The following is a 70,331-nucleotide window of genomic DNA, read 5'->3' as shown; positions in this document are numbered from 1 at the left end:
TCGAGTTATATCTAAGTTACTGTAGCAATTATTATGTTTGGTTTTATTATTAGTACTAAAATATTAAATGTACGTCTTTTATATGATTTCTCATTCAAAGAAATTAAAAAAGTGTATAAAATATTAATATACGTCTTTTATATAATTTCTCATTCAATGAAATTTGAAAAAGAAAAAAAATGTAAGATTGGAGATGTAAGTATATTGTTTGTGTACTTCTATTTATAGCATAACGGTAGTTTGGTACTGATGGGTCAATTAGTTTAAAGACAGGTGATCAACTCATATACAAGCTATCGGATTGAGTGGAAATCTAGAACCCCACACGTACCAACTCATCAAGCAAAAATTGCGGAACTACTTTTTGGAAAAAAATCGGCACTTGTATAGTGAACCTGTATGTGGATGCCTATCTCATTACTCATTAGTGGTGTTCGATTTAATAAAATAGATAAAATGAATGTTGGTCAATTTGGTATATAAGGATAATGTCATGTAGTATTAGTCTTGGTTTACGACCTTAGTCTTCCCATATAACAAAATTATCTCTAGCAATCGAGAATATTTCAATCTCAACATGTTAGTTTCCAAATAACTTAACAAGTAATCATCATTGTTGTTGACATAATGATGCTCACAATTGGAATGTAGGTGATATATTGGGATTGCCATATTGCAAAAAAATGTGTATCTTAATTCGCTTACAAAATATATATTTTTTCGGAGATGAAATGTCATGCCGCTACTCGGACTCGAACCGAGATGCTCTAGCACTGCTTCCTAAGAGCAGCGTGTCTACCAATTTCACCATAGCGGCCTGTCTTGACTTTATAATAGCCTATGAATAAGAAATCGTCTAGATTGAAGAATGCAATATTTTGCAGGAAAGATTCAAATCGATGAATACCAATTTCTTCAAATATGTACTTGAAGGTTCATTGTTTTAGTTTAGGTTTTTATTGTGGATTTTAGACTCTTCTCGACCGTAACTCTTTTAAAACCAGCAAGTTTTACTATGAATTAAGCTTCCCCAAAAAAAATATTTTAGATTATTCAAAATTCACACATATTTATCCAGAATATTTTCATTAAGTGTTTTTTCGTGAATTGATGGCGAGAGATATATCGGCTCTATATAAGAATTTCTAGAAATTCAAAAGTAAGAAAGTTGTACAAAAAATATTAAATATTTGATGGGAAAAAAAGACTCCCGTCCTGGAAATAAAATATACGAAAATTTAAATCGAGTATCTTGTGTTTTTTTGTTAAAAAAACTTTGTTTGAATTCGGTCAAAGTAAACACACACATACATATATATATATATATATATATATATATATATATATATATATATATATGTATATATATATATGGTCCTGTTAGGTTGAGATTTTTTAGCTTAATTGAGAATTGAGATGCATTTTCAGCCACTCATCCACAACATTTTCGAAATGTCAACTGCACGTAGATTATGTCAACTCGGGGGTATTATCGTCAATAGTCTGCACATCAAATGTCAACAACTTATAGTTGATATTATATGTGTATAGTTGGCATGAATTGTGTATGTAGTTGACATTATATGTGTGTAGTTGACATGAATTGTATATGTAGGTGACAGAAAAAAATAATAAAATTAAAAAGTATTTATTGAATAAAATGTACCATGAAATTACCATTCTGCCATTTCATAATTAAGTAATCTAAAAATATTTTTCATGTGGCAAATTCTGGACTACTCATTTAATAAAAATGAGTGACTGATAATGCATCTCAATTCTCAATTAGGCTAAAAAAATCTCAATTGATCACAACCTATATATATATATATATTATAATTGAGTTGTAATTGAATTAAAAAAATGAGCTGTAAACTTGAAATCGAATTAGAAGTTATAATCACAAAATTTAAATCGAATATACCATATAAAAGTCTAAACAAACTTGTTACAACGTTGGGCTAAATTAGTCTGGGCCCAAACATCGGCAATAAAAAACATCCGTAGTCCAAAGATGCAATTCTTTGAATGCTTGGGGCTTTAACTCTCTATTGGGCTTATGATTTGAAAAAAAACAATTGAGTTTTTAAAGCTAAGGCCTAAGAGCCTTGTAATACAGAGTCTTCATTCATTTCATCCACAAAAATTACAACTCATAATGGAGATATGTTTTTCCAGACACCTCTTCCATCATTATACCCAACTAAATGTATAGTTATGATATTTCCATATATAAAATTCACGAGGCAAGTAACAAAAAAATATAGCTCTAAGAGACAAATATAGATTTATTAAAAGAAAATTACTAATAGAATAACTAAACCAACAATCCCAGTGGATTAAACCAAAGTATAGTAGTAGTACTTTTGTGTTATGAAAAATTCTTATACTTTCCAGGGCACAAAAAGTGAATCACATGCGTGCATGCATGTCATGGTAGTACAATGGTTTATTACTAAGGTTGATTTTAAAGTTCTTGGGTTTGAGTTTATCGTTGCGGATTTTTAAAAATTTTGGATCATTTGATACTAGAAAATTAAAATAATAAATGAATACTTTCACCATCTAAATTTAATGCCAATGGAACGAAGCCTTAGTTTTATAATACTATATCACTTCTTATACAGACACGGAGTAATAGTTATTGTTGGATATCCACATATTAATTCTACAAAATGAAAAGCAAAGGAGATAGACAGATATGCATGAATTTTAAGTCAATGGGGGTAACCATGTCCACGCGAATAGGATGAGTTGATTGGAATGTATACTTCTTTATTACTACACCGTTTCAGATCTACACCATTCAAGTTCAACTTTAGATGGTTTTATAAAACCATTAATCACTACATTCTTTTGCTATTCAGATACTAATACACAAATTATTTCATTTGCAGGATACATCTTCCAAAACATTTGCAAGGCAAAAAAAAAAAAATTAGCAACTAATAACATCATTTTTCCAAGAAAAGGTATCAATCTAATTTACTACCCTACAAAGAGAAGTTCAAGATTACATATTTAAAATTAGCACTGACATCTATATATTACAGAGTAGATTTCGAAATATGTAACACTCCAATGGCCAATAAAGTACTACTTTGGATTCTAAATCCATCTAATTTTATAAGAGGTATGATATTCTTTTCTTTTTATTAGTTGCATATGAATGAATAATAAAAATATATATGCATCATAACTGACCTATGATCTATACATTATAAACATAAAACCATTACAATATAAGAATAAAAAGGCATACTCTACGGATACTTTCATACATGATTCTCCTCATCAAATCCAATAACATTATTCATTAATTTAGATAAAGCTTTTCATAGATTGTTGATATACTCCTCATTTTGTGTTTGCAATTCTCTTAATGCTACACGATAATCAAGTTTGCATACTTCTTATATGACTCTTGATCAAACATTTCAGATTTGCTATAACTCTAGATGACTTCCAAACCAATTAACTTTGTTGATGCTTTCTATTCAATGTTGACATACTATTCATCCTCCCTGTCCTATTTTAATCTTTGTTATATGATAAACAAACTTTGTATGGATTTCATGTATGACTTTTACATATACATATCATATTTGCAATATCTCTAGACTACTTTCAAATTCAAATGTAAATAATGTTCATATTAGGCTGTTCATATTATACTTATACAGATGCAGTGAAGTAGGAGCTGAGTCGGATCGTGTGTGTTTCGTGTACTTACAGGGAACACTAATACAAGTGCTCAGTCAAGACACCGCGCTTCTTAAATCCACTGGATCACTAGGTCCAGGAACCCAAGGAACACATAGTGTTGTTGTCGTTGGACACGCTCGACTCTCCTTCAAAAATTAATCCCTCAACCCAAATTACTATTAAATTAATATAGGGAAGTGTGGTCGATCCCACGAAGATGGATTCGTGAGTAGTGTTTAGAGACTCTGGAAACAAGCGGCTGCTGCCACGCAAAGGGTTGAGGTTTATAACAACTACCACTAGACCTAGGCACGGAATTTAAATGCTAGACCTAAGAAACAGAATACTTGTAAAATCAGACATCAACACCGAAAGAAACAATAACTCGCTAGACCGTGTAAATGATTAACTAAATATGACTAGGCAGGAAGAATTAAAAAGTGGGGACCAGGACATTCAAATAAGGTAAGTGCGGTAAAAGCTGCAACTAACAAACTCATGCAATTTCCTATCCAACTCAGAAACGTAAATGAAGAAAACAGAGCATACTCCTAGATTCGAACAGAATATAGAAATCGGGACGCCGGAAACTCGCTACAAATCGGGAGTACATCAGATCTACATGAACTGAACGAAATGAAACGAAAACACGTAAGCTAGGCATAAAATTAAACCAACACGACTCAGATTCACGTCGAATGCTTAATCCACTCCGGATCCAAGACATCCGAACTCAACACCCAGCACAATCAACTCCATAGCTCCGATTCTCACAGATCTACTCAAATCAACTCCAGATCCCAACAATCACTGACAACCCTACGACATCAACAAGTTAAGAACCCGATTCATCCACAAACAAACTCCATTCTCCCAGATCCAACCACAAACCTGCGATAATCTAGAAAACAACCAACTCCAACAATCCAACTCAGAATTCAAGTAAACATAATCGACAAACAAAGATCAACACAGTCGGCATAAACGAAAACGAAACTTGCATAAACACAGAGAATATCCAGAAAACAAAGAGGTCCGAGCCTCGAACAGCGAAGCTCGGCGAATTCAGCAGAAACGTAAACAGAAAATAAATTGTTTCTTCGCCCTCAAGTAGGACGGTGTTACCACCAGATCGAAAAGTGTGTAAGCTAGAAGTGAACCCCAAGTATGCCCTGAATTTCCCACGAAAGAACCCAAGTGTGTGAAGAAAAGTGAACTAAGCTACAAGCTGTTGGCGAGGTCTCCAACCGAGAAGATCCCTCCAGCATGCATGATTCTCTCTTTTATAGACGCGGACATAACCTTCTAGAGTCTTCGTAGAAATCTCTATTCTACCCTTCAACTCCGAGGCTTCCTCCGTCGAGCAATTTTCCGCATAATGTCCACTCTTTCGCCTTCTTCCTAGGTCCACGCAACTGTCTCCCTTCTTTGCTGGACCTGGCGAAAATCTTCACACACCTGGCTTAAAACGCGTGTTAGACCCAGAAATTTCACGAATTAAAGCCCTAGACCTATGCATGAAATTAGCCTTATCATGCAGCTATCTAAATTTCAATTCTATTTTAGTTGTGAAAATGAAGCTATATTATTTTTTGATATGATTCATGTTATATATGTATGAGAGCTATAGATAAAAAAAGAAAAATACTACTAATAGAATACTAACATTGGAACCATAAATTGCTTTTATATTGAGTGCAAAAACAGAAACAAAAATGCATGAACTAAGAAAAGAAAAAAAAACAAAAACAAAATGAGACTTCATTTTCCCGCCCAAATCAGTGCCACGTGGCATGCCAAAAAACTGGCACTTTATATTTGTATAGATACGAAAAATGAACTAAAAGAATAATTATATTTAAATCATAAAGTTTGGTCAAATTCTAGTGAGTTTGATAGCTTTTAAAAGTTATACTATTAACTCATAAAATTTTAATTCTTCTCATTTATCACATTCTTGATTCTCATAGTTTCTAAAATTGTAATATTAAACTACGAAGATTCAATTTTTTTATTTATCACATTCATGAACTAACCGACGTCTTTTGATAATGTGCAGGCTACGAGAGACCATGCATTAATGACAGTAATTCGTAGACAAACAGCTTAATTAATTAATTAATTAATTAATATATAATATATAATCATTAAAAAACCACAAACAATATACACTCTAATCACACCGTGCCAAGGTAATTGGTCTTATTTTTAAGTCAAGGTAATTGATGTGTTTTTAGTTGTCTTATGAAGACTAGACAAAAGATTTCCTCAAAACTATTGTTGAGAACATTAAAAACTATTGATAAGGCTTGCAACTTACGACTGAACAATTACACAAAACTAACTTTCTCTATAGAACTTTTCTAATAAAGGCCATCTAAGTTAATCATTTCATTTCGAAGGATATAGTATTATATACCAATATAAGGTTACATAAAATTGATTTTATCTGTAACTTTTCTAATAAAGGCATCATTTCATTTTCAAGGATATATTATTATATACCGATACAAGGTTACATAAAACTTTTCTAATAAAGGTCATCTAAGTTAATCATGTCAATTTGAAGGGTATGCTATTATATACCGAAATAAGGTGAAAGCAACATTATGAAGACTAAGAATGGTATAATATAAATCGATGATATAAGACCAACACAACGTGATTACGTATGTGAATATGTCATTTTAGTGTACGTAATATGATTACATATTTGTTTACATGTCATTTCGGTGTGTGGTGGCTATTGACTTTTCATCAATGCCTTCAATTTTTGATATTTTTGGTTGATTTCAAACTAAAGTAGGTAACTCTTACACAAAATGACACAATAGTATGATGATGTTATCAGCTTCATCTTGATTTCACATTCAAACACGATATTTTTGCACTTGGTTTCCTTTACTCACTTGTTTTGATCCAACATTTTAAATATGTACTATTTGCTTCTACTATAAGTAAAAAGACTTCAACAAGAGTTTTGTTAAGCATTTCGGCGTCGGTTTCAGCCTATACAAATATATTGACCATTTCTCACGTAAAAATCTAAATCAAGTCATCATATCTATGTCATTATTTATAATCACTTAACATCGTTTATAATATAAGACTCATAGTATATGCATACTTTTAATTAATTTTATTTGACCAAGTTAAATCGGTAGTACAGTTCAAATTATAATAAACTTAAATTACTACTATAAGCTAATTTTTTGTTGGTAACTAAAATATAATTATATTTTTTATATAAGTTTTCATTTGATAAATTGCATATAAGATTTATTATTTGACAAATTTCATAAGAAGAAATAGAAATATAAATCGCGGTAAGATATATATGATGCATGGTTATTGATATATTGCATTTAATGTTAATTATTGTACTATTTATTTAGTAGTACAAATTTCGCAAACTGATGGGAATTAATTTAAGATCATTTTTTTTTTATCGAAGCATCACTTCAACTGAATTTTGTTAATTTATCAAGATATCTTGTCTAGAGCTTGCAATATTGGAGTTGTATTAATTTGACTTTTGTACTTCGAAATTTTGAGCATAATCTCGTACGGAATTTGAAGTGTATAGTACTACTTATTATATATTACTTCTTTGCATCGACATCTAATGTATGAAAGAATGTGGTTGTTTATCTAACTAGACCTTGCAAAGTAAAAACTTATTTGTTAGAATCATCTCGTGGACTTTGAATGGTTGTGACTGACTTTTGAGCATTATCTAGTCCAGAGCTTGGAAGACCAAAACTGAGTTCTAAGCGTCACCACATTAGAGCTTGAAATAACTAATTTGAGTTATAAATATCATAACTCATAGAGTTTGACAAACTATTTTTATTTGGACCCTGACAAATAATAATAGAGTTTTGATCATTATCTTGTTTGAAGGAGAAATTAAGATATGGGCATTCTTTTATAAAGTTAGAACCATTATAAAAAGAATGAACTGTATAAATGGTACTCCACTTGATCTTTCACTTTCGCACATAAATGATACTTTATCTTTATTTTATATCGTTTTTGGTACCTCGTGACAAAAATAACCATATATGCCAAATATGTGATTTTTTGGTATGAAGAATATTTTTAGAAATTTCAATTAAATAGTAGTACCAAACATGTGATATCTTTTTTCATTCCTTTATTATTTCTTTTTTTCTTTTTAGTTTCATCTTCTTTCTTTTTAATATTTTATCTTCCCTTCTTCTTTCTTTTTCTCCTTAATTTATGTTTCCTCTTTTTTCTTTTCTCTTCTTTTTCTTCTTTCTTCTTAGTGTTTTATACATACATCTAATTGCATTTATGATATAAATCAAGAATTAAACTCCTAATTAAATTAATTATTTAAACTAAATAAATTAATTAAACTAAATAAATTAATTGAATATCTTACATTAAATTATTTTATACTAGTTGAAACACCTAACTAAAAATATTCAATGTATATATCATTATGAATACAATTTAACAAGGTTAAATTTTTATTAAAACTATATTAATTAGTTATTAATTTAATATAAAATAATAATAATAGCTATTATTATATAATATTATATGATTCATAATTTAAATAATTATACTATAATTATTTATTAATTAATACTAGCTTTAGTATTATAACAATAACATTATTATATAATCATTAAATATAATTATAACTATAATTTTAATTAAGCATATTTGAATGATATTAACAAAAATTATATATTTATAGCATCAAAATAATAATATTAATATTGATTAATAATAATAGTATAAAGAGTGGGGAGAATGAGAGAAGATACTATAATACTCCCTTCGTCCCGCTTTAGCAGTCCCGGTCACTTTTGAGCACTAATTTTGTAAAAATGATAAGAAATAGTTAAAGTGGAGAAATGGTAAAATAAGAGAGAGAATAATGTAGAGAAAAGTCTTATCTACATTATTCTCTATCTAACTTTACCATTTATCCACTTTAACTATTTATAATCACTTTTAATACTAGTTTTGTGTATGTCAAAAATATCCTTTATGACACAAATGAGAAAATGTATTTATTTAGAGGGCATTTTTGGGTGAAAATTGCATCTTGTACCAAAAATGTGATTTATAGATATAAAAAATGATATAAAATAAAAATTATGTATCATTTATGTGGGAAAGTAAAATATCATGTGTTATTTATGTAGATTACATAAAGCGCATTATGATTGACGAAATGAAGTTTAATCGCAAGTATGAGCTGATGTATTTGATACTAATAAACAAATTTTATCACAAATAGTAAATAATTATTGGAGTATTAAATTATTAAATTCATATTTGAACATCTAAGGTTAAAAAGATGCTATGTGATAATATATATTCTATTAAATTAAAAGCATGATGTTAAATATGCAATGCAGCACAATTTTCAGTTATTATACCTATTTTTTTGCCACTTTAATTTCGATTAACATAAAATTATTTTCCATGTACTTTTCGTAATTTGACTTTCATATTTGTAAGAAACTAACAGAGACTTTAGGTACATGGGAAATAAAAACTACAACCTGTCAGGCTAACGCCGCAACATGTTCGGGCCAACCCCGTCTAACCCGCCAATCCTAATAGGCTAACCTATTTAGTACGTTTTGTATCTAGGTTACGAAATAACAGCTCTAACCGCTATTTTATCGGACTATTCGTGTCGGCCCACATATTTCAGATTAGATTACATCCCTATTTTTAATATATTGCATTAATTAATGAGTTAACAATTTTTAAAAAAAGTAAGTAATTATAATGCACTCCTACTTAATTATCTACTTAATTATGCATTGGAAATTTAGATATTCTTTGCACACTACCGGACTGCATCCCTATATCATGAAAGATAAGTATGAATAATTTTAATAGACGTGAAAGATAAATTAGAATAATTTTAATACACTTACCAAAGAAAGATTAGGTTAGATTCTTGAAAGATGAATTAGTAATATTTTAAGAATGGTCAATAGAGAAGAATCTGAAAAAGTAAAAAATCCAAATCACCCTTCAGCATTGCCCACGACAAGAGAGAGAAAATGGATACATCTGCTGTGAGTTGTGACTATAGTTTTGTGTCAACTGTGTATGATCATTATCGCCTAACATTATAAATCCACACCTTCTCCTCACCAATTTTCTTCTCTTCATTATCTAAGTGAGATATTTCCGTTTTCTCCCTTTCCAATTTATATCATCGAATCTCAGCATAAACAAATTCATTGTTCCTGACCGTTTTCTGATTAATTTTTCATAGAGAATATTTAATTTACGGTTTATAGTTGTTACATATGGCGGAATCGGTGGAGCTGCCCGGGCGGCTCGCTATACTTCCGTTTCGGAACAAAGTTCTGCTACCTGGTGCGATTATTCGAATTCGATGCACTTCATCCAGCAGGTACTTGCAATTTATTTATGTTCAATTTGTTGTTGATGAGCTGTTTTTGCTGTTTCCTGGATTTGGTTGAGAAATTTGTGTTCCTGTGGATGGTTGTGGTGCTAGTGTGAAGTTGGTGGAGCAGGAATTGTGGCAGAGGGAGGAGAAAGGACTGATCGGAATCCTGCCTGTTCGTGATGCTGCCGCGGAGTCTTCAACAGCCAGCTCCCCGCTGGCTCCAGGTGATTATCGTGCTTTCTGAGTTAAAAAAGCCTTTTGGTGTCTCTATCACTGTATGTGTGTCATCGAGTTTTGACCAATTGGTTCTGATGGAATTATGGAAACATTGAAACGTGATGGATATGTGCTAAAGAACTGTATTTCAGGCATAGGAACTAATTTAGGAGAACGAAGCTCGAAAACACAGGATGAAATATCTGAATCCCTCAAGCACGGAGCTAAGAGTAACCAAGAAGCTATTCACTGGCATAACAGGTATATTGATATAGCTGAAGCTGAAGTTTTTTGCATTTCGAAATTGCTAAATATTGTTGGTCAGTGGTATTTCTGTTTTTGATCTCCAGGGGTGTTGCTGCTCGAGCTATACATCTGTCGAGAGGAGTAGAGAAACCGAGTGGAAGGGTTACTTACATTGTTGTTCTTGAAGGGTTGTGTAGATTTAGTGTTCAGGAGCTCAGCACTAGAGGAACATATTACACTGCCCGGATTACCTCCCTGGATATTACTAAACTCGGTAAGCATAACTCAAGTCTTATAGGCCCAACAACATCCGTGCTCTCCTAACTTCTGTGTATTGTGCACAGAAGACAGCAAATTGGTAGTTTCTCATTGAAATGGATTTAGAAGAAGCAAAGTTGTTTGAAATCCTTTAGCTGTTTTTTTATGTGTCTTAGGTTAATCTAATCACAATCACAAATGGAAGGTCTTGCATTCTTCCATTCACAAAAATATACAACCCCCCAAAATTATCATTGTGCTGGGCTTTTCCAGAAGATTTAAGAGGCCTGATTTCTCTATTAACAACTGCAGGCAGAGAGGGGAAAGAAATTGTAAACATCACCTGGTTAACTCTACTACATTAGGCTTTGTTTTTTGAATGTGACAAAATGAGTAACAAGATCATCCCTCTAAATTGTTGTATTGCCAACCTTTCTCACCACAACTTGTAGAGTTAGGTGCCCCCCTATTGAAGGTTGAACTAATTGAGCCCTAGATATTTTTCTCCAAACTCTCAACCTATTTTTAAGTTTGATCAGTTCCCTAGCCATCTGAAAGAACTCTGTGCAATAAATCAAAGCTTAGGAGCCCATTTGTTTTTGTAGATCTTAACTTCAAATCATGGTGGTGTGGGTTCTTCCCCTGTCACCCATGGAGCTCCTCTAGTCTAGTTAGTGGTTATAGTAGGTCTTTTCTTCCTTTGTGGAACTTTCTGAGTAATCTTTATTTTGACGCAGTACCTCCGATTTCCACGACTTGGCAGCCATCCCACGATTCCCACCTATCAATTATTGATTGACTTAGTGGCATCTAATATAACATCACCCCATCAGTTGCATAGGAGAGGGAATCGACGAAATGATTCATCATACATTTCAACCAGAATTCAACCAGCTTTCCTTAAAAATCAATTGGGATTTGTATACAGTAAAATTATAAATGCTAGGAAAGTAATGAATGAACCAACCCATTAATATGACGTATGCATAAAAAACCTGAGTTCAACGAATTATGTATGATACATCATCTTGCAATAAAAGTCCTTTCCTCATATACGTATGCTACATATGCCATCTAGGAAAGGCCAACTTATATTTGTATTGGTGTCATCTAGTTTGAAATGTTGACATCTTTGGTATAGATCTACCTTTATACAAATGTTGATTCAGAATTCCCTTATCATATTACTAGAGATGGATCAAGTGGAACAAGAGTCAGATTTCACAGCATTGTCCAGACAATTTAAGGCCACAGCTATGGAGCTTATTTCTGTGCTTGAGCAGGTATCATTTGAGTTTGCAGTTTGTATATTTGATTCCTAGAAAATCATGAACTACCTGAAACTGGATGTACATTTCAATGACTCTCCCCAGTTTAAAAAAATATCAGTTCTCTAATTTTATTAATTTCTGTATCTAGAAACAAAAAACAGGAGGGAGGACTAAAGTTCTCCTGGAGACAGTTCCTGTTCACAAACTGGCTGATATTTTTGTCGCAAGTTTTGAAATTAGCTTTGAAGAGCAGCTATCCATGCTAGATTCTGTTGATGTGAAAGTGAGGCTTTCGAAAGCAACAGAATTGGTTGATAGGCATTTACAGGTGTCTGGATTCAGCTAATGGAATTTTAAAAATGTTAGGTTCCTGTAAATCTGAGTCACTCATGTTTTTTTTGTTTAATTGTATGCAGTCAATTCGTGTAGCAGAGAAGATTACACAAAAGGTTGAGGGACAACTGTCAAAGTCACAGAAAGAGTTTCTCCTCCGTCAGCAGGTTTGCAATATCATGTGTGTGTGTGTGTGTGTGTGTGTTGGGAGAGGGGGGGGGTTGCCTCGAACATGACTCTACGAACTTCGCTTTTTGAAAATTGTTTACGTCTTGGATTCAGGAAATATTGCAGAGGAATGGATGGTTTGTGAAAATGGAGGATTATTGTGAAAATATGAATTATGCCTTTCTTAATGACTTCGAAATTTTCAGAAGAAGGTGGCTCCTGCAAATTTAGGGTTGGGTATTGGGGAGGAAAAGAAAAAGGAGGGAAGAGGAAGAGGGAGGAGAGAAGGCATTTTTTTTCCTTTTTTTTCATTTAATATTTTTCAGCCAAGGAAAAAACCATGATTTTGAATTTTTGATGGGTAAAATACACCTTATATTAAAACAGAACTGAGAATTTACACAGGAATTTGTGTAGCTCATATATCTGATTCCATTTCTTTTCTTGTGCCATGTTTGCAACTTCACTAAATATCAGGATATATTTTGCATTTATTAAAGGTCAAGCCAAATACTATAATTTACTCTTTTTTATTCTGCTTGGAAATAAGTATCAAACGGTCATATAATTCTTTTCATAACTCATTCACACTTTCTGTGTGTGCTTAGCTTCTCTTGTGTAATGATGAGCATTTTTAGTTTCTTCCCTCCACCTCCCAACCCAAAAAAAAAGTAGTGGAGCATGTCGATTACCAATTTGTTGCAACTAATTGTCGTTTTTGTCAACTTTGCTACCTCTAACTAAATTGGGTTCGCATTTGATGTTACTCCAATTGTTACTGAAACTGAAGTTGAGTTTGATGATTTGTAATGGGCTAATGTTCTACTTATTTGATTTCTGGATCTTAGGGGAAGTTGTATTTAATTTTCACTGCCTTATATGTTGGGTTGTAGATTTTGATGGTGTGTCTGTGCCCTAATGATTTCTGGAACATGTATCAGATGCGGGCTATTAAGGAAGAACTTGGTGATAATGATGATGAGGAGGATGATGTGGCTGCTCTGGAGAGGAAGATGCAAGATGCTTCGATGCCTGCAAATGTCTGGAAACATGCTCAGAGAGAACTAAGGTATAACATTAGGGAGAATAATTACTTGAGATATTTCTATTAAATTATTTATAAGATTATAAGACTGTGACTTGTTTTTGTGTGCATGACTTCTCTACTTTGGTTCGATTCTGAGGTTTAGTATTATTATTGTTGAGTCCCTTGAAATGTGAGTATTTGAATCTTTCTCACCTGACATCTGTCTAAGACGAATTCACTCTGTCAAAGAATTGCCTTATATTAGGCTTGAGGCTTTGAGATAGTCTGGCTTTATGCCCGATATCATGGATACCTAGTTATTTAATATACTTGACATTTTTCTTTGTGATTCTAGTTTGGCTTTTTAACTCAAACTGTGATTTGCTTTACTTACATAATATTATGGGTTAATATTCACTTATGATGCCTGTATAGTTGCATTTTGGCATAACCTTCGAAAAAGTACACCTTTATTCTTATATTAGAATTATGGCCCATTAACACTGTTGATGGAAATTTAACACTTAAATGTATTAAAATGATGTTGTTATGTCTAAGTTTAAAGATTAGCCATCACTGTACTGGCATCTGATACATGTTCCAGCCTTTACGGGAAAAAGATAGACTAATATGGTCCAACCATGATTCACTTATGGCCGGACCTTTATGGCTGATCATCAGTAAATAAATCAATAATTTCCTAAGTTTTGAAGATCAGGCAAAAATGTCACTGTTTGGGCAAAAGTCCGGTCATAAGTAAATATAAACCCTAACTTCATTATTTAATGTTAATGTTCATCATGTTGGTCATTAAAAATTAACATGCTTTTTCAATTTTTCTCATCATTAGTTCATTACTATATTACGTTGTTCTCAAATGTAAGAGTGTCATTTGAATTCCTACTTATAATCTTATATCAGGAGACTGAAAAAAATGCAGCCTCAGCAACCTGGGTATAATAGCTCCCGTGTATACCTAGAACTTCTTGCAGAGCTACCTTGGCAGAAGGCCAGTGAAGAGCTGGAATTGGACTTAAAAGCTGCAAAGGAGTGTCTTGACATTGAACACTATGGTTTAGAGAAGGTGAAGCAGCGGATAATTGAATACTTAGCTGTTCGCAAGGTTGGCCCCTAATTACCCAAATTTGATACTTCCATGGAATATTATACTCCCTCCGTCCCATAAAAATATGGGCGGATGAGATGGCACGGGAATTAGGACAAAATTGGTAAAGTAGGAGAGAGGAGGAGAATCGTATGGTAAAGTAAGAGAGAGGAGGAAAATGATAGTTAAAGTAGAGTTAGTGGATAGTGGGACCTACATTTTTAAATTGATATAACTTTCCAAAAATGGAATGCACATATTTTTGTGGGATGGACGAAAATTGAAAGTGCACATATTTTTATGGGACGGAGGGAGTATCAAAATGATCATGCTGCAAATATGTTGTGCAGCTAAAACCAGATGCAAGAGGTCCGGTGTTGTGTTTTGTTGGTCCACCAGGTGTTGGAAAGACGTCTTTAGCTTCATCGATTGCGGCCGCTTTGGGCAGAAAATTTGTACGCATATCCCTTGGTGGTGTAAATGATGAGGCAGACATTAGAGGGCATAGGCGTACATATATAGGGAGCATGCCTGGTCGTCTTATTGATGGACTTAAGGTGTGTGTGATGGTATCTTAGAATCAATCTTATCATAGTGATCCATTAATACTCATATATGTATATGTTTGTCTTAAAAAATAATATCTTTATTGGGGGTAATACACATTGCTTGTTATATACCGTTCTCCTAACTGTGGTTTAGCATGAATCCTCAATTTAGTTGCTTGAATATGTTGAATATATTTATTAATATTTCTTTTCTTACCATATTATACATATAATATGACAAGACTAGCTTCAAAATTGATTTTTTTTACCCCGGCCCGAATATGAATTAAAGCTTATGGTTTTTGATCTTCATGAATTATATTTGGACATTATTTAGTCCTACTGAGTTGAAGAGTTTTTTTGAAATTTCTAGAAGGTAGGCGTGTGCAATCCAGTTATGTTGCTGGATGAGATTGACAAAACAGGTTCTGATGTTCGGGGTGATCCAGCATCAGCGTTACTTGAGGTCCTGGATCCTGAACAGAACAAAACTTTTAATGATCAGTATCCTTCAGCTGTCAATTTTTCGTTGCAACAATGTAGAGCCTAATTCCGATAAACACCTGCATTTATCTTCTTAAAATTTGATGTGAGCAAGTGGGTGACTTAATATTGCATAGCACACCAAGTGTGTAGATTTCTCAAATTTTATGCTAGTATTATTGTTCTATTTTTTGAATTTGTTAGGATTAAAATTTTAAACTATTGAGGAAGATTTGTGATAAGGAATTGAAGTAAAAAAGATATTGGACATAATCTTTTCCATATAATCACTTGTTGGCCTCTTCCGAGAGATAAAAAATGCTTTCTATAATTGCTTCTATTAAACATGCATGAATACATGGTTTTGCAAATATATGTTTGTGTTTATTTTCTGAGAATTTTATTCAGAACTTTGTACCGTGGTTAACCTTGATCAAAGTTTTTAGCTATTTGAATGTACCATTTGACCTCTCAAAGGTAGTGTTTGTGGCTACTGCAAATAAAATGCAACCTATTCCTCCGGCACTTCTGGACAGAATGGAAATCATTGAACTTCCAGGATATACACCTGACGAGAAACTTAGGATTGCAATGCAGCATTTAATTCCACGAGTTCTTGATCAGCACGGCTTGAGTTCTGATTTCCTTCAAGTCCCTGAGGTATAGAAATATTATGCAAGTATTTTTATGAATTATACACAAAGTGCAACTAGCTATAGCCTATAGGCATCAGTATCATGTTTTAGAGGTATTAAGTTGATCTGTGAGGAGTTGATTGGACTAGTATCTAGATTAACTTGAAGTTGGAACCGTAAAGATTATAAATCCTTTCATGCTAATGGTGGTGGTCTCCTTTGCTAGTTTTACCAGGCTATCTGTTACGCTTAAGTTCTTAGCCATCTCTTGTTAATTAATTAAAATGTCATGGTGTCACCCAGATATTCATGGATCCTAACTCCTAAGTCATGCTGGCTTTCTTGGTTTTATTATAGGCTATGGTACAACTTGTTATTCAGAGGTATACAAGAGAAGCTGGTGTGCGGAATCTAGAGAGAAAATTGGCGGCTTTAGCTCGTGCCGCAGCTGTCAGAGTTGCTGAACAACATAATTCAGTGCCACTTAGCAAAGATGTCCAACGACTAGCTTCACCGTTGCTAGATGGTAGGCTTGCTGGTGAGGCGGAAGTGGAAATGGAAGTGATTCCAATGGGCGTAAACAAGCACGAAATATCAAATACATTTAGGGTGACCTTGCCCTTCATTGTGGATGAAGCTATGTTGGAGAAAGTCCTTGGGGTAAGTAGTAATTCTTCTTAGAATCATTAGTATGAGTGAGTAAGTTCTATACTTGGTCAAATGTTGTTTGTTCAGCTTGATTTCATTCCCGTTATTCTCTTCTTTTCTCTCTAATAGACTATACTACTATACTATATTAAAGAAGTGACGTGATTCTGTATTGATGAAGCCCCCAAGATATGATGATAGAGAAACTGCTGATCGAGTTGCAACTCCTGGAATATCCGTTGGACTAGTATGGACAGCCTTTGGAGGAGAGGTTCAGTTTGTTGAGGCTACTGCAATGGTTGGAAAAGGTGATTTGCATCTCACAGGCCAACTTGGGGATGTTATTAAGGAATCAGCACAAATAGCAATGACATGGGTAATCATCTCCACTTTCTTCAATTGTACATATCATGGACCTCTGGAAGTATCTTCCTTGATAATATTTTTTATTGGCAATGACTTCCCCTATTACCTACCTGCAATATTTATTACTTCAACCAAAAAACTCTGGTCTTATTTGTTGTGCATTGTACATTTTCATTTGCTGTGGAAATAAAGTTGCATTCTTTCGGTGAAGTCTTACTTGGCAATAATTGTGCTTCTCTCGTCATATATAGGTTAGAGCAAGAGCAACGGAGCTTAAATTGGTTACTGCTGAGGAAAGCAATCTCCTTGAAGGCAGAGACATACATATACACTTCCCTGCTGGGGCTGTACCAAAGGATGGTCCATCAGCTGGTGTAACTCTTGTTACATCACTGGTTTCACTCTTCAGTCATAGAAGAGTTAGGTCTGATACAGCAATGACTGGGGAGATGACTTTGAGAGGTTTAGTCTTACCTGTTGGTGGTGTGAAAGATAAGGTATGTTTGCTAATTTTCTGGCAAGATCATTTCCTAGTTCTCCTTATGGGACTGTTTGGAATAATAGTATTATCAACTGAATCATTCTTGGACTCAATTATAGTCACCATATCAACGAATAAACAACTGCTTAATTTTTCATAATCTTAATGACTTTTCAGCTGGATGGGATAGGATTTATGTTAGTGAAACCTAGTATATCTTTACGCCTAGATAAAGCACTTCTATATGAAGAGCATGTTCACATTGACATGGATATATTTGAGATCTTTACGAATCTCTATTCTTCATTCCTGCCCAACACGGAAATAGAGTAGGGGAGCATAATTCTTAATCTTAACCACCTGGAGCAAGGGGGTATGTTTATCCATTTCAGTGAAGCTGGATTGCCTTGTTTAATGAAAAACACACACATGTGCTTCGCTGGTAATTAGACATCATAATAATAGGAACTTCATCTATATCTTAATTGAGAAAGAAAAGTGAAAGATAGTTACATTGTCTTAATTGTGTTAAATGACTCAGAAATGAACAGTGCAGGATAGTCATACCCCACCCTTTCATTGCTATCTTCACTATCAAGATGGTAAACTTGTTTAGGATCTGAACTTCGCCAACTTGTGCATTTTTTATTTAATTTTTTTCTACGTTAAAAGCATTTGGTACCTGTACGGCAATGTATGCAGGTTTTAGCAGCCCATCGGTACGGAATTAAGAGAGTTATTCTTCCAGAGAGGAACTTAAAAGACTTAGTCGAGGTGCCAGCAGCTGTGCTATCGGGACTAAAGGTAAATTTGATCACCATCTTATTTGTTTATTTCTTATCCGGAAGTGCTGACATATATTGATTAATGTTCCTATCATTGATATATGATCTTTATAATTTTATTTTATTTTATTTTGACATAGATATTACCTGCAAAGCGGATGGAGGATGTGTTGGAGCATGCTTTCGAGGGTGGTTGTCCGTTGAAAAAGTATTCAAAACTGTGAAAATTCGTTGCATGTCCAAAAGCTCGATTTTCTTCTAACCACGACTGCTGTGATGGAGATGACAGAACGTATTGGTAAATTAAAAGTGAATTTTAGCAAACGGTGATAACATTTACCATGAGAAAATCATGCAACTCCATCTTGTATTTAGCAAGTTGTGTTTACAAAAATGCAAAGGGCTTTTCATTTGGCTCTATACATATGATGTGCAAGTTCCTCACTTATTGTCAATAATGAACTGAAACTCCTTCAAATTAGGCACAAGGCTTATATTGTCGTTTACCCCAATCATACATAAGATTACACAATGTATTATATTCCCCTGAGATCCACTATATAGCCTTTTTTTAGATGGAATTGGAAAATAATTCAAAAAGTAATTATTAATTGTATTGGTTGTTCACCTCACATGTTTAGTAGCCCACTAAAGGAAATAACAAAATATTATTTTAATGATATCACTGCCACTTTCTCTGTACGATTAGCACGATGTTTCCAATACCTTATGTATACTTCCAGATTATGTAAATGTAAATTTCAATCCTCAACTAAGTTCAGTCTAAAAACATTCAAATTCAAAAATATCAATAATATTGATCATGCAAGACTCATGATAAATACAAAAACATTACATTTCCCGACCACACCACATAATAAATACTCCCTCCGTCCCAAAAAAAGTTGAGTCGTATTCCTTTTTAGTCCATCCCAAAGTCATTTCCTTTTTTAACAAACGACAACATCTAATCACTCTTACTTTACTTCATCATTTACTTTACACTCTTATCTTTCCTACTTTTTCCATTTCTCCTATTTATTTAATATAAATTCTTAATCTTCGTGTACAAAAGTTTTTTCTCAACTTACTTGGGACGGAAGGAGTAAGAAAAACGAAGGAACCTCTCTTGCATTCCAATCCATCATCAAACTCTACTAAGGAAACAGCACTAAAAACCCACCCAAACTTAGGATATCAAATAATCGTCATCAACATATATATGTATTAAGTAGCTAATTACATGCCGGGGGAGATTAATGTGAGAATTAATTTTGTCAGCCATGCTGTAAAAATCATAGCGGGAGCTGCTTTGGTGCGATGAGGCCACTTCCTGGAATTCACTGATTCTGCTTCCCGAACCATTTGCTGGCGTCCATGCCGCGTAGTAGGCCATTGGTGTTACCTTTCTTCTAATCTCTAGTTGTTCAGCCCAGTGGTTGCCTTGAGCCGGTCAATCAAAACTAAATCTGATCCTGCATTTCAGAACCATCCTCCCAAGGATTACCCGACATCTTGATCAAACACTAAAGGCATCTTTAGGGCGCATAATATGGCCACACACGACAGCACACACCAGACATCTGGACGCGAAAACAAAATATCCAAACATCCAAACACCCATCAACTATTGTAGTGAAGCTTGTTATTCTGGGATCCTTGACCCTGCTGGGATGATGGCTGCGGCTGAGAGTTCTGTGCATTTAGTGGCTGTGAATTGTAGTGTGCAAATGGTTGTGAATAAAGGGGATTCAGCTGCAAGCAAACATTCAAAACTATTAACATGCCAACTCCAGGTCCAGTTAAGAGCTTTAGCAATAAAAATGAGAGAAATAGGGCTAAATTCGCAACAGCGAGATTTAAGGTCGTCAAACAAATTCTAACATCAACTCAAACGAAGGAAATGCAAATTACCTGTGACTGCAGTGGATTGGCATTGGCCACACCAAAGTGATTTTGAGAAGCATCCTCTTGAGATTGATCATTGAACGGTGCCTGTGTAAATAAACCTTGTGAACCATGGGCCATGTACTCCTGAACAAATCAAGGCAATTTATGTCAAATGAAGACAAAGTACAATTTTTGATTATCTAATAACCAAGCAAGCGGTCTAAAGGAAAAATTCATCAAGTGGATGATTGGGATAAAGTTCAAGGCAAATCCAAATGCCACCTGAACTGCTTGGAAGTTTCTGACTTCAGAAATATAATTGAATAAAAAATTAAAGTTGACAGTCACAAGACTCACAACTGTATCATGAAGGTAAAAAGCCATAAACCACCAAAGAAACTACGATTCAGTCTAATTCTTATAACTTCTCTAGGAAAAAGGAATCATATTCGAACCTGAGACATGTAATCATTCCCTGGGGCAAAACGAGCATATCCAGCTTGAGAGTTCTGGTTAAGAAAGCTCCCAGGAAACCCTTGCCCCCCCTGTGTAACATAGTCAACAGCATAACCACTCTGAGAAGCCTACAAAATTACATAGAATGAGTGAATTACAGTTAATTAGTCATTAACAGGAAATTCCATCTTTTATAGTAAAACAAATGAATTTCACGACAGATATACTGATCACGAAAACCATAAAGATATTAAGTACCTGGGTGGAGAACTCAGCCACATTATAAGGAATACGTGATCCCTGACTTTTGAAATCGTCGCTTAAGAAGTCCTGCAAAATAAACGAATAAATAATGAGCATAAAGAAATCATCCAGACATGTAGAGATGAATCAACAGTGTTGATGCTAAATAAATTACTTGAGACATGCCACCCATGGAGAATCCATCCCTGTATGTTTGGTTTGGTCCTTGACCTGTCACCTGTATTCAGAAACAGAATATATCAGGCTCTATTCAGAGCAATAGCAGTGATTATAAAACTATGCAAGAGAAAATTTCACAGAACACATACACTAGAAACATAGCCCGGTTGGGACAGTGGTCCAGCCAGAGTTGGCTGGCTACCAGCATTATCCATAGACGGAAAAAGTTTGGGTCCATGGCTTCCAATAGGAGGTTGTCCACCTTGTTGGTGTGAAAGATGACTACCAATGGGTGCACTGGAATTCCCACGGCCAACACCAAATCCTCGGCTGCCATGTTGTGGAATTTGAGGAACAGCTCCAACAGGTCCATGTACGGCACCACGAGTGGGGATGGCATATGGTTGCGATGGAGGTCCTCCATGGTATGGAGGCATGGGCACCCGGGGCATTGCATAACCAGAAGGGTGAACACCAGGTTTATGGGCACCATTTGTTGGGCTAGGAGACATGTATGGACCTGCGTAGAGAAAATATCATTTGCTTCTCCAGGTTGGAGAACTATTTCCAGGAATTTAAATTGTAAAGGGCAAAAGTAAAGATATGGCCTCAAAGCCCTAAAAGTAACATACCCCTAGAGCGAGGGCCCCTCCGATCAGTATTTTGGCTGGAGGCAACAGATCCAAAAGTATCATTGGGAACAATACCTGCTCCGCCCCCATATAAAAGTCTTCGTTCATTGTATATCTGCACAGATTAACCACACGGCCCATGTCAAAGTGCCTCAAAAATGAACCAAAAATAGGGGAAAGAGTTAAATTTTTAAACAACATCCATGACACCTCCAATAGATACCTTTTTTGGTTTCTGAAACTGAACCATACTTTGCTTCAAATTATTCAAAGGTCCTTCCACCAAACACTCATGTTCCTGGAGAACCAAAATTCCAGAAGTCACAAATATGAAGTATTGGCACAGAAACAAACCCAAAAGTCAAAAGAAAAATATTAATTGCAAACATATCAAGTCCAGAGAGCTAATCAAATAAAAGCAAGTCTGAAAGGATGATCATGCCATGTCAACCAATGACTTCATTTGAACAAAACAAGTTTCTATAGGATGACTACAAAGAGTAAAATACGATGCAACCAGTTACCTTATAGTGTGTTAACAAGCCATTCCACAGCGGCTGCTTGCTTAGAACTTTAGGATTTCCCAATATGACAATACCATAACGAGCACGTGTGAGGGCAACATTAAGTCGCCTCGGATCATTGAGGAAACCAATGCCCTGAACATACACAGAATGAGATTAGACTGGCAAGTAGCAAGGAAAAATCACCATGAAGCTATTTACATTCTGATAAACAACTTTACAATCATCCACAGACCTGCAGCCACCCTAAAATTTAACCAACCCAAAATAAACATATTAAACAATCCCATCTGCATGGACCATTGAAACATTCCCCAGTAAAAACCCACCTGATGCTCATTGCTCCTCACACACGACAAAATAATGTAGTCTTTTTCCCTACCCTGGAATGAGTCTACGCTTGCTACCTGAAACAGAAATATATCATCCGCCTTGATTTTTTGGTAGGTTCCACAATACAATAATTTGATATCACATTTCACCTCAATTTCTTTGTATAGTTGTTGACGCAGAGCACCATTTCGTGACATGTAATTGACAATGTAAGCCCTTTGGCCTTCATAGGGCGTTATAACACCAATCTGTCAAAGGCCAATGTTTAACAACCATTTAACTAACTTATAAGTCTCGAGCAGCAAATCCAAGAAATAGAAACTTCAGCAAACCTGACTAGGAACAACACCGCTCTTCAAAAATGTGGTTACAATTTTCTCAACATTTGCAGCCTCAGTCCTATTTAGATATGATGTGCCACTAGCACTGATCTCCTCTTGTCCCATCTATACAAGTAAAAAAAGAACATTATTTCAGAAACCAAAAGATGCAAGTGAAGAAAATGCAATCAGAAATGTATATCAACCCAACACGGCAACACCTGAAAATAGAGGATATAAAAGGCATCTCTGATTCAGTATCTTTGTTATGCTAAAATCTTTATAAAATAAAAGGTATCCCGTAGCATGCAAAAGGTTGTTCAGAAATTAAAGCAGGCAAAACTGTAATATTTTTGTTCCAGCAGCAAAAAATATCATGATCTAACAAGATTTTTTCAGCAAAACGAGAATCCACAGCCACTCACAACCTTACAAAAAATGTATGATACATAAATGTCATAAGTGAGAAAAACACATAACAAATAGTACTAATCTGCTATACCTGGACATAAAAGAACATGGGACGGTTTGGTACTGGCCATGGGAAATCAATGCCAGGTGATTGCCTTTCATTTACTGTAACTCCATTCTGAAGAGTGCCTTCATAAAAGCTGTTAGATGGAAATTCTGAAAGAGCGGGGTGCATCCTATATTGGACCTGGAAAGGAAAATCACAAGTTATTACGCAGAAAGATGTGGCAAATACTTCATCTGATACCTGCAACCCAAGCATCACCAACGCAAAAGCATGTCCCCCCCCCACCCCAAAAATAATAATAATAATATGAGTGTGTAGAGTAAGTACCAAATTTTATAAAGCAGAGAACATGATATTAACACAAACGCAGATTCAATTCAAGGGACTGAAAAAGGTATGCATGAGGAAGTAATAGAACGGTATAGGGAATAGAGAAGATTTGGGGTTGGGCATAATTAAAATCAGCAGACAATGCAATTTCTTCCCCCAGTAAACTGGAGTAACTTAGTAATCAAGCAGTGCAGAAAACATGCTTCCTATGATACAGTTGCAAAGCTAATTCGGATCATAAAACCACCTGCAATCTAATTGGTTTCACACCAAGCATCACAAGCCGTTCAAACAGAGATTGAGCAAGACCAGCTCGTGCAGCTTTCTTGCACATAATAACAGGACCAAGCTGGCAGTGATCTCCCACAAGGACAACCTGCAACAATCTTGTTAAAAAATACAGCTACATAACCAAATACTACTATAGAGTAAAGGAAATTCCACTTACCTGTTTTACTCCAAGAACCAATGGAATAAGACACTCAGGTTCTGTTGATTGAGTGGATTCATCAATAAGAACCTAAAAATGGATTCAAAATTAATATTGCAAAACCCAAGGTGAATGCAATAAACTGTATAACCCGCTACACAATAGATAGGTAAGTTATCAAGCTAAAATTTCAACTTCGTAGCAATGTATTACCTGGCGGAATCTAAAATTAGCTAAACGAGGATCCCCAGCCCCAACACATGTACAGCAGATCACATCAGCACTCTGAGATATCTCCCTCTCAGTTGCTCGTTTGAGGGCTTTATACTTTTTCTCGTCACTGCTGGATAATTCTCCTGCAAAGTTTAGAATTTACATGAACAAAACTAATATTAAAAATAACATTCATAATGAAAGAAGAGAGAACTATAAAACAATCATTTTGTACAATAATGGAAACAAATAGTTCAGTAAGCCAATGATCTATGAGTGGCTGTTTCATAGGATAGGAAACATAGATACCTTCTAACAAGAGTGCAGGGATAATGAGGTATCAATGAGCTCAGTAATGACTAATGATAGTTTATATGGCTTGCTCTCATTTAATCATGCCCATGATACGCATTTGTTCTTTAAGACTTTAACTAAGGCAAATATCAGAATAAGTGAATATAATCATTCCACAATTCCTTTGATGGTTCCATACAGCACTGATGGTGAGCATGCTACCATATTCTCTCAGCCCCCACAACTTCCTCCACGGTATTTATTAACGGGGAACATCAACGGGGAACACATTATTAAGTACAAGCCATGTTCATAACTCAGAAGATCCGTCATATAAAATACCAAGAAAAATTGCAAAAAAAATTTGCATTCACAATCTTTGGATGTAATAGCTAAGCATGCACATGTAAGATCCAACCTACACCTTTACATAGTTGAGAAAGGACTCAGGAGAATGTATTAGCAAATTTTCACCGTCTGAAACCTCAGTAACCACCCTTAATCCAATTAACTTCAAACATATCAGATAGTCCATTTATACTTCTTATAAAACCAATCAAGCAAGCAAATGTGTAGCTGAACACAGAAACATACCAAAAAAATCCAATTTCTAATAATCAAACATAATTAAAAAATAAAAATGGAAGAGAAACATCAGGATAAAAAAGTAACAAACCTTGTTCATCTTTCAGTTGTTGTAACTTGTGAAGTTCACTCTTTTCAGATGTATCCAGATGTCTAACCTGTGTGTGAAGAAATAGGTAAGCCCAACCACTTACATATGCACAGGCCATGGCATTGGCAAAAACACAATTATAACTTTACCATGAAAACTGCTCAAATACACAATAAAAACCAAACATGAAACAAACCTGATAGTGCAAGGTTAAATGCTCAACAGGGGAACAAACAGCTTCCCTTGATTTCGCACAAAGTCTGACAACCTTATCGTTAAAGGAAAAAAGAGAGATTAATATAAATAATCTGCCAAGTAAAGGACATAAACCTCAAAATCGCACAATCAAGGAAGCCATTAGATCTATTTTAGCGCTCTCAATCTATCTCTTTATTCCCTTTTTTTCCCTTTTAGCATATGGCTGAGGATTATGCAAAGCTTAGGGGGAAAACTGTAACAAGGATACATCAGCCAACAAACTTGCTAAACAATCAACAAGAACGATCAGAGGTACCATGAGTACTGTGAATCAATCAGATTTCACCCAACCTCCACGTGTTCATAGGGATCAGAATTTGAGTGAAGGAGTAATTTAAGGTGATACATCATCATACCAGCGCACAAAACATTCGAGGAAAATAACAATTTTGACTAACAATATTCGAACCTTTAAACCAGTTGCGCTTATCTTTTCAGCTAGCTGATCCACAGCAACGTTACTAGGAGCACAGACCAAAACCTACAGGGGAAACCAAACATTAGCCACATGAAAAAAAAAGCAATAGAGAAAGCATTTGTATCTCCTTCAAAAAGCAAAAACTGCAAAGTAACGCAACCTGTCCTTGACCTTGTTTGGCCATATGATACACAATTGCAGCAGATGTCACAGTTTTACCCGTTCCTGGCGGACCTTGAATGAGACTTATAGGCTTTTGTAGGACACTTTTGACAGCAAAAACCTACAATGGTTGGCAAGTGTATTAAATTTTGTTGGCAGAAAAAAAGGGGCAGCTAAATCTACAATACCAAAACATCCATTTGTAGAACATCAAAGTGCGAAAGGAAGGCAGAGGCGGCAGTTTTCTCCAAAAAAAATAGGGTTTCACATGCATTTTCGGTCATACGTATTTTACCATGTACTTTTTTAGAATAAAAATTACAAAATAAACTATGTTCCGAGGGACATTTTTCGTATTTGTCCCTGGAACAAGTATGTGGACCCTGAGGGGTGTCCCCCTGCTTCACACATGCTACCACTTCCAACACAGTGACAATCGACTTCCTTGCTGTCAACTTTTCATATATAGCTGACTAGCTGTAACAATGCTTAAAGGAGATTATGAAAAAGAGAGAAAACACCATTTAACTAACATTGCTTGTCAGAGAATGTTTAAGCTATTTCCACAAGTGCTTATCTATCTCTAAGAAAAATAAAAAAAATAATAGGAGTAATAAAAATGGGTGCCCTACTTCAACAACCCGGCATTGTGATTCGGGTGTAATCCATTTATTTAAAACTAAAACTTAATATGTAATGCAGTTTCATAGCCTTAATAGACACGAAGAAAAGTATATAAAATGAGAGCCTATCCAGATTAAAAATAACATGGAAGAGCGCAAGACCATACTTGAGACGCATTAAGCTCTGGTAACCCAGGTGCACCAAATCTTCGAGGCAACATATTACGAACCATCTGCATTTCAACTTCATGGCCAAGCAAATGATGATAGATATACCTGAATGCATGCAGCAATATCAGTTACAGATGATTTGAACTTTAGCCAGCGATCAAGATTGCATTCACTGCATGCCTAAGAGATTTAACTAAGAAAACTACCATAAGGTTGGACATTGTTACAGAACTACCATTATTTGTAAATGCATCTATCCCCTGGAATATGACTTAGCTTCTTATGGACAGATCCTTAAGATGTGCTATAAGGAACGCCAGACAGTATTCTTTCTTTCTTAGGAACCAAGGAGGGGAAATTGCGGGGCTTGAGCTCTAGGCCTCACACTTAACACTGGCAAGGTTGCATGCTTATGAGTAATTGTTTTCTGCAAATGTCAAATTATTCAGAGATATTTCGGTATTAAACAACAGGATAACTTTTTGGTTTCCCTTGCAAATAGACAGGCATAGGAAATAGCATATCTGCCACCCAAAATTCCGACAAATGATTTTATGAGACGCCACATTATGAGAGCTTTCTGGGCACAGGATACCACGCATATCAGAAAGTATCAAACCCAATGAGCCTTAAAATATATCCTCCCATTGACCAGACACATGAAAGAAGGTGAATAAGATTCAGCTAGAGGCCTATTAGATTGATTTAGTATAGACCTCTGCTTCTTTTCTAAGGGTAGGAATACGATCTAATATAGACATGAATCTTCCATCTCCAAGAAAAGATGACCTGATGTACTTGTTTATTTCCTCTAGCATGAATAAGAGTTTTTTCTAAAGCAGTGCTTAGAAAAGCATAGACAATTGATGCAGTTTCTGATACGAAATGGCAGGTCTACAGGAGAGGAGATCGGGAGGTCGTTTGGCCATCAAATCCGGAAGAATAGCGAGAAAGATTTGGAAGTAGGGCGAGGCACAAATATCTCAGCAGCTTTTGTTATGAACAGTGTTATCAATCTCGTATGGCGGCTTATGGCGGTTCGCCTAAAAACCGCCACAGGGATATGGCGTGTGAGTATGGCGGATATGGCGGTCAATAATTAAATAAATAAAATAATACTTATTATTTATACATAATTCAAAAATTGGAAAATAACAAAAATATAACATCTAAAACTCTTAAAAAATTAATTTAGCATAAAATACAGCTCTAACATCCATGTTTCTTGCATAATGCCCCATTCCTAAATGCAGTGCACACGCAATGTTGTCAAATGGCAGATATGGCGGTGCTATGGCAGCGCCATGTTGCTATGGCATTTCCACCACAGAACGCCATGCCATAGCGCCATGGCGCTGCCATACCCGCTATTTGATAACATTGGTTATGAAGATTCATTTTCATTGTTTATTTCAATTTCCACATAGTCTATAAATAGGAGCTCTCGTAGAGATATAGAATCATCTTAGAGAGATCAGGTTTAGGACGATTTCATATCGTAGGCCTCCTTCGTGAGGATTTGTTTTATCATTGTTCTTCCCATTCCAGTTATAAATAAAGCCGAGTGTTTTCCTCCCCAAAGATTATTGTGATTTCATTGTGGCAATTTATCAAACAACAGGTGTGTGAGTGTGCGGTGAGTCATTTCGTCGAGCATAACTCGTGCTCGCATCTGATCGGCTGTCTTAACTCGTAACAGTTTCCTACCAACTGAAATAAATTCACAAGAAGAAAGCTGCCACTTACCCACTGACACTGGTTTCATCAACAGCAAAAGTTTTCATAGCCCCCTGCATCCGATCAAAACTTGTGCTTTTCCAAACAAAGTCAACACTAAAACCATGATTGACATCAACAGGAACACCCTGCTTGAACATGGATTCAGATCACCCATTTTTATAATCATAATATAATGTAAAAAACTAAAAACAAAGCAATTGAGCTATTACACACCTGACTAGCACCAAGTTCAAGAGCAACCTCCTCTTGTGCAGTCAATTTTATCTGAGATGACAAACAAATTGCAACTTCCATTCAAAGGATAACCAGATATGTCAATAAACCAAACACTAGACAAAAGTAAATGATAATTAGAACTCAGTGTGCCTAATGACAGGTTATAGGTTATGATAATTCAGAAACACACTAGACTACCATAAAAGCTCATTGCTAGACAGAGGTAGAGTCGTTCAGAATGAGATGTCGTACCACATGACCCACAGATTGCCACGAGGGGTGAGCTGCATCACCTGAATAACGGAGTCGAAGTTCATCACCAGTTACAAGGCGTATTTCATTATCTTCCTACAGAAAAATGCATCCATTATCGAACAAAAAATATCATGAAAATTCTTAGTAAACAGCACGAGATGCTACCTTAGGAAAGACAAAATAAGCAATGCGCTTCTTGTTGAGACCAATATCCCAACGAATCGTGATATTGTCTTTGCTTTGAGACTCTTTCATCATCTGCCAAAACATAAGACACAGTGAGAATTCATCTTAGCATGTATGCACCAGCTAATTTAGGATACCAACTTGGACAACCATAAATATATAGTTTTCCTCTATTTCATGTTCAAAGCTTGTTTGCTTAATAGTTAAAAACTCATGTGTAGTATGTTTCTGTTTTGCAAAAACTTTAGCTAAAATTCTCTAGTGCCATATGTTTTGTTGAAAGGAAGCATGTGCTGTGTTCTGCTGCAAGTCACATCTCTCCAAGGCACGACAAGATTAAACTGGTTCTACAATAAATAAACTATGTTGTGAAAGAAACTGTCTAATACGGTGAAGATAGTACAAAAGAAAACTATCTAGTGAAGTGAAGAAAAATCTCATACACATGTTAGCTATACACCATTAGGGACTTTTCCAGATTTCACTTTTTCAGTCCACATCTAAATGTCCATATTTCCTTTCTAGGCCCACTCAGAAACCATGCCTTAATTAATAGAATGATAATCTTTCTCAACCACCCCCCCCCCCCCCAAAAAAAAAATTATGTAATGATGATAGATACTAACTAGTAACTCAATATTACTTGACAAATGTAAAATACCCAAAAAATACAATTGTCATATAAAGTGTGAACACAAACTCGCCAAGGAAAAAAAGAACAAAAAATCGAGTTAATTCAGTAGGGGATAACTATTTGAACGCGACTTCTGGTGCAGTACAAAATCATAAAAGTTGAGGTAGTCATACCTTATCATAATCTGCTTCAAGCTTAATGAGTGGTGCAAAAACATTTTGATACTGTAGAGAGATTACATCAAATTAATTATATAAGATCATTGAAAACAAAATTCACTTCACTGATGCACAAATTAATTTAAATAAGATATCACAATATTTCACAACAAGAACCTGATAAGCATCTTCATACTTCGGAACCACAGGTTGAGGCTCATCATCTACACCAGGCTTCTCAAGATCTTCCAAGGTAGCATCAGGATTCGTCTTCCAAAGCTCTTCTATTTTATTTATCTGCTGGGCACTAATTTGTCGAGCCCTCAGTTGTTCTTGTTCAGATGGTACCTATTTTTCAGAAAATTAAATAAGCTCACCATTGGAACATAAAGTCTGTGTTAGGACAGGGAATATGAGGATGTCTACCTTTAGTAACCATTGCAAGAAACATCTATCATCAATAAGTGGGCACCATTGACTCAGGTCCCAGTTCATGTCCTTTAATGCATTAACACTAAGGCATGGCTCCCTACAAAGCAGAACAACAACACTTTCTGTTGTTGCAGATATGAATCCAAGAAGAAACACATTTCGACAACCACAGTTATAACATTCAAGGATTGTTTCCCCCAGCGGGCTGTCTTTGTGAAGACACACTTCTTTATGTTTTGCTCTCACCTGTGATGGATCACAGAGTACCGGTTAGCTTGATCCAATTAACTTCTTAAACAGCACAATTCACAAAAGTTAGATTGAAGGAGAGCTTAACAGGCACTTCCTACTAATCCCCTATATAGGAAAAAAACACTAAGCAAAAGCCCATTATTTTATCTAAGGCAAAATCCGCAAGCAGACAACTTTTCTTCACAATGACTAACCAGATGATTGACAATGTGTGAACCAGAAGTATTCCCTCGTGAATTACAAAACCATTTTCTACAGGACGGAACATTGCAGCGCACCACGCATGCTGGATTGGTGACCCCGCAATACCTGCAAGCATGCTCAGTAAAGTCTCCCTTTCCATACTCGAAAGCCTCGTCATCACCACCAGTGTCTTCAAAGTTAAGGCCGCTCATCCCGGCTGCCAACGCCTCCACGACCCCGGTCTCCTTGGTGTTATTGTTACTAGTGCTATTATTGTTGGGTGCAGAACGGGGTTTGGCGGTGGATTGGGAGGCTTCAGAAGAGGAGGGAAGCTCCGCGGCGGAGATAGAATCGGATGGCGTGGGCCATGCGGCAGTGGATGATCGAATAGGCTGGGAGAGCTCTTGGAATTCGGGGTAATCGAAGTCCTCCTCGCCCTGAGTGTTGAACTCGAGGAATGTATAGGCGTCGTTGCCGGTGTCCGGCTGAGACGCCGTGTCGTATAGATTGCTGGGCTGCGAGTCCATGCCTCTTGCCCGAGAAATCGATGAGGTATGAGTGGGTGGAGATCACGAAATTGTGGTGGATTGGGGAGAAATCTGAGGAATTAGGGTTAGGGTTTGGTGGTGGGAAGGAGAAATGGGGTTAAGCGCGGTGATTGGTAAATTTGATGATGCTGTGTTTCTGTATTTGGAAATTGGAAGAGGACCGATTTCTAAAAAGCACACACTAAATCATGACATAAATGATAAATAAACATAAGTATAAGCGAAATAAGACCAATTATAGATTTCTAAAAGTGTATTTTTCCGATACTAACAAAAAATACAAACTACGTTTTTTTGTTTTTATTTTTTAGAGTGAATAATACTAGTATGTATAGTTTGCACATTTTCGATATTTAAGAATATTGGTGAAAAATAGGGTACTGTGTGTACAAACTCGCGACCCACTAAAGGAAAAATAAAACAAGCAATTTTGGCGTCGACAGAGTGAAAGCAACTTTCATAATTCATTTATTTTAATAAATATACAAAATATTAAATCCACTCTCGAGATGTTTTGATCTGCAATAATTTTCTTGCATAGATCTAAATGTGGCTAATTTGTAACTTTGGCCAAACATTGAGACTTTAGTGCCAGTAACCCAATGAGAGATTTATTTCCATTATGTATGTTAAATAATACTCTCTCCGTCCCATAATAGATGACATACTTAGGGAATGACACGAGACTTTATGAAATGTTGTTTTGTGTCTTAGGTGGAGAGAGAAAATAGTATATTTATATTAACGTGAGAAAAAACTTTTTCCAAAAAAAGAAATGTGACATCTTTTGTCGGGCAAACTAAAAACGAAAGTGTGGCATCTATTATGGGACAAAGAGAGTAGTATATTTAGCTATTACGACGACTTAGTAATTTACAACACAAAATCAATGCAATTGTTATATGCTTAAATCATATTTTACACGATTAATATATCTTGTATTCTTATTTTGGATGAAAGTTTACATTGGTTTGTAAAATAGCTAGTCTGTTGGGTGAAGTCTCAGCCATAATAGTGGTAGCAGCTTCATTATGATTCAATTTAATTTCAGGTGTTCTATTTCTAAATAATTTGGGGCGTATGCTACTCCTTCAGTCTTGTACTTTAGGACAAACATTAAGGTTTTTAGTCGATGCTTGGTTTTGCACGAATTGGTTTATTCTGAACCGGATTGTAATTAACTGGTGTGAGATCTATGTATCTTGTGAGATCAGTACCAGACAAAAATATGATTTCTCATTCGGCATTCATTTGAAGTCTTGTTGTTTCCCCCTTCTGCGAATGCTTCTCTCAACTTTTCAGAAAGAGCTGTTTGTCATCATGTTACTTAGGCAGATTTTTGGGTGATATATTATGTTGTGTGAAGTGAAAATCGAGGTTTATATTGCTGTTGACTTCCTGTGATTTAATCAATTAGACTGATAAAATGGATGTTTGTCAACTGGTTTGAAATTTTATCATCTTATCAATTTTTATTTCTAATCCTAAATGTTCAAGCTAGCCTATAGTGGGATAATCTATATCTATTTATAGGTTTAGATCCTTGCAATACTATCTCTAAATACAAAAACGCATAACAAAATCATACGGAGGGCATTTTAAAGTCACTGTTACTTTTTTTTTTGGTCATTTTATTAAAGGACGATCTAAAATGATCTAACAATGGCATCAAACCCGAATTTTATTAAATGACCTATACAGATTAATAATGATCTTTTGTGTTTTTAGTTAATTATTAACCATCAGATCGCCTAATCTTAGGGCCACAGTTTGGCCTGCATTATTATTAAGATGCATTTTTGTTTTGATCATTTCCCTATCTATGCATACATATATAAAAGGAAAGTTTCGGGGAAAATAACAAGATTGTCATTAATATTTTAATTGATTTGATAAGTGTTTTTTATTATTATAATAATTGAGAGAATCTGAAGTGAAAAGATTTTAGTCGTTTTAGAACATGAACTGAATACCCATTTTATATATATTTATTAAAGGAATTGAAAATATTATTCCATATAATTATTAATGGAATTGATAAGATTTTGGGAGCTAATGACAATAGATTTTTTCTTCAGGCTCATTAGTATTAAGAGTGATAATCAAGATTCTTACTATTATTTTGCTATTCGTCTTTGGTATAATGGAATGCATGATGATGACGATGATGGCTGATTTCTTGAAGATATTTATGAAGCATTTAAGGAATGAAATGAAATCGATAAGTGAAGAAAAACAATTATAACACTTTATAAAACAGGAAAACATTAAAGAAGTGATAATTAAATTTATTATTGGTAGGGGTTTAAATTAAACTGAAAAAAGAATCATATGAATCGAATTTAATTATCAATATTACAGTTTAGAAAAAAAATTATCAACTAAGCTTAGTTTATTTTAGTTTATTTTTGTTACCGATCCATTTTCTATTATGTTCAATTTCAGGCACTCTTAAGCTAAATGATTGGAATTTCTTATCCATTTAGATTTACAAATTATTGAAAATATCATAACGTATGAACCACAATCTCCTGGCCATTCTTTGTTTGGTTTGTTTTTCATATCTCGTTTCCCTCAGATGCTACATATCTATACTCCAAAATTAAAGCATCAAAATTTACTCCAAAACTTTTTCACTTTCTCCATTTATTCGTCATAATAATAAAAAATTTTCAACGAACCTTTTCACTTCCTCATCAATTCATCATCATAATAAAAAATTCTATTCGACTCTCCCACTTATTACATAATTTTGTAACATTTAAAGTGGTATTTACGCTTTTATTTTATAACAGTTAAAGTCATTTTTATTTTATTTTATACTATTATCATAATATATCATTATGATAGTACTACTAATTTAATGTAAGAAACATTATCCAATAATGTAACGTTCACATCTATTTGAATTTAGTATATTAGCTGTTACTAACATGGTCACAAAATTTAAAATTAAAAAAAATCACTTCAACTTCCTCTAAGTATTACGAAAATAAATAGTTCATTTTAACTTCAATAAATTTATTAAAAAAATTCATAATGACATGTTCGTTATTTTCCCAAAGTTACCTCTATACATATATGACACGAAAGTTTTGGGAGAAATCACAAAATGCCATTATTATTTATTAAATTCATGTAATAACTTTTAGTACAAATACAGTTGGTGCAAAGTTGAAATTTTTTTGAGCAGTTACGATTTTTTACTTTGAAACATTTGTTAAAGTTAATGTCCTTTATTATTTTCATCAAAAATATATTTCAATGCGCCAGTTTACAAAATAGAAGTAATGACTTATTATTTGCTAGAGAAAATGTTACTATATCAATACATTTAATGGGGAGTTCAAAGAATATTACGTTATTTATGTAAATGCAACTATATATAAGTGAGGAAAGTGAAAAGGTTTTGAAATAAGATCCTTATATTTTTTGTGTGAACAATAAATAAGTAGTATTTGGTAGCTAGAAATTCATTCTCTCTCCCACCCCTTGGCGCCTGCCGTCGCGGCCTCCCCACAACGCACCACGCCTCCCACCGCTCCTCTCCTTCGCCACGGCTTCTCTCCCTAAGCCTGCACTATGGATGCTTTTACAAAGGTATTACAAATGTTATAATTGATGATGATGGTAGTTTCCATAATATGTCACCTGCAAGAAACTGGTTCCTTAAATCATGTTTGACTTCAGTCTTTCATTGCTTCTTTAACATGGAGGAAGTATTGTTCAAAATGGTGTGTGGTCTCCTTCTCTTACCTTTCTTTATTTTGTCTACTCTCAATATTATGTTGTTCCATGCATACAATGTTGAAGATTAAAATGTCATATATCATGTTCAACGCGAATATTGATCATCTATACCGATATAAAATGGAGATTTGGTGATATTTACAAGAATGTCATTTTAGATAAAACTTTTAGTATTGAAATTAAAGTAAAACTGTTATAGTTAATCATTTGTAATGAATAATTTCTTTATGTGCACATAGGCACGATCGCAAGTTGGCAAAGTGGCTTTTCATATTGTGCATTAAATTGAGAAAATTTAGATTGTACAGTTTCATCCATTAAAAATACCTTTTGAATCTTCAAATATAAATTGGGGAAGTGAATAGGCAACCAAAAAAAATACTCACCGTAAATGTTTCATTATGAATATTATAATAAAATAGAATAAACTCAATAATAATAGAAGAATAATATTAGAAGAAATAAGAAGAAATCAACTCCCTTCATTCTACCTAATTAACACACTAGTCTTCTCTTTATTTTACAACCAATGATAACTAAAACAACAATATGAAGGGTCAATTGAATCCAAGACACTTTTAAGCAAATTTTATTACACTATGAAACAAAATAAATATCTATAAATACTATTCACACAATAACTTTTTTTTCAATAAAAAATTCCAACAACAACAAGATATAAAGATAAGAAGGATGGTCTTGCTTCATAATCTCCAGACTAACAAGAAATGAATATCGCCAAATTTGGTTTTGAAATTAGTGAGTATTTTGTGGAATTCTACAGTCATGAAATCTTGCGGATTGCGATTTTCAATATTGTACTTCTTGCACAATTTTATATCATGAACTCTTGTGTATTGTGATTTTCAACGGTGCATACGCAAAATTGTGATTGCACTGTTCACCAACGCAAATATTTTCTGAAAATGCAATTAATAATATGAGGAAGAAGATAGTCAAATCCCAAAATAAAAATGACATGAAAAATTAAATTACAGTTACAACTTTTTACAATTAATGATATGAGAAAGAAAATAGTTAAAATTTCAAAATAAAATGGCATGAAAAATTAAATTACAATTACAATTGTTTTTGCAAAAAGTAGTAATTGTAATTTAATTTTTCATGTCATTTTTATTTTGGGAGTTTGGCTTTTTTTCCTCCACACATTATTAATTGTAAAAAGTTGTAGGTATAATTTAATTTTTCATGCCATTTTTATTTTGGGATTTGACTTTTTTTCCTTATCTATTACTACTATTAATTTCAAAAAGTTATAATATAATTTAATTTTTCACGTAATTTTTATTTTAGAGTTTTGGCTCTTTCTTCCAAAAAGTTCTAAACTCACTACTAAAGTAGTCATGGACTCATGGTGGAGAGAACCATAGGCTGATGATCCAAAGCATCAACCACTTGATTTGATTTGCTTGACTTATGCTTGATTAAAACTTGGAAAACTTGCAAAAATTCAACCCATTTGGCATGTCGAGCGTTGAGCTTCTGCTAGCACATATTGGAGGTATTTCAAAGCTCATGATCAGAATATAATACAAACTCTGTAGGTAGGAGGTAATGGCTCCAATGGTCCAATGCATGAATTGTTGCATAAAATTCATTTTCATAAGTGGAGTACTTCAGCCTGGCATCTTACAATTTCTTGCTAAAGAATGCTATCAGTCATCCACCTTGGCTTAGAACTGCTCCAAAGCCTAATCCCGAGACATCACATTCAACCTCAAAAATAACAATGCACCTAAAAGATTGTCGCAGGAGTGGGAGGTTGAATTGGCCATTAAAGTAATGAATTTGGTAATTAGTAGTATAACCTAAATCCATCTATATATTTTTATGCTAAAACTTCTGGAGTTTGTGATTTTATGAAGTACGTATATTTGTTTGTTTATATACATTACATGTATTCGAAAATGGATATTCTATTAGGTAATTGAATTAGGAGGAACGAAGCCTTCTTTCAAATTTTGAAGACAACTCATTGCCTTGGCTAGGTTATGTTTTTGGCCGGTGATTCTTATGTTTTCGGGTTGAAAAAAACTTGTTATTCAACTACAAATAAATAATGAATTTTGTAAGAAGATGAGTCCCAGAAACCGATTTTCTTATGAAAAATCTTGAAATTATTTGTTGCCAGTAGATTTTTATGCAGGCTCAAAATTCTTGGACTTTCTTGAATACTTATTCTGGATTTGTAACTAAAAGCATAATACCTGTTGGCAATTGAAACTAGAAAAATAGCATATAACTGTCCTACATTGGTGTTAAAAGAAAACTGAAACTAGTATATAAATCTCATGGGTCACTCCTCCTATCACCAATTGGTTTAGGATGGAACCCATGGATTTCTATCATGATATCAGAGCGGTTCACCAACTGTGGGTGAAATTTAACTGACCCGGCAGTATATATGGGGTAAAAACTGAAAAATAACTGACCCAACAGTATATTTGGGCTTAAAATTTGGGCCAGTGGTCCAACCGATCGGAAAAAAATTGGGCCAATTGTCCAATCGATCAGAAAAAAGTCCAACCCCTCTAAGTTCACCTTGAAGGGTTTGAGGGAGGGTGTTGGCAATTGAAACTAGAAAAATATTTAACTGACCCGGCATTATATTTGGACTAAAAACTGAAAAATAACTGACCCAAGTCCAACCCCTCCAAGTTCACCTTGAAGGGTTTGAGGGAGGGCGTTGGCAATTGAAACTAGAAAAATAACATATAACTGTCCCACATTGGTGTTAAAAGAAAACTGAAACTAGTATATGGGTGTTGACAATTGAAACTAGAAAAATAACATATAACTGTCTCACATCGGTGTTAAAAGAAAACTGAAACTAGTATATAAATCTCATGGGTCACTCCTCCTATCACCAATTGATTTTAGGATGTAACCCATTAATTTCTATCAATACCAACACTTGGTTTTGCTGACGTATTATGATATAGGTGTACATGATATGGAGTAGTATAACTTCGATTGCTTTATTTACGTTATGATTCTGCAGGCAACGGAAATGATGAAGGTTACCAATCTCATCATTTGGCGGAAGAAAGAGAGGGTAAATGAATATGCGAGAAGCTAAATGATGAAGGTTACGCAATCTCTTATTGCGTAACATGAGTGTGGTCAAGCTAGTATTCAACCATATTTAACAATCGCTCCCTCGAAAATATGCACTCTTTCCTCTTTAGTATGTCCTCTAATAATATGCACTTTCTAATTTTAGAAAATCTTTTCTCTCTAATGAGGTGGGACTCATTCTCCACTAACAATACTTTATTTACTTTTTTTCTCTACCTCTCTCTCTTACATTACCAATTTTACATTAAAACTCGTGCCAATCAAAATCCATATTCTTTGGGGATGGAGGGAGTAGCATAGTAGTACTTAAATTGCAAATTAATTGGTGAAATTTACTATTTTTTTTATGTTTTGTACTCCTACAAATTAGAATTTAATTTAGGGTTGACAATTCATAAGTGTCAAGTCATTATCAGATTACAATGCTATTAGGTCAAGCACATAGACACAATTTGTTAAAGATATGCCCCCACACACAAACTCAACTTACGCAGGTTCAGAAAACACAGAACTTGATAGCAAATGGAGTACAATACATTTTGTGTTAACACACTTGATAATCACTCAACAATATGATAAGTTCCTAATTTACATAACATGATAACCATTCAACTCCTCGACTCAAAGCTGACTGATAATTTAAATAGAAAATATTTCTAAGAAAAGTTAAATAGTAGTACAAATTAAAATATCCGTAAAATATTTTAATTAATGATAAAGGGTTATATAAACCCAATACAAAAACAATTAAAAGTTCATATCATCGTAACTAATGGAATCCAATTGACCGCTGATTATTCATAAGATCCTTTCAATAGGCCAGAGTCTGTTTATTTTTTTTAAGACCGAACTAGGTACCTGATCTTTCACTTTCGCATATAAATGGTACCTAATCTTTATTTTATATCGTTTTTGGTACTCAGTGACAAAAATAACTCTAGGTACCAAACATGTAATTTTCTTGTTATGGAGGATATTTTCATAAATTTTAATTAAATAGTATCAAACATGTGATTTCTTTTTTCTTCCTTTCTTATTTCTTTTTTTCTTCTTTAGTTCTTCTTCTTTCTTTTTTTCTACATTTTATTCTTTCTTTTTAGTATTTTATCTTCCTTTCTTCTTTCTTCTTTCTTTTTTTCTCCTTAGTTTATGTTTCCTCTTTTTCTTCTTTCTTTTTAGTATTTTATACATACATCTAATTGCATTCACAATATAAAACAATCACAAAATACCTAATTAAATTAATTATTTAAACTAATTAAATTAATTGAATATTTTTAATTAAATTATTTTTTACTCATTTGAGGGTTGAAACACCTAGCTAACACAATTTTAAATTTTTATTAAGGCTATATTGATTAGTAATTAATTTAATATAATAATAATAATAGTAATAGTTTTTATTATATAATATTATATTATTTAATATTTTAATAATTATACTATAATTATTTATTAATTAATTTTTAGTATTGTAACAATAATATAATAATAATAATAATAATAATAATTAAATATAATTATGACTATAATTTTATTTAAGTATATTTGAATGATCTGAAAAAAATAAATAAATTATTTATTTATAACATCACAATAATAATATTAATATCAATTAATAATAATAGTATAAAGAGTGAAGAGAATGAGAGAAGATATTATAACATCATTTTTGGTACTAATTTTGTGTGTGCCCAAAATATCCTTAATGACACAAATGGGAAAATGTATTTATATAGAGGATATTTTGTGGTGATAATTGCATCAGGAACCAAAAATGTGATTAATATGTACCAAAAATGATACTATAAAATAAAGATCAGGTACCATTTAATGTGCGAAAGTGAAAGATCAGGTACCATTTGTGCGGTTGACTCTTTTTTAAACGGGGCTAACCACAATTCTAACTAACGATGTTAAAAAAAAAAAAAAAAAAAAAAAAAAAATTTCTAACTAACGATGTTTTAGTTATGCTGTGAATTTTAGCAAAAGCATAATCAAGATAAACTATTCCATTTCTCAGCATTTCCATCTACACCAATAGAGCCCCCAAAAAAGCAATTTCATCTAAAAACGTATCATAAAATCGTGATACTGTTTCCATGTATCAAATTTGTTACTACAAGATATGCTGACAAGCTTACGATTCCCTAATAACTGAAGCGATTTTTCATTCTTAAAGAGGAAAGGCAGTTTTAGGCTTTTAGCTACGAAGATACATGAATGCTCATGGAGATGATCACCTGCAACGGAGAAGAAGTGTGCCTAAAAATGCTTAGCTCTCCAATCGACTTTAAAGTTCCCTTCATCCTCATCATCATCACTGGACAAGTCGTCATGGCTGGAATCCTTGTGTGTGACTTCCTTACTCTTAGGAGTAATAGCAGATCTGGAAGCACTAATCTCGAGCTTCTTCCTTCTTAACATCTCAACCCTATCTACGTAGTTCCTATGAATCAAGAAGATAGCTAACATTGTTAGAGCTACAGGGCAGGCTCAATAGACTTGTATCCTAATAAAATAGAGTAAATAATTTACCTTTGCTCAACCATCTCCTCCTCTTCAATATTTTCAGCTGCATCAAACTGTAACAGCAGCAACAATAATATGTCAATGGCACAACTCATCAATGCACATAACATATGATAGGGTCGTTTCAGTCTATGAATTTGACTTCAAGATTATGCATTTAGTTTACTGGAGGGCGAGAGGGTGGAGGCTTACCTCTTCTTCCTCCAAACGATTATCTATCTCCTGTAAATCATCTTTAATCAATCTCTCGAACTCCTTATATTCATCCCTGGCCATTTTGGTGATTAACTATATGTTAGTTAAACTGAATCGTGAAAGACATATAGTTAATGGAGATGCAAGAGCAAAATGGTGCTCTTCAACAAACTCAATTAATGAAAACCAGTACAGGTAGTTACATTCAGCATAAGTTACACGTGTCGATCAAGAAATTTCTGGCACTAATTTCAGCAGAATTCTCACGTAAATCACCCAAGAAAAAGCCATCATTCAGTTTACTCTGACAAATGCAATAAGACCTGTCAAATGGTTCATATAGGAGGGACAACAAGTGAAAAATGTTCAAAGAATGCATCATATAGTAACTTCAGTCACCAAAATACAAGAAATGGAAAATGACAAACAAAATCCCATAAAGAATTATTTAAGTGTACTAAGATGAAGAGCGCTAAACAACGCAATTTTTGGTTAGTATCCCAAGAATTAAGTAAGCAAAGAAATGCGAGGCTTTATCAAAAAAATCATGACGATATCTTAGTTTAATACACTTAAGGCAATAATGCACCACTGCTATATGAACAACCTTTTGAATTAAATCAAATTTTGCGATTCCCAATGGTCAAACCTCATTTTAATGCAGGATTCAATTACTCAAGTAAAGTATATTCTAAAAGACCACCATACCATGAATCATTAATAATAACCAGAAACTAAAAAAAACCATAACAGGACTCACTTAACATCAGGCTTGACAGGTGTGATTCCCCGTGCACGTAATTCAGCATCTTTGTCATCAAAAAATCCTGCAGGGAGTGCTCCTTTGGCTTGCTTAGATTCTAATCCAGTGGCTGGTTTTGACACCTGCCTAAAATCATTGGCAGCCTGAAGCCCCAGTTGTCCCACGTCCTCAGTTATAGCAGTCGATGAACTGTTGATCCCATTGCCTGAGACAGAAGCCTCAGCAAGTTGGTTCTTTACAGGCACAGAATCCTCCACTGAATCCGGGTTTCCAAACTTCCTGGGCTCCCTTTCTAAAAACAAGGAAGAAAGTTACATACAGTTTATTGGCAGAAAACATTGTTTGATCAACATAATCTAGAAAGCAACAAGAGTCCAATCCTCCTTTGAGAATTTAACATGTTCTGCATCAGTTATTAGCATTAAGAATCCTTTCTCATATAAATCATATGTTACTTCATTGGTTTGCATAATATGTGGCACACAAAATGATTTCTAGCCCATCATCAATCAAAAATTAAAACAGCTATCCATAGCTTTCAATGCCAACAAAAGTAGATCTCAACTTGATGTCTTGATCAGAAGCCAGAACAGTCAAAATGTCAATAGCTTGTACACAAAAGGTTGTGTATCCATTCAAAGTAAAATATTAAGCCTCCCCTTGGTTACAGATGTAAAGATTAAAATACGAAGATGCCAAATACAAGTATACTATTCACTTACTTTACTAATGGTCTGACGCTGAAAGAGAAATCATCAAAATTCCATAAATAGATACTTACCAATTTTCTGTCTCTTTGTATCATGATCATCAAAAAACCCAGGTGGCAGAGTAGATGATCGTTGTTTAGGCAAGGCAACAGAAGGTTCAGGTTTAGCATTCAAATCTCTGGACGACTCAGGTTTAGGCTTTGGTAAATCTTTAGCAGACTCAGATTTAGCATTATTTGCCAGATTTTTTGCAGCAGCACCACTGGCTTTGTACTTTTCAACAGCCTGAACAAGCAGAGAAACGATGAAGGAATATTCAAGTGAAAGTAACTAGTATGTATATTTTAATAATAAGAAGCATTACTTCTAAAGGCCCAGAAACTATGAAAAGTAAGAGAGAAATATCCAAATTATTGCAAGCTGATTGTTCTCAGGCAATGTTAAATCGAAATGCAAATGCAAAGTTGTGTAAGAGATGAAATATTGATTTCTATATCCCGTATGAAATATGTGTATAGAAGAAGGTTTGGAACAAAATCAAATCACATAGAAGCTGACATCCTAATGGATAATGAAGTGAGTACATGGGATTGAAGATTTTCAACCATTACTCTTGCATGGTGAGAAAATAAAAGAGGGACCGAGCTTCCTCGAGAGATGTAGAACAAAAAAGAACTATGTAATTGTCTTCAATTTCTCATCCTCCAGTGGACAAGTCAAACCTTAATCAACTTAAGACCTAGTATTACACAAGAAACATCAAACACTAACCAACAAAACCTTTAAACCATAAAAGTATCTCAATGCTCCAATATTAAGTCCTATACATCCACAAACCAGATACTGAGTTCCACATAAGACTTGAAAAGCGGGAGGTTCACACTTTCTACCTTTTTACCCTTGAAATGGTGCTTTGAGGATCAATATCTCATAAAGATTATTCAGAAATTCACTTCATGAAGCATAACTTGCTTTGCCAATATATAAAATGGTAGGTACGAAGTTAAGAACATCAAAATGCATGTTGATGCCATATGATATTACAGGGTCAAGCTAGAAGCACACATCATGCTTATATCACAATAGTTATTGTTAGCAGTAACATGCAAACTTCACTGAAACAATGACCCGGCACGGTGCCCCCTCTCTTATGACACTCAGACTTCAGCTCAACTAAATTTTTTTATATTATTAATTCATCAGAACTCTATATCACAATCACAATAGTTTACCTCGTGATGCTTGCGAGATGCTTGGTGTGCAGGCCAAAGCTGCTCAGATTTGACGACCACATCACAGACTCTACATATGGGTTGATCATGTTCATTATACCTGCATTACAAATGGCAAAGGAAGTCATTTTAGGGAAATTAATAAAATAAACGTATATATATTTTGTAACCCAAAGTTCACTATCACTTAAAAGCAGTTTCAATCAAAATATTCCTAAAAACTATGGAAAATCCACAATGTCTTTACTCTGCAAACAGAACCAAAGGACTAGAATGCAAGCTCACCAAATATTTTCAACTTTCTCTCAACAAAATAAGTTAGTACGACGTAACTCTGCATCACTAAAATAAAAAAATCATAGATTTCACAATATCACCTAATCTCCATGCTCGAGATCAAAATGCAATTGGACAAACCCTGTAAATATAAGTACCACTGAATCTATTAAGTGTCTAAAGTTCTTCATATTCTTAAGTAATACACAATCAACACAGTTGCAATTTTGAAGAAGTGAAAAATAATCCAGGGCTTGATGACAAAAGTACTTGATTTATCAACAAATAATCCACGCATTAAAATTACACAACCAAACCCGCATTCAAATAAAGCATACGCAATACCTTACAAGCGGAGAATCAATCCGTTGCTTTTCCTTTTTTTGCGCGCTCAACTTCGCTCGAAACGATGCTTTCTGCTTCGCTTTTGCATCCATTCCTAATAATTCTTTACTTTCACCAAACACTCAGTACAATACAATACTAGCGCAAAGTTTCACGCTAGGTCTCTGGTTTCCCTGCCAAGAACAATCGTATCACAATTTCTATCCAAAAGTTTTGCACCTTTCTGTATGTTAGCTCTTCTCAATAGGTTGATACCGCCATTTTTGTGACAGCAAAAAAGAGTACCAATTCCAAGATCAATTTGAAATTAAAATTGTACCCTTTGGAGCTAAGATGCTAGACTTGGTTTTCTGTAAATAATTAAATGCGGAGTGATAAGAGCATACTCGGCGGCGGCGAGATGCGAGAGGGCGCGCTCCTCTATGAGGAGTCGTCGGGAGAAATTAAGACGAAGAATGAGAAGACAGCCGGAAATTGATGAAGAAAGGGGGTTTTACGATTTTGGTTGCAAACAGGCCTTGCCTAATTTTAAAGATGCAGGCAATTTAAGTATCGGGCCTCTAATAATTAAAACTTGGTTGATTATAGCAATAAAAATATTTGTATTATAATTATAAGAATCTAAAAATATACTACTACTACATAAAACTTCTGTATTGATCGATTCTAATGATATTTGATTATTAGATTTTTGGATTTTGATAATAGATTTTCAAATTTTTGAATTTTTATATACATTTTTAAGCTATTAAAATTTTTCATATCGGATCAAATTTTATAGTTTGAATTTCGAATTTTTTTATTCGGACTCTCGGACCATTCGGATCGAATCATTTTCTTTTTTCATGGATTTTAGATTTTTGGATTGGATCAGAGTTGACAAAAATCTGATGCGAAATTCGAATGATCACCATTAATTATAAATCTTTGAGTAAATAATTAAACTATTTAATATTAAGTAAATAATCTTCATTACAATATCATTAATACAACACCTACTAGTACCACACCGCTCACATTGGCACTGTGGGTGGTGTACCACCGAAGGTGGGACGCAATCACTATCAAAGAGAAGTATAGTACCAAGTATAATGGGGTACTTCATCACGAGCCATTTAAAATTTAAAAAATAGTTGTATATATTTTTATTCAGCTTTTCATTTATAAATACACTACCACATGACATTAGACGACCACGATTTATCTTCATTTATAGTCTTCATTCTAAAATTTGATAGTTCTGATGTCAGAGATATTGTTGTTCATTTGATGTTATCCATTGATCGTGTAGTGGAAAGACGGATGCGATGAATGGATATAATTTCAAAATGGAAGCAAGCCGTCGAAGAAATCTAAGTATATTAAGATTGTAATTCAAAATTACATGCCATAATGTACAATTGTTGAGCAACCAATTTTAATTTTTTTGGAAAATATCAAATTTAGCCAACCAATACACCCTAATATTTAGAATAATTTTAATCAGATAGCATCAAATAGGTGTGTTTCAAGTTTAAAAACAATTGAAAGTTCTCAATCGTGAAAAGATGATCGCACCAGTAAACAAGTAACTTCTTTTATTTGTCTATTAACTTGAAACAAAAATAGATACAATTGCTGAATACAAAATATGGTGCTCCCAACAAGTTGATAGTGTTAAATTAAGTAAATAAAATTGAGTAAATAATTGCTAAGATTTAATTTATGTGTCTCTTTTTCTCCTGATGAAAGCAATATAACCTCATTGATCAGTAGAATTGGAGGCAGCAGCAGGTGCCACCCAATATTGTTTCATTGCAATCAGTATCTTCTGAGGAACAAGAGGGCCATCTTCATGATCCACCATTTTTACATCCCATCTCATCCCTCCCGCGATCTTCATCACCTTGTTTATCACGTCCACTTCATCCCGCACGATCACCATCCCTTCCGGCCTCAAAATCCGGTCCATTTCTAGGAGTATGTCTTCATATTCACACCTACATTGTTCACATCTGCTTTCAGTATGCTGCATATCACACACATGCGCGATGTTCAAGTGTGAAGAGAAACTAGCCGTGACTCATGAGTGTGAGCAACCAATTTTATCCAATCAAGACTAAGATCACAAAACTTGTGTCGCACTTTAAGAGGGGTCGAAATTTTATCAACAATAAACTGCCCTATATTTCACGTACGACATGATACGTGTGAAGACTACTTAGGAGTGAGCGTGCTCAAGGACATGTTATCCCTTTCACTTTGATTCATGAAATTACTGAATTGCTTACTTGTTATTATCGTATAATTTGAATAAGCCGCTGGCATGAATGAGGTCATACGTCCTTGGATATGTAGAGAACCCTTCACACCTAAAATACAAAGAAAGAAACGTATAATGAGCTTCAAACTCAAGGATTCTTACGAATAGGGAAAAATCGTCCATTTATTGGGAAATGCTGATAAGCGAGAAAAAGGTGGACAGACATACCAGTCATGATACATGCCGATCAATCCTCTCTCATAGATGACGCCTAGAGTTTTTTCAGCAATTATCGGAACAACATTCATCACCCAAAGCTTTGATGATTCCAAGGCCGCAGCAAAACCTCCGAGGCCAGCATTCATATCCATAATGTTTCTGTATCTTGTGGTGCCGAGCAATCTAATACTCCTTTTGTAAGCTGCAACGTGCTTTTTCCAAAGCTTACTGTCCTCTTCGTATGATTCAGGTGTGACTCCCGGAACCTCACCATTGCGTACCCGAGGTGGAACGTCATAAAGCCGAGCTGGAAACTTCTTCAACTCTCCTCCTGCTACTTCAGTAGGACTCTCCACCTCCGGGAAGGGAGTTACACACGTCTCCATTTTCTTATACCTTGAGATATGTGACGGAAAAGTAGAAAAAGAAAGTAGTTAAGTAAACACTCATATCTAAAAGCACAATTAAAATGAAGCATATCACACATTCTTATCAGTGTAAGGATGCAACAGATGAAGCGACAGGGGCATTATAAAGCTACAATAGGGAGAATCAAACAAACATCAAATGGTGAGGTAAAAAGTTCATGATATGATTAACTAACCACAAGTTGTCGTCATCTGAGGCTTCACAATAGATAGCCGATTTTCTTTTGCAAGACTTGGCATTGATCTTCTTCCTAAAGATAGCAATATCTCCTTTCTCGTACTTCTTCTCCCAGCAAAGGCTTTTGGCCAAATCTTCTATGCTTGTTTGTTCGGCCTCCAAATCTTCTTTTGTCCTTTTCCACGTCTTATAGTATGTTTTCCAATTGATCGGAGGACCAGACAAGACCCAGTATCCACCAGGTCTAAGAACTCGATCAACTTCCTTCAAGTACATGCCATCTGCATATCAAAAAACAAATCAACTTTGACCAAATAAATTACTGCATCCGTCCACAGCCTATTTGCCACAATCAATTTATAGCAACATTTTAAAATATCTTTGTGAAAGCTTACAGTCTGTGAAAATTTCTTAGCAGCAAGTTATAGAAATCATACTTAAAACACTTTGGAATTGTTAAGTAAAAGTGTTAAAAGATGCATGTTGAGAAGAATGTAACTTATAACTACTAAAAGACATTTTCCAGCCTCCATTTTCCCAAATGTATGCTTGATCATGTGAAATACTTTTGCTTAAATGCCAAATATTCAAAAATATATTTCCTAATTCACATAATATCATAGAACTAAGATACTTAAGAACACCTGGTTTGAGGCATACCATTGGAAGCCCATTGTATTAAGCATCTCGAACATTGTGCCATATCAAACGATCGGGGCGGGTAAGGAAGCTTTATGGATCCAAGCACCCCGATAATTGCTGGCACGCCTCGCTCCAATGCAAACTGAACCTGGGCCTCGTGGTTGTCCCTTGGTGCAAACGACATTGGCAGCACATTTCTCTTCAGCATATAAGCACCCCAGCTAGCAACCTAATTGAAACAAAACTGATATCAATGAACTGATTGTAAACCATGAAAACCTTATCAAGGCTTAGAAATATAGGCATCATAGCGAGTAAAGCACCTACTCCGACAATAAGGACTAAGATTATGAGTTAATAAAACATGGCATAAGAGTAAAACAAAGGGGTAAAATAGAGCATACTCCGCAACCGGTGTCCAGAGCAGTTCTGACTGTGCCATCAGCTATTGGAATGACTCGTGCAAGCTCATCTATATATGCATCCGCCCCTTGAGGAAACATCGTCCCACCTCCTGGAAATTTGAATACATTACCCTGATACTCAACCCAGTTCTGGTTAGCCTTCTCAACCGTCAAGCTCTTAAAAGGAACATTAGAGTAATAAACATAGTCACGGCTCTTTGGCCAAGGGAAAGGGGTCGTGTAGCCATTGGGCGCCGGGATCAAGCAGCGCAATTTCTCCTCCTTCGGCGGGCAATGCCTTTCTCGATAAATCATGTTCTCCCTAGGGAATTTCATGGCCCGGTCTTGCTCTTGGCAAGGAGTGTAGTCAGTGAACTTAGCATCACATGGCTCAAACACTTTGGCCTTGGGCTCGGATGATTCGATAGGAGCCACATACTTATGGTGGCTCTCGAAGTCCAGAGACGGGGAGACATTGCAGTTCACCTGCTGCTTATTCATCTCCATAGCGTAACCATCGCCTTTACCAAAGCCACTCTTCTGCCACACTCCCAACAAGTAAAAGAAGCAACAGAGAGCGATGACAACAAATATGGAAAACCGACTCCTCCCTTTATTTCCCGAAGAATGAACCTTTGGTGTTGTTGCCATGTTTTTGCTCAGGACAGCATCAAGAAACTACCTAGTCCCTACCATGTATCAAATGTCTATGAGTAAACATTATGCAACAGATCAACTTAGTAACTCAGTGAATTGAATCAACTACAAGGATTTAAACAAAATAGATAAGCTTTTGGATAATGATCCAGCTTTAATTCGACTTCAAGAATTACTGGTAAACTGCCAAAACCTCAAAACCATCTAGAGTGGCAGCTCCAATACAGAATACACAACAATCCAAGCATGTAAAATAATGATTAGATTAGATCTGAGTTCGAAAAATGCTATCTTGGACAAGAATAAGTAACTAAAAAATCACTGTTACTGCAAAAGCTAAACTAGAACAAGCCTAGCTCAAAAAAGGCCCAAGCAAATCCCAATCAGATCGGAAAATCAAATGGGAATCATGAATTAAAGCAAGAAAGTGAATTTAAAGGAAGCTTCTTTCAAGAATCTGCTTAAGCTCAAAATTGCAAGTACCTGAAAACAAGCAAGAGGTCCCCCTCTTTCCCTCTCTGTGTATGTCTGTAAACTGAAGCTGAGAAAGATATTTTTAGCATAAAAACACACTCACTCACACGCAGAAGGAAAGAAGAAGTGCGATTACAGAGAGGTTGGTAGGGACACTACCTTGTTAAGTAGAGCAACGAATTGGCGGTCTGTGGGGCACACTCGGCTGTCTGCACCATTCATAATTGTATTTCAATATTTGAATTTTTTTAAATTTGTTTTAAACTCACCGACGCTCCAATTGTTAAGGGTGGATTCTTTTACAAAAAATTTAATAATGAAATACATATGCAGTAAATTAAGGATGGATTTTATGATAATGTACGTGTGTGTGTGATTAATTACACTAACAGATCAATAGAATTACACAGTGATTTTCGTTTGATCACATGTCAAATTGCTGCAGACCATATCTATGTATTGATTCCCATGTTACTATTACAAAAGGATCTACTAGTATTCTTTTTGGCTGAGGATTTTAGGTAAACATTACTGCAAATTCAATATACTATTCATAGTATAAAGATGCTAGATTTGTTATTGCAGTATTCACTTGAGTGTTTAAGACTAAGTTTTGTTACATGTAAACTCTAGCAAATTGAAATTTAATTCCTGTACAATAAATGTATATATCTTGAACTAGACAATTTTTTGGTAAAATAAGTTAGTTAAACTAAAATAATAATATTTTAATTAATAATCGAATATTGGATATCTTAAAGATGAATAAATAATTAATTGAAAGATGGATATGTTTGAGCTTATTTCTCATCAAAGTTTAATTAAGATCGAGTCGAGACACAAGCAAATCTATCATACGGTTGAAAGCAAAGCTGGCATAAGATTGTTGACGATTGATACAGATTTTTGGTGATGGGATTGCTCAACCCTACTTAAAATCGTCTATAATGCAAGCATCAATTAAAACAAAATAATATATATATATATATATATGGTCGTGATCAATTGAGATTTTTTTAAGCATAATTAAGAATTGATATGCATTATCAGCCACTCATTTTTATTAAATGAGTGATCTAGAATTTGCCACATAAAAAAATATTTTTAGACTAATTCATTATGAAAAGGCAAAATGTTAATTGCAGGGAGGAGACGATTCAGATCCCCAATCTTCCAATCCAGATTCTTCCGACGACGAAACCGAGGCTGACTCCTTCTCCGCCGCATCGTCTCCTTCACCACCGCCTGCAGGTACGGCAGATCGTTGATCTGCACTTCCTCGCATCTGTTGCCTTCTCCTACGACGCGGCGGAGCTCTTCCTTTGCCGCCGCCATCGCCGTTGGGTGGCGGAGGAGCTCCACCATCGCCCACTCGATCGTGCTTCTCGTCGTCTCTGATCCGGCGAGGAACACCTCCTGCGGTAAATTGAATCTCAAATTCGATGAATTAGGAGTTTAATTAATCATTTAATTCGGTCAATTACCATGATGATAATGTGGAGTTGATGATCTTCATGATTTAGAAGCAACTAAATCCATCTAACCATATCTCAATTTCACCAGCAATTTCACCAGCAACAACTGTTCTCAATTTCAGATATGTCTCACTTATTTTTATTTTTGAACGTATCATATGTTTTCAATTGAATACTTCTACAATAAAGAGAGGTTTTGTTTCTGCATAAATTTCCTAGCTTATTTATTCATTTGGATATACTAGTTGTAGTCGCTTTGATCTTTCTGCAAATTCCTTCTTCTTTGTTTATTAATTTTTGTTTGGCTAAATTGAATTTTTTATGCAATTGTTCGGATTTCGAGAAATCTCGTTGCGTTTGCCTATGAGTGAAGGTTCATTTTGTAGGAGAAATCATTAGTTTATTGTTTCTCTCTCTAGAAATTCCATTTCCTGCTCCGTATTAATCGTCAGCATCTGCTGATTCAGCTCAATTTCATTCGATTTGTTGATCGAGAAATCGTTGATTGCACTCCAATGGAAGTCGTCGTCGGTGAAGATAAGTTGTTGACATTTTGTTATAATTATTAACATTTGATATGTAGGCTATTGACATGAGACATGTGTTGTATGATCATGATGCCAGAACTTGTATCAAATAAAAAATTAAGATAAAATAGTTGTTATTTTTTAATTAAAAGAATTTTTTTGAGTTGTTGACACTATATACAAGCTGTTGACATTTGATATACAAGTTGTTGACATTTTGATATACAAGCTATTGACAAGTTGTTGACATTTTTATATAAGTTGTCGACATTTGATATGAAAGCTATTGACATTTTAACGTTTGTTGTTGACATTGTAGTTGACATAATGTCTTTGTAGTTGCCATCGCATGGAAATGACAATTATGCCCCCTAGTTGACATAATGTCCCTGATAAGGCTAATTTCATGCATAGGTCTAGGGGTTGAATTAATACAATTATAGGGTCTAACACATGTTTTAAGCCAGGTGTGCATAAGAATTCGCCAGGTCGAGGAACAAAGAAGATGAATTACAAGGACCATGCAAATACGGCGAATAAGTGAGCAAATTCGAAGGAAAATGACTAGACGGAGGGATCGTGAAACTGAAGGGCAGAATGGAGATTTCTGCGAAGGTTTCTAGAAGATCCTACCGTATCTATATAAGGAAGAGAGCATGCAATGCTCGGGGACTTTTGGCACTTAGGCCTCTGGTTCTTAGCTCACACACTTCTGCATACTTAGGGGATTTTCGGAGTTTCGAAGGGGGTTGCGTTTGCCGTCACTGTTGCTTTTAAATTCTCGACATTTGTGGTGTAATACCGTCCTTGCAGAGGGCGAAGAAACAATTTTTTTTTTATTTTAGTGACTGCTAAGGATTTCACCGAGCTTCGCCGTTCGAAGCTCGGCTCTGTTTTCGGTTAAATTTCTGTAGTTTATGCAATTTCTATTTTCCGTATTTGAGCTGCTGTTGAGTTTTGGTTATGGATGTTCATTATTTTGAGTTTGTTGTGATTACTGAGTTGGATGTTTGAGTTTCGTGTTGGTTGCTGAGTTTGGGTGGAATCGTTGGAATCTGGTGTTGATCGAAGTAGATCTGGGTGAATCGGGAACTATGGAGTTGATTTTGGTTGTTGTTGGGTTTGGTTTGCTTGGATCCGGAGTGGATTGAGTTTCCGACATTGGATCTGAAGAGTGATTGAGATTTATGCCTAGCTTTCGTGTTTTCATTTCATTTCGCCTAGTATACGTAGATCTGTTTTATTTCCGGTTGTTTGCAAGTTTCCGACTTCTGAATTTTTACATTTTGTTCGAATCTCGGTATGTGCTCTGTTTTCTTCATCTTCGTGTTTGATTCAGTCGAAGTTAAGCATGTCATTGTTAGTTAGGTTCTTAGTTTGTTAGTTGCAGCTTTTCTTCCGTACTTGATATTTTTGGAAGTCGGACCCCACTTCTATTTGCGTTCTGTTTAGCTAAAGCTGGTAATTGTTTGCTTGGTCTAGGAAGTAAGTTTAAAATTACATAGATCTAAGGATGTTCTATGTCTGCATGCTGTTTACAGTTTACTAGGTCTAGTGTTAATTTCGTGCTTAGGTCTAGAAGTAGTTATATCTCAACCCAAGTTTGCGTGGCAGCAGCCGTTTTCTAACAAAAAATCTCTAGATGCTTTCTTACGTGTCCATCTTCGTGGGATCGACCCCGTGCTTCTCTATACTAGTCTATAGTATAACGGGTTGAGGGATCTTTGAAACGCGAGAGTTTGTGTGTCCATCGACAGAGTCTTCCGCGTCGCCTTGAGTTCCTAGACCTAGTGTTTAGTGGATTCATTGGACTTGACAGCTCGATCTAGAAGTTTATTATACACACACTCACACTAACGACAAGCGTGCTTAAGTCCCAGTAGCTGATACCGCGTGAAAATTTTGAATGAGTGGCTGAAAATACATCTTAGTTCTCAATTAGACCCGAAAATCTCAACCTAGCAAGACCATATATATATATTCATTTCCTTTTTGCATATTTTCTCCTTTTTCCTTCTTGATCTCAGCCCCACGATTTTGTCATCCGACGGTTAGATTAGTGCCACGTGTCATTTAATAATGCAGATTTTCCGTTGAATAATGCACACCGACTAATAATGCACCATTATAGTGTAATAATGCAGATTTTCAGTTGAATAATGCACACCGACTAATAATGTACCATTATAGTGTAATAATGCAGATCATCTGGACGGTTGATGAATGAGATCTAACGGCTCATATTAAGAAGAATAAATGATCTAAGGGATGAATAAGAGAATAACGTTCCCCTATATATATATATATAATATATATATATATATATATTATATGGTAGTGTTAATCTCTTTTTCGCCTCATAGATTTAAGTTTCTTCTCAATTTGGAGCGTTGGATCAAGAGGATGGACGTTCCTGATGACAAGCTTAGATATGTTCCCGTTGTTCATTATTTGTACAATTTCGTGCATCATGGGGGTGAATTAGTCGTTTTATGTACTCAAAACTGACGAAAATGTCTTCTGCTAAATTTAAGCGGGATATACCCACTAGTTTCCATCTACTCAACACTACATTCATCATCAATCGCATTTACTCACAATCTCTCTCCCGTTTCTCTCTCCCGATTCGTCTTCCCCCTTTCCAAAAACTTTCAAAACCCAAGCCGCCCCCGCCCCCATTCAAGATCTCGCCATTTTCTCGAAATCTCAACCGGTGTTTGCTTTGATTTCCAATTACCCTTCCTGTTTTGAACAAGATTTCGCTGCGGTCTAAGAGGAGGTAGGGTTTGCAGACTGTTATTTTACTGGTTTACTATACGATTTTTAAGAAACCTTTCCCCAACTTTCGCCAATCACACATCACCCACACCACGATTCAAACGATTACCATCAACCGCGCGCATTTGTTGACAAAATTTTATAGGGTTTTGATTGTTCGGTGTCCTGCGCAGATTACAAAATGTCTAAAAGATGACGACCGTCAAATTCCCAACAATCGGCGAAAGAGGGTTAGATTCTGTTTTTATTTGCTTTTCGAATACCTGGACTTTTGCTCTGATTTTGTGCTTGATATATTTGGATTTCAATCCCACATGTTTTAGTTGAGTTTGTACATTATTTTCAGAAACGTGTGCATGAATTTTGGTTCTGTATCCATTATCCGTATACTGGTGGACATTATTGTATAAAATAATGCAATGTTAGTGAGTTCATTACTGTAATGTATCTGCACATTATATCAGTATTCATATGCATCAAAATATCCTGTGTAATGCATCATGTAACTGGTGTTTTTTATTATTAAAGAGTGAATGAAATATTTTTACATGTTCATTACTTGAGTGATTCTGTTCATTATTTGGCTTTTTGAATGCATTATTTATCCTGTTTTAAGCATCATGTGACTGCGGTTGTACACGGGTCAAAGATTGAATGGAATATTTGTATGTTCATTACTTGACCAGATCTGTACATTATTTAGTTATTTTAGTGCATTACTTTGCCGATGTGACTACATTACTTGCCTATGTGCATGCATTATGGTCATTTCTGTTTTATAATGTCAAACAACACATGGAATATTTGTTTGTTCATTACATCATATAATCTCTGCATTACGTGCATATTTGATTGCATTATTTGCCTATATGCATGAATTATGTTTACTTTTGTTTTATATACTCAAAGAGTAAAAGGATAATGTGTATGTGCATTAATTGTTGTAAACTTTGTATAATAACTATATATTACTGCAGTATTTACCTATATGAATACATTATGACTGTTGTTGGACATTGGTAAAGTTTTTATTGTAATTTTGATGTTCATTAGTTGCAATTATCTGTACAATATATATCTATTTGGTATTCTTTATATTGACTGTTGTTATACATGTGTCAAAGAGTGAATGAAATATTTGTATGTTTATTATTTGACCGGATCTGTACATTATTTAGTTATTTTAGTGCATTATTTATCATGGTTTATGCGTTATGTGATTGTAGTTGGACATGTGACAATGGGTGATTGCAATATTCATGGTACATTTGTTGATTTATTCTGAACATTATTTGATTATTAAAATGCATTATGTATCAGTTTTTAGGCATTATTTTGATGCTTATGTACAAGGGTGTATAAGTGAATGCAGTTTAACTGTCCACATTATTTTATTCAGTCTGTACATTATGTAACTAATTGTATGTTATTATTCTGTATGTTGTACAACATCAAAGAAGCTAAGATTGGACATCAACGAGGCGGTCGATGATATACTGCCAGTAGGAATTGCCCAGAAATTCCGGGAGCGATTATCAGAGGCCGGGACTAGTACAGCTCCGGAAGAGTTTCTGAATTGTATAAAGGGTTTAACTCCACGGCAGAAGAAAGCCTTACAGAACTTGTACATGAGTCAAAGAGTGAATGCAATATTTGTACATTATTTAGCTATTTCTATCCATTATTTATCCTGTTTTATGCATCATTAGACTGCTGTTGTACATGAGTCTAAGAATGAATGGAATATTTGTATGTTCATTACTTTGGTGATTCTGTACATTATTTGACTATTTGAATGCATTATTTATCCTGTTTTATGCATCACGTGGTTGCTGTTGTACATACTAGACCCTAGCCCCTAGGCTTGTTAAACCCTTAGGGAAAACAAGAAACGTGCGCCAAACATCGAAACACAGCACAACTTAAATTAAACGGGTCAGGATAAAGGTTCATTACATATCACAAATAATGCATTACAGAAACTAAAACTACGCATTACACTACATAATATGTACATTATGTATATCTGTTTTAAAAAATGCCTACGCGCTATGCATGTGCAACCCCAGACAAATTACTACAGCTCGTGTATTTGGACAACGTTTTTTAGACTTAGAACATACTACACCCTAGCCCCTAGGCTTGTTAAACCCTTAGGGAAAACAAGAAACGTGCGTAAAACATTGAAACACGGCACAACCTAAATTAAACGGGTAAGGATAAATGTTCATTACATACCACAAATAATGCATTACAGAAACTAAACTACGCATTATACTACACAATATGTACATTATGTATATCTGTTTTAAAATATACCTACGCGTTATGCATGTGGAAACCCAGCCGAATTACTCCAGCTCGTGTATTTGGATAACGTTTTTTAGACTTAGAACATACTAATTACTACACCCTACCCCCTAGGCTTGTCAAACCCTTAGGGAAAACAAGAAACGTTCGCCAAAAAACGACACACGGCACAACTTAAATTAAACGGGTCAGGATAAATGTTCATTACATATCACAAAGAATGCATTACAGAACCTAAACTACGCATTATACTATACAAAATATACATTATGTGCAACCCCAGACGAATTACTGCCGCTCGTGTATTTGGACAACGTTTTTTAGACTTAGAACATACTACACCCTAGCCCCTAGGCTTATCAAACCCTTAGGGAAAACAAGAAAAGTTCGCCAAACAACAACACACGGCACAACTTAAATTAAACAGGTCAGGATAAATTTTCATTACATATCACAAAGAATGCATTACAGAACCTAAACTATGCATTATACTATACAAAATATACATTATGTGCAACCTCAAACGAATTACTGCAGCTCGTGTATTTGCACAACGTTTTTTAGACTTAGAACATACTACACCCTAGGCCCTAGGCTTATGAAACCCTTAGGGAAAACAAGAAACGTTCGCCAAACAACGACACACGGCACAACTTAAATTAAACGGGTCAGGATAAATGTTCATTACATATCACAAAGAATGCATTATAGAATCTAAACTACGCATTATACTATACAAAATATACATTATGTGCAACCCCAGACGAATTACTGCAGCTCGTGTATTTGGACAACGTTTTTTAGACTTAGAACATACTACACCCTAACCCCTAGGCTTGTTAAACCCTTAGGGAAAACAAGAAACGTGCGCCAAACATCGAAACACGACACAACTTAAATTAAACGCATCAGTATAAATGTTCATTACATATAACAAATAATGGATTACAGAAACTAAACTACGCATTATACTATATAATATGTGCATTATGTGTACGTTTTGCGCGGCTTCCTCCTTGTCGAACTACACGAAGCCATAGCTCCTCGAGTTCTCGTTGTGATCGACTGTGATCTTGCAAGAGAGCACAGTTCCGAAGGCAGAGAAGGTCTCGAAGAGCGCCTTTGTGTCGATTGCTTGATCCAGATTCTTGATGAAGAGATTAGCATATCCACTTTTCTGGAGGCTAGGATCTCTGTGAGAGAACATGATCCGGATTGGCATTCCATTGACATGAGTGAAATTTAAAGCATCTTTTGCATTAGAACCTGCACATTATCACAATTTTAAGCCATCAAACATAAAACATTTCACTCAGGAATTGTATCTATCATCACTTATAAGCTGCTAAATGAGAATCATAATTCATAAGAAAATACGAATTGGAAAATTGTACGCACACAGTTCATTCAGATTGGGGATCTGAATAATCAAATCACACCATCATCACTATTAATACAATGATATTCCAACAAAAAAAATATGTGGAGTAATGAATTGGAGATGCTTGCTAATGAAAAAATAGAATGAATTACGATCACCGCCGGTCGGAGAATTGAAATTGACGTAGGCATATCCGAGCGACGATCGGCGCGTCACATCTCTGCAAATCCTGACGGAGGTGACGGGCGCAACGTGGCTGAACAGATCGTAGAGCTTGCTCTCGTCGATGGAGAAAGAATTAAACGAAATCTGAACAAATCTTGATGAAAAACTGCAGAAATCCTCAACTGAGGAAATCATGGACCATTCCATAACTAACTCCAATAGAGATTCTCTATTTTGCCCTTCTCACATTAAAAATTCATGAAATATGATAATTTCAGCCAAAGATTTAGTCCATTAGATCAGCATAAATCAGCGCCTGTGATTAAGAAGGAGAAAAGATTAATAAGGGGAAAAGGATTTGAATACAACTCTCTATATATATTATAAATTTATTGAAACATACATAAAGGTACATGGAATGTATTTTGCAAATTAAATAAAATGATCATAAATGAAGGAAAACGTTTCGTTCGAACGGATGGGGTATAACTATCCCAATAAATATCTAAGGTGAGATATAATTCAAATCCATAATGGAATGCATAGCTATTTGAGGTGAAAGCCTTAGTGGGGACCCTTCAATAAGGCTTGGTGCATTACACATTAATTGTCCTTGCCGACATAGTAATTTTCGAACATAGGAATTGTGGTAACTAATGATTGAATTTCTTAATAAAGTCTAATGTGACGGACACATGGATTATGAAACCACTAAACTTTGAACTTGTTTTAAGAAATAGATAGTAGTATTTGCCTTTCGAGGGAGTTTTAGAAATTTTACCCTCTATGGAATTAATGTAATTAGAATCCATCCCAACCATCCTAGCATTTTTAATATTTTTAATTAATGTAAGATCAGAATTCAAAAAACAGTGGTGCAATTTATCTTCGAAACATAACTGATTATGTCATAAAATTAGTGGTTAATGAAATTTAGTTAAATGTTCACGATGTAATTGTTTATATTTAGTCATTTTTGTTTTTTATCCGTTCTTTACATATGGTATTTAACCTAAGATAAATTTTTTTTAGTTATTCAGCTCTACTTTTGGGTTTTAGCTATAGGTTTAATAATCTGATTATTCGTGCCAGCCCATCAAGCTAAAACCGTTACGAATAATTTTGACATATATAAATTTATTTATTAAAAATTAGTAGATCGCTTTCGTCCAATAAATAACTTGACCGCGTAAAATACGTGTAGGTAAAACAGCTAACAGTGACCCATAAAAAATCAACATCCTTTTTCTTATAATAATAGTACTTTAAAACTTTCACGCTAAAAGTTCTTTCATTAACCGTTGGATTAAAAATTGAGCCAAATCCAGCGATTAATAGCTATCGAATATAAAAAAAAATTGCATCCTTATCACCCAATTCGGAAGTAAAATAGTGATGTTGGGAACTTTAAGGCTATTTTTTATTGGGCCCAATAAAATATGAGCTGACCTACTTATATTTTAGGGCCCGAAAGTGTTATGGGCTTTCAATTGGAATTTGTTTATTGTCGTAGGAGTATATGTATGTACTAATATTAGTCGGGCCTTAGGCATCCACAATGGGGCGCCCTAAGGCGCACCACATCAGCAGTTTTATCCTCCTACCCCCACTTGCAATGGGGCGCCCTAAGGCGCGCCTTATGCATTTTATTTTATTTGAATATTTAAATAACAAAAAAATGGGAAAAAACTTCATTTCATATATAAAAATTAATACATTACAATACGAATTAAAAAAAATACGCAAACTCGCGTATGTGAGATAGGTAGAAATGTGAGATAGGTAGAAATGTGAGAGAGGAGCGAAACGAGAGAGGCGAGATGTTTGTATGAACAAGTGAATGAGAAACGAGGTTTAAATAGAAAAAAAATAAAAAACGCGTGGCATTGTCCGCGACCATCGTCCGCCGATCCCGCAATGGGGCGTCTGGTGGCGCGGACGATGGCCTATCATCCGCCGAGCCCACAATGGCGCGGATGATAGGCCATCGCCCACGCTTCAACCGCGGACGATGCATAGGGAGTGGGCGTAGGGCGCGGACGATTGCGGGCACCCACAATGGGGCGGACGATGGCACGCATCGGGCATGCCATCGGGCGTCCCATTGTGGATGCCGTTAGAAGATTGAATGAGCCTAGAAATATGCATATGAACACCCTAAGGCCTAAACGTATATAGTGATCTATTTCAATGATATCACTTGTTTTCAAGTTAACCCAATAAATCAATAATAACAAAACTTACCTAGTAAATTTAAATTTTTTTATAAATCCAATCCCGGTCAACAATCGGGGTGCCAAATTACTGACCTAGGTTAGATTTTAAAATATCAATTTATTAGATATTCCTGTATTTTACAAATTCTGATTTGTCGAATCATATATTTGTTTTAAAAATTAATAATTGATCGTAAATTAGATCTGTGAAACTGTCAAATTCAATTACTAATTAGATTAATTGTGATTTGTGTCACTAAATTTAGAGGAAAATTTTGAATGAGGGCAGACTTTATTTGAAGATCACCCATCAAAATTTTAAGTGGCCAACAAATTGAGAAGCTGCTCTTATTTTTGGGTTTCAAGAATTAAATTGTTTGCCCCTTTTAATTCGGTTAGCTGTGATTGGCGTGAAAAGGGTTAAATAAAGAATCACTTTATTATTGTCAACATTAACAAGGATTAAATATCTAACTCAAAAGGAAGATTTTTAACTAAATTGTATACTGAATATGTGGATCACACATTTTTTTCTCTCTAGTTTTATTCTTCAAGTACTCATGGTGTTAATACTTAAATATTGGGATGGAAGGACTAATAAGAAAATTGCAAAATCAAAAGATTTGTTTTGGTTAACTGTGAATTAGTGAAAGTGTTAGAAAAAGTATATAAATGTAATTCTACATAGTATATACTACTAGTTATTAGTGTATTTTTCCATTTGTATATATGACAATTAATTAGGTACGGTAGTACTGCACTGAATTAGTATAAAATATCATAGGCAGAATTTTAATAATAGTAATAGTATTATAATTAAGCATGATACATTAGTCTAGTATGTATCCCTAAAAGAAGCATTAATAATTATTAATTAGTTTGGGGGCGTGACAGGAAGAGAGGGCAAAGATCACATGATAGGTAAAGTAAAAAAAATAACAGAAAGATAACTTATGCTAAAGCACCAAATCCATGTTAATTTGTTATGGATTAGAAGATGAGCCTTTCAAAAAAAGAAAGGATTAGGAGATTTTTTTATATATCGAATTAAGATGTAGCCAGTTTCCTTTTGGAAACCCAAAAGTAATGAACCTTTTCTAGATGAATAAGGACGACCTAGTGTTAATGTGAAATCTAATCATTCAAAAATAACTGGAAAGACATATTTTATGATGTTTATCTCTGCTTTATATTTTTATTCGAAAATACATATCCTTAATTTTTCTTACGTTTTAATGCAATTTAATTAATGTTACACTAACATACTCATAGAAGACACTAAATTATAATTTTAATTAATATCTAATAATATAAATTAAAAGGATATTGCATGACTCTTTTATTGGTGCCATACGCCAAACTTATGGGCCATTTTGTTAATACTTAAGCAACTAGAATTATAATTTTAAAATGTGATATGATTGTGTAGTGACCTAACCAAATGATTATAATTTGTCCCCTCTTGAGAGTGTGAAGAGCTACAAAATTAGTGTACAGCACTTAAATTTTAAAATAATTAAATAATTACTGAAAGGAAACTAATAATTAGGTCATGTTTCCTTTATGGTAAAAAGCAGTATCCATAATTAGATATGCTGATCAAGGACAGCTATCTAGCCAGACACGCTTAATTTTATAAAACTGGATTATCCACTATCATAATACTATATAGTATATAATAATACAATTAATATGTAGAGTCATTTTACACTTTGTATTCATCATTCTTAATGTTTGTGTTACGTCTGCATATTGCCATAAGCTGCACCAAAGTACACCACTTATTCCAGTTTCCTTGTCTTCAAATTTTTATCGAGTTTCCTATTAAATAGGTTAGTTATTAATTTAGTATTCATTTGACTATAGTACTATTTTATTAATGGATACTTGCGTGCATCCATATGTACAGTCGTTTTTTCAAGTAAATGAAAAATTCTAGAGACGTACTGACATGTTTCAAATTAGAAATCTATAAAATTTAATTGAAATTTAATAGTTCTAATTACATTTAATTATGGTGAATGTACATTCGGATTTATTCAAGTTTTTTGCGTCAATTACTTTTCTTAATCAATTTGAAGAAGTATATGGATATCTAGTTTTAAAAGGGATAAATCCAGATTTCAATAATTAATTTTGTATTTTAGGCGAGTATATATAGGTGGCATTCGGTTGCCATGACTAATATCATGAGACTATCCATCTAGGATTAAGTTGTGGGATTATTTTAGTTGGAGGGGAGAGACTATGACTAATTATCATGAGACTATCCATCTATGATTAAGTTGAAGGATTCAATCTTATTAACCAAACATGATACATATTTAATCATGAGATTTAATCTTCCCAACCGAACACCCACATAATTTATTAATACTACAACTTTACTGGGTAGGATTTTTGGGGGTAAAGAATGTGGACAAAAATGATGAGATGTACACGTGGTGGTACGCTAGGTTGTGATGATCATATGCTATATATGGAGATTGGAGAATGTTTAATCATCCCAATAGGAATGCAATTGGCCAAAGATTGAACTATCATACATTGGTAGAAAAGTGATTGTTAGTCTCGAAGTAGGAGACTACATTTGTATATACTATAAAATGTGGTGGTACAGCTCATTAATTAATACTACTACTTGTTTGGTGTTTCATTAAATGATTTGAGAGCTAAAAAGTAATTAATCTCATTTTATTTGTAAAACTGTGTAATGTAATGCAATGCATGTTTGCAATTGAGGTCGATTGAACCTTACAATTAAGAATGTTGTCATGGTTAGTTTATTCATCGAAGCTTGCATTTGGTGTTATAATAAAAGACTTTTTGTTCATGATCAAATATAGTGATAAGTATCCCAAATAAATTATTTGATTTTAATCAAAATATCTATCTAGCATATGCTTTATAAAGTCAAAATATAAGTGTCGTTGGAGTATAATTTTAAGTTTAATAGTATATGCTTTAAGGAAGACTCAACACCAAAGAAATAATCTATAGACTTGGCTGAGCGGGAAATGAAGATGATATATTTATGTTTTGCAAAGAAGAATCTGAAACCATTAAACACATTATTTACATTTCTTCCTAAGCACTTGAATACATGCTTTATTAGTTTTTCTTTAATCTCAATATAATATGTGAATTATGTTAATAATACAAACATGTTACATCAATTAAACTTGTAATTACAACTGAACCAACCCATTACGACGTGTCGAGCACTACAATTCAAATCTTTATTGGGTGTTTGTTATCATAAAACAAATGTCTTCTTAAAGAATAAAAAATATACTTAAAATTAGTTACTTTTGCCAACATTTCTTCCTTTTTATTTAATGTAACAAATGTCTTCCTAAAGAATAAAAAATATACTTAAATTTAGTTACTTTTGCCAACATTTCTTCCTTTTTATTTAATGTAGAATTAAGTAAAACACAAGTGCCACCGTCTTTATTACTTTTTCCTTCCATCAATTACTCATTATTCAAACAACAATTTTTGTGATCTCATTGTGGGATCAATCATTTTTCCTTTGGCTTCACTGCAAAAAGGCAAAGTTGCTAAACAAATTACAATCTATTTATGTCTTGTAAAATCATTAACCACTCATCTTATACTTATTCCCCAACAATGAGATGCACCTAATATTTGTACTACAGTTGAGAGTGATAAGAGTAAAACCCTCTTTCACTTTTATTTATTTGAAATTTCCAAACTCAAAATTTTTTTATATCAGTATTTTTGACCCCAACCAATTTTTCTAACTTGAATTCGAAGGGATAAAAGGAGGATTTTCTCCTATCGTTTGGAACGTTTATTGAAAAATATCACATCGTTTAGATATTACCATTTGGTATCCATTGCTTCATTTTTTTAGAATAAAATTATTTACAAAAGTCGAAATATTAACATGATAGAAAAAATTACACGTCGAGTAGCCAAATTACATGACATATCCCAAAATTACACATCGATTACTCAATGGACATGTAGTTTCAATTGCCACGTAGATATTTCAATCGCCTGAAATTTTTCGTTGGACATTTTATTCCAAAAAATGAAACGATAAGTATTAAATGGTCAATGGTGATTACCTAAACAATAGATCATTTTCGAACCGGTAAATAGAGATGGTGAAGTCCGGATGTGTGTTGTTCTTTTTTCTTCTATTGTTCTTGGTTGCTTTCTTGGGGTGTTTTGTTGCTTGAGTGCTTTTGGTGGTTCTTTTGGCTTTTCTTCTTGATAAGATAGGGTTGAACTTTAGCTCTTTTATTGGATGTTGTATGTTGTCTTAATGTTTTTTTCTGCTCTTTAAATTTTTTGTCGGTTGTTGTTTTTGCTGTCTTTTTGTTGGTCTTTTGAACTTTAGATTTATGCGTTGGAGCTTTGCTTGCCATTTTTCATTTTGATTTTTTCTAAATGCATAAAAAATTAGTGATGGAGAATTAGGATTAATCATTTACCATTTTAACCTTACAAGAATAAGGATTGAACAACAAAAGCCTAATGATTACTGAAATAGTAACAAAGTATAATGGTGGTATGACACTAAATAGAAAAATTAGGACATTTAATTAAGCTATTGAATATCACACGAGCTTTCATGAGATTGCTACTGGTAGCATCATCAGTTATTGGATTTACTGTTACATATTTTCAATGTATCATGAAAGTATGGGTGATAGTTGATACGAGCCATGACTAAATAAAAATATTTGTATGTCCACATATCTTCCCCTTTTCTTTCTTGTGTTGTCATTTTCTGGAATTGCGAGTCAGATTCCATTAGGCTAAATTAATTAAATTATTGTTGAAAATAAATGAAGAACTAACTTAGGTACGTCAGAGGAGGAATATGATTGGTGAGACAATGACTTGAAGGTTGTCTGGTCTTTACCACACTCCCACACACTCATTGGCTCTCTCTAGACACCTGCACTGTTGCACATCACTCAGTTAGGTCACCTAATCTTTCTACATAATTTCTACTATGCGGATTATTTCTACTCCACATAACTTTTTCTCATACTAAAGTTCATTGATCATTACATTATGGAGCTAATCATTTTTTTTTTGTAATGGAGTATTGTCTACATTATAGTTCCATCATTATAGTTTTCACTATTCACTTCAATAGTTGTATGAATCAGACCCACAAAGTTTACTTGTTAATCGAAATATCTTTTATCAGATACTCAGTAAAATAACATTTACCTTACAGTTGACGGACCAAGTACAACAGTATACAAAGTATACATAACAAAATACAACAGATAATCACAAATCTAGGCATATCTAAAACACAACACTAAAGATCTACAAAATATAAAAAAAATGGTTACAAGTAAAATATGTAAGTATAATAAGACCCCGTCTAGCACAAACACGTGCATTTAATGATGTATACTTTTACTGAATAATTTCAAGGGTTAAGTCCAAAGAGAAGGTATGATCAATTATGATGAGACTTCTTTTGCTAGTCGTTATGGTGAAGTCCACCTGAATTTTTTTTGTCTATAACAACCTACCTAGATTGGATTTGAGAAGTATGACAAATGAATATCAAGTAGTATAGTTTATGTTTGAAAATTTTCAAATATGGTTCACTTGTTATGCACAATTTATCATTTTTTTCAAGTAAAATTTATTTCACCAGTGTAATTTACAAATGTGTAATTTGCAAATGATTATGAAGTAGTTAAGAATTTATTCTATCCACACCGTAGACAACATCATCGATTTAGTTGTATTATCAAACAAAGAAACAAGTTGAGATGATGAATGGCCATTTGCAACATCGTGATCAATGCTGGAGCACGACACTACAAGGTCGGGATCACGTGGGCTATGAACGTATGTTTGTGGATCGAGACAATGAATCTCAGCTCAGTTGGTATGCTGCTTCTTCCCCTTTAATCAATAGATCGAGAGTTCAAGTCATCAAGGCGGTAGACGGAAACCATTATTGATCATTTTTCATATAAAAAAGTGTATGTGTGTACTTGTGCACGATTTTTGGCGACCAACAACATTAGATATTACTTTTTTATAAAAAAATTGAAAATCTAATTTAGTTTGATCATAGACATTCTGTCCTCACTTCATTCTTCACACATTCCCATTTTTCTTTTTCTCTCTCATAATTTTGATTTAAGTTCTGTAATTTTTTAAAAATTCTATAGTTTTTTTATATTTCAACTATATAATGGAATTTTATACTCCTACGTTATTCATTAATTTATTTAACTGAGAGTTATAAACAGAATAATTAAAAATGCAAATCAAGAAAAATAGATGAAATTGATTGTGGCCTTGTGGTGCCAACAATGTAGTGCTTAAATGGTTATTGATGCCCTAATATTGTTGTAATTATGTCATGTATGTTGAAAAATTTGAGATACAAATTTGCCGGGCGAAAAATACACAGAAATAAAAACAAGAAAATTACACGGTAAAAGAACAAATTACACGGAAAATAATTGAACAAATTACACGGAAAACTTGTGGAAAGTGGTAAGCCGAGTCGAGGAGTCCTCTTTCCGCAAGACGAGATACGCCCCGGTAGTGCTCTCGGTTTGGGGTGTCGTCCCCAAAGATAAAACGGCTTCGTCTCTGAAGTAGCAGCACCGCTAGCAGCAGAGCTCCGACGAACGGGAGTAAGGAGGGGCCAGAGCTTCGACGGGGAGATTATGCAGAGAGGGAGAGAGCGTGTATGCAATAATGCTTGCCAAGTTCACCCGCTGGGGCATTGATGGAGTCAACAACTATTATGTGTGCCATGATGGCTTGACTGTAACCGTCGGGGGTTATTGACTGGTGCACTAGCCATTGGGAGCTGAAGAGACACGACGCACCTGGACATGCTACACGATGGAATACACCATGGACCGTCGGGGTCCAACGGGGACCTTTTGTCTCCCGTTATGCGTCGGGGTCCAGTGGGAACATGACGTGGACCAGACCCGTCGGGGATAGCGTGGAGTTTGGGGTGGTCTAAAAAGAATAAGCGGGGCTTGAACCACGCTCAACGACCAGCTCCAAAGAACAGCTCAAAGACCACCCAAAGACCAAGGCACAAGGCACACGAGGCACGGGGCACGGGTCACGATGCGCGGTGCGCGGCTTGCGGGTGGGCGGGCGGCGGCGGCGCGCGCGTGTGGGCTCTGTCACCCGTCTTGTTCCACGATAATTATTACACATAATAATTCATCTTATTAAATACTTCATCAAAGAAGTTTATCATCCCCGATGTGGGATAATTAACACTTAGTTAATTAATCCCTTAGTTTTTCCCATAGCTCATTTTTAGCTTTATTGTGACCAACTTTAATATATTATTTCTCACTCACCGGAAATCGGATTTGAGAAAATGAATATACTACGGTCATCTACTCGGAACGTAGATCGTGGCTATTGCATTTAATTTCACAAAATTAAATACCTTATAACATTTATTATTAGTCAAAGTCGTTTGACCAAGCACGATTCCAACAATCCCCCACATGAGTGGAAATTGCCAAATGCATATGTATGCAGACACAAGCTCAACCCTCAAGAGGTATGTAAGCATAATGATAGTTAGTTTTTGGCTTTGAACCATCCATAGTCAACACCATCGGATACACAGGCGGACTAGTAGTGCGATGCTTTGAACTATTCCTCCACGGCGTGCACCGAGACAATGATGTTAACACTTAAACACCTCAACCTCATCCGTTCTCACGTTGTGTGTCCATGCCTTGGACACCACTTTGGATTCATAGGTGTATTGTTTGAAGCGACCCCACTTCACACTTACATAAGTGATTCCTCGTTAAATATCTTGCCATACTCGGTCTCCTTGAGAACTTCATATCAACGAGATCCTTTAGGGATCATTAAAAGTCATAGACTTAACCTCACCACTAGGCAAGTGTTTGAACACTCTATTACTGTCTAGGGAATAGATGTAGATGAGTGTTCACACGAATTCTCACAGCTTAGTTTTCCCATTGAACCAAGTTCTTGGGATCTCCAGTCATCATGGTTGGGTTACCACTATGACAATTCTTTAGTTTGTGGATTTCAAACCCATTCCCTCTAGCAATTTATTCATTTGATCACGATTTAACCCTTTGGTTGGCGGACCCGCTAGATTATCTAATGACTTCCCGAAGTCAATTGTAATCACCTCTGTTGTGATCAAATGTCTCACGGTATTATGTCGTCGACGGATGTGTCGAGACTTACCATTGTACAGGCTACTGTTTGCCCTCCCAATATCGGCTTGGCTATCATAGTGAATTAACACTGGCGACACGGGCTTTGACCAACATGGAATATCTTCAAGGAAGTTTTTAAGTCATTCGGCTTCTTCCGCAGCTTTATCTAAAGCTATGAATTCAGATTCCATGGTGGATCGGGCTATACATGTCTGTTTCATGGATTTCCACGAGACCACCACCCCCGATGGTAAAGACATATCCACTTGTCGAAAGTGAGTCTTTGTTATCGGATATCCAGTTTGCATCGCAGTACCCTTTAAGTACCGGGGGTATCTCAAAAAGTGTAGCCCATGATTTTGAGTATACTTGAGATACCTCAAAACTCTTACAAGAGCTTTCCAATGCTCTTTGCTTGGATTGCTCGTATAACGGCTCAACTTGTTCACAGCGCAAGTAATATCAGGTCAAGTGCAATTAGTAAGATACATAATGCATCCAATGACCCGTGTATAATCTTCTTGTGCAACGGGCTCACCCCTGTTCTTGCTCAAGTGAACATTGAGCTCTATAGGCATTTTAGCCGGGATACCATCATAGGCGTTGAACCTCTTTAATACTTTCTCAACATAATGAGATTGTGTTAAGGTGATTCCTTCGGATGTTCTTAGAATTTTCATTCCAAGAATTACATTGGCTAGACCCATATCCTTCATGTCGAAGTTTCTCTTTAACATGGTTTTCGTGTCGTTAATCACTTGGGTGTTACTACCCATGATTAACATATCATCAACATAGAGACACTATAACGTATCCATTATCAGTGTTCTTAATGTAGACACATTTGTCACATTTGTTGATTTTAAATCCATTTGATAACATCACGTTATCAAATTTCAAGTGCCACTGCAACGACGCTTGTTTCAATCCATAGAGGGATTTAACCAGATTGTATACCTTTTTATCTTGTCCAGGTACTACAAAACCTTCAGGTTGTTTCATATAGATTTCATCTTCAAGGTCACCATTTAGAAACGCAGTCTTAACATCCATTTGATGAATCTCAAGATTGTGTACAGCAGCGATCGCGAGAAGCACTCGAATTGATGTAATCCTCGTTACATGTGAGTAGGTATCGAAGAAATAGTACCCTTCCTTTTGTTTAAAGCCTTTGACTACCAGTTGAGCTTTATACTTGTCCACT

General features: G+C 34.8%; 4 protein-coding genes across 8 annotated transcripts; 1 reads left to right on the top strand and 3 right to left on the bottom strand.

The window, feature by feature from the left end:
- The first annotated feature begins 9,790 nt into the window (after positions 1–9,790).
- LOC121771679 (lon protease homolog 2, peroxisomal-like) lies at positions 9,791–19,171 on the top strand. Of its 2 annotated transcripts, XM_042168520.1 has the most exons (17): positions 9,791–10,123; positions 10,229–10,344; positions 10,489–10,597; positions 10,687–10,856; positions 12,032–12,123; positions 12,260–12,439; positions 12,528–12,611; positions 13,554–13,681; positions 14,561–14,762; positions 15,095–15,301; positions 15,666–15,796; positions 16,222–16,435; positions 16,768–17,070; positions 17,240–17,434; positions 17,676–17,921; positions 18,608–18,709; positions 18,831–19,171. In XM_042168520.1, the coding sequence occupies exons 1-17, from the start codon at positions 10,017–10,019 to the stop codon at positions 18,912–18,914; spliced, it is 2,670 nt and encodes an 889-aa protein (XP_042024454.1). In that variant the 5' UTR covers positions 9,791–10,016; the 3' UTR covers positions 18,915–19,171. The 2 variants fall into 2 exon arrangements, with proteins under 2 accessions (XP_042024454.1, XP_042024455.1); XM_042168521.1 differs by lacking the exon at positions 9,791–10,123 and having other exon boundaries at positions 10,662–10,856.
- Positions 19,172–19,862: 691 nt separating this feature from the next.
- LOC121771480 (regulator of nonsense transcripts 1 homolog) lies at positions 19,863–32,111 on the bottom strand. Of its 2 annotated transcripts, none has more exons than XM_042168268.1 (29): positions 31,389–32,111; positions 30,937–31,188; positions 30,688–30,858; positions 30,526–30,576; positions 29,698–29,790; positions 29,530–29,625; positions 29,275–29,325; positions 29,068–29,186; positions 27,318–27,426; positions 26,526–26,648; positions 26,357–26,428; positions 25,886–25,957; positions 25,690–25,756; positions 24,720–24,862; positions 24,525–24,596; positions 24,324–24,452; positions 23,771–23,926; positions 23,281–23,394; positions 23,098–23,196; positions 22,945–23,022; positions 22,616–22,750; positions 22,315–22,389; positions 22,092–22,206; positions 21,609–21,979; positions 21,455–21,517; positions 21,295–21,366; positions 21,036–21,125; positions 20,605–20,724; positions 19,863–20,445 (listed from the first exon to the last, which is right to left on the bottom strand). In XM_042168268.1, exons 1-29 carry the CDS (start codon positions 31,902–31,904, stop codon positions 20,314–20,316), a joined length of 3,756 nt encoding a protein of 1,251 aa, XP_042024202.1. In that variant the 5' UTR covers positions 31,905–32,111; the 3' UTR covers positions 19,863–20,313. The 2 variants fall into 2 exon arrangements, with proteins under 2 accessions (XP_042024202.1, XP_042024200.1); XM_042168266.1 differs by having other exon boundaries at positions 21,036–21,164; positions 31,389–32,110.
- An 8,724-nt stretch (positions 32,112–40,835) lies between these two features.
- Positions 40,836–45,350, bottom strand: LOC121772364 (zinc finger protein 830-like). 3 transcript variants are annotated; one of them, XM_042169436.1, is made up of 8 exons: positions 45,214–45,350; positions 44,828–45,000; positions 44,207–44,306; positions 43,046–43,259; positions 42,262–42,556; positions 41,499–41,574; positions 41,313–41,359; positions 40,836–41,223 (listed from the first exon to the last, which is right to left on the bottom strand). In XM_042169436.1, the coding sequence occupies exons 2-8, from the start codon at positions 44,917–44,919 to the stop codon at positions 41,040–41,042; spliced, it is 1,008 nt and encodes a 335-aa protein (XP_042025370.1). In that variant the 5' UTR covers positions 44,920–45,000; positions 45,214–45,350; the 3' UTR covers positions 40,836–41,039. The 3 variants fall into 3 exon arrangements, with proteins under 3 accessions (XP_042025370.1, XP_042025369.1, XP_042025368.1); XM_042169435.1 differs by having other exon boundaries at positions 45,147–45,348; XM_042169434.1 differs by having other exon boundaries at positions 44,828–45,348.
- Positions 45,351–46,387: 1,037 nt separating this feature from the next.
- Positions 46,388–50,227, bottom strand: LOC121772158 (probable methyltransferase PMT14). Its single transcript, XM_042169155.1, has 7 exons — positions 50,081–50,227; positions 48,941–49,629; positions 48,555–48,765; positions 47,893–48,175; positions 47,298–47,684; positions 47,098–47,178; positions 46,388–46,806 (listed from the first exon to the last, which is right to left on the bottom strand). Exons 2-7 carry the CDS (start codon positions 49,589–49,591, stop codon positions 46,569–46,571), a joined length of 1,851 nt encoding a protein of 616 aa, XP_042025089.1. The 5' UTR covers positions 49,592–49,629; positions 50,081–50,227; the 3' UTR covers positions 46,388–46,568.
- Between the last annotated feature and the right edge of the window lie 20,104 nt (positions 50,228–70,331).

Source organism: Salvia splendens, chromosome 16, assembly GCF_004379255.2.
Source record: "Salvia splendens isolate huo1 chromosome 16, SspV2, whole genome shotgun sequence".
Classification (NCBI taxonomy): Eukaryota; Viridiplantae; Streptophyta; class Magnoliopsida; order Lamiales; family Lamiaceae; genus Salvia; species Salvia splendens.
The sequence above is the reverse complement of the archived record's forward strand: the minus strand, read 5'-3'. Positions and strand labels throughout refer to the sequence as shown.

Bases quoted from the DNA above. Each gene is read 5' to 3' on its own strand.
- LOC121771679 (XM_042168520.1), top strand. From the start codon at position 10,017: ATGGCGGAATCGGTGGAGCTGCCCGGGCGGCTCGCTATACTTCCGTTT. The intron at 10,857-12,031 runs GTAAGCATAACT...TCATATTACTAG, and splicing joins CCTGGATATTACTAAACTCG to AGATGGATCAAGTGGAACAA. The intron at 17,435-17,675 runs GTAATCATCTCC...CGTCATATATAG, and splicing joins CACAAATAGCAATGACATGG to GTTAGAGCAAGAGCAACGGA.
- LOC121771480 (XM_042168266.1), bottom strand. From the start codon at position 31,904: ATGGACTCGCAGCCCAGCAATCTATACGACACGGCGTCTCAGCCGGAC. The intron at 22,751-22,944 runs GTGGGTTTTTAC...GTGTATGTTCAG, and splicing joins TGAGGAGCAATGAGCATCAG to GGCATTGGTTTCCTCAATGA. The intron at 21,367-21,454 runs GTAATTTATTTA...TTTATTTTGCAG, and splicing joins CCATGGGTGGCATGTCTCAA to GACTTCTTAAGCGACGATTT.
- LOC121772364 (XM_042169436.1), bottom strand. From the start codon at position 44,919: ATGGATGCAAAAGCGAAGCAGAAAGCATCGTTTCGAGCGAAGTTGAGC. The intron at 44,307-44,827 runs GTATTGCGTATG...TTTGTAATGCAG, and splicing joins ATTGATTCTCCGCTTGTAAG to GTATAATGAACATGATCAAC. The intron at 41,575-42,261 runs GTGAGTCCTGTT...CAAAATGGCCAG, and splicing joins CCTGTCAAGCCTGATGTTAA to GGATGAATATAAGGAGTTCG.
- LOC121772158 (XM_042169155.1), bottom strand. From the start codon at position 49,591: ATGGCAACAACACCAAAGGTTCATTCTTCGGGAAATAAAGGGAGGAGT. The intron at 48,176-48,554 runs GTATGCCTCAAA...TTTGATATGCAG, and splicing joins AATACAATGGGCTTCCAATG to ATGGCATGTACTTGAAGGAA. The intron at 46,807-47,097 runs GTAAGCAATTCA...TGAACAATGTAG, and splicing joins AAATTATACGATAATAACAA to GTGTGAATATGAAGACATAC.